Here is a 61,183-nt window from a genome sequence, read left to right on the forward strand (position 1 = left end):
CTTGGCTTCATCAGACCAGAGAATCTTGTTTCTCATGGTCTGAGAGTCTTTAGGTGGCTTTTGGCAAACTCCAAGAGGGCTGTCATGTGACTTTTAATGAGGAGTGGCTTCCGTCTGGTCACTCTATCACAAAGGCTTGATTGGTGGAGTGCTGCAGAGATGGTTGTCCTTCTGGAAGGTTTTCCCATCTCCACAGAGGAACTAGAACTCTGTCAGAGTGACTATTGGGTTCTTGGTCACCTCCCTAACCAAGATCCTTCTCCCCCGATTGCTCAGTTTGTCCAGGTGGCCAGCTCTAGGAAGAGTGGTTCCGAACTTCTTCCATTTATGAATGATGGAGGCCACTGTGTTCTTGGGGACCTTTAATGCTCTAGAATGTTTTTGGTAGCCTTCCCCAGATCTGTGCCTCGACACAATCCTGTCTTGGAGCTCTACGGACAATTCCTTTGGCCTCATGGCTTGTTTTTTGCTCTGACATGCACTGTCAACTGTGGGACCTCATATAGACTGGTGTGTGCCTTTCCAAATCATGTCCAATCAATTGAATTTACCACAGGTGGACTCCAATCCAGCTGTATGAACATCTCAAGGATGATCAATGGAAACAGGATGCACCTAAGCTCAATTTGGAGTCTCATAGCAAAGGGTCTGAATACTTTTAAAAATATATTTATGTTTTGTTGCAAAAATTCCTAAAAACCTGTTTTTGCTTGTCATTATGGGGTATTGTGTGTTGGTTGCTAAAGATGTGTATTTATTTAATCCATTTTAGAATAAAGCTGTAATGTAACAAGATGTGGAAAAAGTCAAGGGATCTGAATACATTCCGAAGGCCCTGTATGCTGTGAATCAGCAAGTGATGTGCATGTTGCCAACAGTAGGTTACTGGCAAGGATTGCTACTGGCAACATTTTGCCAGTAAGTTATTGTGACTTTCACAGTAACTTACTGACAAGTAGTTTACAGTCAAGAAATGACAAATTCAAATTCTTATATTCAAAATATTGGTTAGAAAAATGGCCCATTATACCTACAAGGTACCGAACTGTACCATATAAAAAATAGCAAAGTGCTGGTACCATGTTTCATGAGCTGAAATGAAAGATCCCAGAAATATTCTATGAGCTCAAAAAGCTTATTTCTCAAAAATGTTGTGCACAAATTTGTTAACATCCCTGTTAGTGAGCATTTCTCCACTGCCAAGATAATCCATCCACCTGACAGGTGGGGCATTTCAAGAAGCTGATTAAACGGCCTGATCATGACACAGGTGCATCTTGTGCTGGGGACAATAAAAGGCCACTCTAAAATGTGTAGTTTTGTCACACAACACAATGCCACAGATGTCTCCAGTTTTGAGGGATCGTGCAATTGGCATGCTGACTGCAGGAATGTCCACCAGAGCTGTTGCCAGAGAATTGAATGCTAATTTCTCTACCATAAGCTGCCTCCAACGTGGTCATAGAGAATTTGGCAGTACGTCCAACCGGCCTCGCAACCGCAGGCCACGTGTATGGCATCGTGTGGGCGAGCGGTTTGCTGATGTCAACGTTGTAAACAGAGTGCCCCATGGTGGCGGTATGGTATGGGCAGGCATAAGCTACGGACAACGAACGCAGTTGCATTTTATCGATGGCAATTTGAATGCACAGAAATACTGTGATGAGATCCTGAGGCCCATTGTCGTGCCATTCATCCCACCACCATCACCTCATGTTTAAGCATGATAATTTACAGCCCCAGTTCTTCCATGGTCTGCATTCTCAGCAGACATGTCAACATACTGAGTATGTTTTCGATGCTCTGGATCGACGTGTGTTCCAGTTCCCGCCAATATCCAGCAACTTTGCACACACATTGAAGAGGAGTGGGACAACATTCCACAAGCCACAATCAGCAGCCTATGCGAAGGAGATGTGTTGCTCTGCATACGGCAAATGGTGGTCACACCAGATACTGACTGGTTTTCTGTTCCACGACCCTACCTTTTTTTAAGGTATCTGTGAAATCCATAGATTAGGGCCTAAGTAATTTATTTAAATTGACTGATTTCCTCATATGAACTGTAACACAGTCAAATCTTTGAAATTGTTGCATGTTGCATTTATATTTTTGTTCAACATACCTGTGTAATGTACCTTTGACCTTTTTGTAAGCCAGAGAACAACACTCTAGTGTACCCTAACCATATCCTTATTTTTTGAGTATGTGTTTATATATGTTCCAAGTAATAATTACAAACCTCGTGGCACGGCAGAAACATCGAATGCTCTCCCAACCAAGAGGTTGCAAGTTCTAAGTGTGCACTGTTACATTGGTGGTGATAATTGGACAATTATTTACTTGATTCTGGGCAGCTTTTTATAAAGTGCAGACATTCATTCTTGCCAATAATTCATTCTTGCCTTTTTCATGCTCACAGACCTAGTGGTTTAGCTGCACTGTAGCAGGACATTTCAGGTTGCTCCAGAAAAAGACGTTATGAGTTCAAATCCCATTTAAGGTTAAGTCACAATTGTGGTCACAGTACAAAATCATTGAAGATTTTACAGTAATTTAAATCAGCATAGACAGGTTGGTTGTTCAGCAACAAAACCATTGCATGTAAAACAGAAGGGGCTTAGATTGTTGACAACATGTAAAGTATATTTTGTCTCCAAATGTTGTTTCTTGTTGTTTCTGAAATACATTGTTACAGTTGTTGATTAGCTAGCTAACACATTTTTGCTATATTAGCATTGACATGAAATAAGTGAAAACAACACAAAACAAGACATGGTATCAAGAACCAAAAAAAAACGGGCTGAAACAAGCCACCTACAATTCTCCATAAAGCAGCTTCTTGTCATTGTTGCTAGCTTTCGGCAACATCGATGCGTACGCATTTACATCGACACGCAAACCCATTTATACAGCAGCATACTGGTCATTTCATAGATCCATTTACTTTATATTTACTGCAACTCAAAATGTTCAGAAATCTATTATTGGGAATAAATATATAGAGAATCTCCATTATACACAGACCCGGTGGTGCAGCAGGATCTTCAGCTGGCTAGCAACCAGGAGGTTGTGAGTTCAAATCCCAAGTGAGGTTAAGTCCCAAGCAATCGGCATACTGTCCATTAACACTTTATGTTATCACGTGGCTTCACATGTTGTCAAATGTTATCACTTTAACTTCACAAATGACATGTGATCATATGAGTTCACATGTGAAATTCATGTGGTTTAACCGTAAGGGAATGCCCCTTGACTCAACAGATCGGCAGACTCACTGACACCTGCTTTTCTCTTGTGTCATTTTGACCACAGAGAGAGGAAACTCAGAAGGCAGAGAGAGGCATCAGGCTCCATGCCAGGTCTTTCCAAGTAGCTATTCCATCAAAATGCTGCAGCCTTGACTAATGGGTTTGTATCAAGGAGCATTGCAATGTACCGTAGTTTGCACTTTCGAACTACTTTTGCTCTCAGTGGCAATTCTCTCAACTGCAAGATTATGGAAAATAGAAGACTATGGAAGATATTGCTGCAATTTGTCGTATAGAATGTAATATAAGGGCCATTGCTATCATATTTCAAGAATTGTTCACCCATTTTGCTTTTTATCAAAGATAACATAACGAAATGCTAAATAGAGGATGAAAAGTTGAAACAATCAGAAATGCTTGTGCTGTACTGATATGAAACCAATATGTCCTGGTTTGTGGAATTCATTCTAGTATCACTTACTGTGCCAGTGCTTCATATTGAATGAGGCTAAATTCAGAGACTAAGTTCCACCAATCAGATTGCAGTAAAATTATAAGAATGTGAATACTAGCTGGTAGCCTACTCAGTACTGCATCTGTATCCGTTAAAATAACTGTAGTGATGTGGATGTTTTGGATGAGTATATTTCAATACCAAATGCGATGATTAATTTACAGTTTAATCAGACAACATAGTATGATTCAATGATGTACTGTAAATCTATCCAATATGACCCACAGATCATTCACACAGGACTTCCTATCATCTCATTCTCTGTCTTAACTCCCCCCCACACACACACCTCTCTCTCCCTTTCTCTCCTTCCCTCTTTCTCTCTCCCTCTCTTTCCCTCACTCACTCTCCCTCTCTTTCTCTGCTTCTCTCCCTTCCCGTCTATCTCAAGTTGGCTTTACCTGATGGTCTTCGCTGCCTCTCCCAGAGCACACACCCACACAGAGAGAGCGAGGAAGAGATTAAAAAAAACAAATTCACCTGTCATTCTCCCTGTTTCCAACGGATACAGCTCAGGTCTGGGGTTACACATTTGTGCCCAGTGGATCAGTCCTCCTGACAGCCAAGTAGAGTGCCATTTATCAGCTCTGAGATTACATCTTCAATGCCAACCACAGCCAGTTGGTAAGCTGGGAGTAGTCTATCTTAGACATGATAGAAAAGATTTTTAAAAATTGCTCTTCCTTAGAGGCTAAAATTCTCATTTTGTTTTCTGATATTGTTTGCCAGTGTTGCTTCCTGGCGTTGTTGGCAGCCTCTACTCTGCAATTGCAAATTCACCAACAGTGAACACAGCAACATAACCCCAGTTATTAGATATGGTAAGCAAAATCATGCAATAAAATTATATGAATGCATCCTATTCAGCAAAAAATTGCCATCAGGGATAACAGAAATGTTTTTGTGTACTCAAGTAATGTGGCTTGTATCCCTTCATACACACTTGGCTCAAATGGCCAAGTTGATTGGAGCATGGTGTTTTCTACAGAAGAGTTGTGGGTTGAATTATTGCATGGGCCATATATTGCCTAATTTAAAGGCAGAGATGAGACTGTGGATAGTAGGTAACTGCCCTGCTTCACGTTCGTCCTGCCCTTTAGTTGTCGGGAAGAAAGGTCCAGGAAAAGTCAGATCCGCTGCCACTCCATAATTGAAATATGTGGTAACTGCAAGTCTGTTTACAAGCGTCTGCTAAATAACGATTATTATGTTAAATTTTCATCTGTTCATCAGCCAAACTGCTTCTCATCTCCTATACTCTGGCTCCCTCTATTGGGGAAATATTTACTCTACAATGCCCTAGAGTCATTTAAAAATATATATATATTTAACTAGGCAAGTCAGTTAATTAAGAACAAATTCTTATTTTACAATGACAGCCTACCCCGGCCAAACCCTCCCCTAACCCGGACAACGCTGGTCCAATTGTGCGCCGCCCTATGGGACTCCCGATCACGGCCGGTTGTGATACAGCCCGGGATCAAACCAGGGCCTGTAGTGACGCCTCTAGCACTGAGATGCAGTGGCTTAGACCGCTGCGCCACTCGGGAGCCAACTCTGGAACTAATTACAGTGCAACTAAACAGTATAAGAGCACCACAACAGTCATACTTTTAGAGAAAAGTCGACTTGATCCGTCTGAGATTAGGCTACCACTTTTAAATGAGCATAACACACGTTTTTTGGATTATGTTTTTCTGACCTAAAAACATGCATTACCCTAGACCTTGAAAAATATCATGATTGTGGTGGAATTGGCAGTCCATCATAATAAACTCCTTGTAGTAGGTTAATCATTTGGGGGCTTTCTACTCTGGAACTTGGACCAGCAACTTTGCAATTAGAGGACAATGCACACGTTACCTGCCATGTGCCATAAAGGTCTAGACCTCTTAGCAGAGACAGTAGTAGGCTTGGCCTATACCTGAATACAGGGAGGCAACACGATTCCCCATCTCTAGAGAAGCGGAGCCGTAATGGGAACATGAACATAAGCTAAATATGATGTGGCTGTCCATGGTACTGATTTCTCTGTGTGTGTGCACAAGTAGAAAAAAAACATGTTGACTCACCCTATTTGTAGAGAAATGCCAATGACATCCTCCTCTTTCATGTTGCCTAAATGGTCTAGGACTCTTGTCAAACTTTTATTTTAATATATTTTACATTCTTTGCTTTTAATTTTTGTTGTCCTAGGCAGCCTGGCTAAAATACTTGCTCGCTAGCCTAACTTCCTTTCATGGGCAACGATACGCCAGGCCAGCTAGTTAACATTAGCATACATATGCCTACATGTTGAACTTCCATCCTCTTAGGCCAGTGGCATAATGTATTCATTTATGGTTGGATCAGACGCACCGTTATAATCATTGGCCAGTACAGAGAATTCAGTAAAAGTTCAAATCCCTATCTCCATACATGGTTAATTTAGGTTTGGGACGATTTTAGCATGTTAGCTAGCCACCGGAACAATGAGATGCAACAATTCAAGATTTTTCTATCAATAATGATGTTTGGCTTGTGATGTGATTGATGTGAAGCCAAATCCAAAATGGCTTCCCTTGACACTTTTTTTTGGTGAGCCAGGACCATTCACAATTGAGATTGGCTATTATTTTATTGATTTTTTTTATCAAGGGAGGCCAAATGCTCATTGTATTCAACGCAAATGCCAGCAACAATGTCATACTCTTTCTGACCAGACAGTATCATATAGATACCCTACACATACAGAGACAGAGGGGCGCTGTTTCGTTCGCTCGTATGCTTTAACCAGTGAGAAACAATCAGCCGCACGCGAATTGAATGACATTTATGAGAGACGAAAAATACATTATTTTTTATTATTTTTTGTAAATTGTTTTCGGAAGCCTGGCTTCCCTTTGCAGACATGAATACACGACACTGATAAATGATCAACAGCACTGCTCAAGAGTGATCTTGTCTTCATTGTGACAGGGAATGGTTATTTTGTGTCCAATCCAGACTGGCGCGCAATTTGCAGTGCGTCTCCCCCCACAACAGCGTTCACTAAAACCCTGCCTTCTGAGATTAGTATACGCACTGAGTGAGGAAGGGGTAGGCTATATTTTCAATGAGGAAAATAGTGTCTGTCAAACGTCACATGGGGCTGGGGCCGATTGCTTCCTGAAATGCTGTTCATCGTATTTTTTTATTCACTACGGTACTAGTATTAGGCTTTTCATTCATTTCTGTATCGGTTTATTATTTCTGCCGCAATGATAAGCAAAGTCAAAAATGCGATGACCACGCTGGTGGGTGGAATGATGCCCCACGGTCATCACCAGCACCACGGATCCGGGAACGTTCACCACCAGAACTGTCACCAGGACGGTCTGCCTCCACGGTTCCCCTACGGTCGACCTGAGTTTCTGGATCTTACACCAGAGCTTCTTCAATACTCGACAGAACATGCTTCTCGACCGGTGCTGACGTTGAAGAGGGACAGCAGGCTTCCCTGGCGGACGGGATACGCAGAGTGAGTGGTTTTTCTCGACATGTCATTCATAGGGATTTACAAAAAATCCTAAACATTAAAATGCAACTATCAGATTGAATGTTGTAGGCCAAGGATACATTTCACTGTTGACAATAAACAGTTTCGTGTTGTAGTAGCGTTTTATGGCGAATATGGCCTCCGTGCTGCTATTGCAAATTCACCCGAGAGCACAGCTGCAACCTGGACTCAGGGGTAGACATAACATAGTAAACGTAAATCCGGGACACTATAATTAGTAGGGTATGTTACGTTTTGTATGGTATGTATTCATTTCTCGATGTCTGTCAATCATTTCTATGATATGTTACATATTACAATTCGTATGATATGCTACAAATTGCAATTTGTTGTGGCTAACATTAGCTAGGTGGCTAACGTTAGCTAGGCTAGGAATTATGGGTTAAGGTTAGGCGATAGGTTAACTTCTTGCCGCACGGTTCCCTTTTACGGGATCATTTTCATAAACAACCGCTGAATTGCAGCGCGCCAAATTCAAAAATAATACAAAATATTTATAATCATGGAATCACAAGTGAAATATACCAAAACACAGCTTAGCTTGTTGTTAATCCACCTATCGTGTCAGATTTTGAAAATATGCTTTACAGCGAAAGGAATCCCAGCATTTGTGAGTGTATCAATCACTGCTAGAACAGCTAGCCTTAAATTAGCTTGGTCACGAAAGTCAGAAAAGCAATAAAATTAATCGCTTACCTTTGATAATCTTCGGATGTTTGCACTCACGAGACTCCCAGTTACACAATAAATGTTATTTTTGTTCGATAAAGATTGGTTTGCGCGTTATGTTTAGTAAACAAGCTTGTGGTTCCGGTCCTGAAGGGCAGACGAAAATTCCAAAAAGTATCCGTAATGTTCGTAGAAACATGTCAAAGGTTTTTTATAATCAATCCTCAGGTTGTTTTTAACATACATAAAATCGATCATATTTCAACCGGACGGTAAACTGTTCAATACTACAGAGAAAGAAAATGTCGAGCCACATCTCTCCTGCGCAGGAACTAATCAAAGGACACCTGACGCGTTTTGATAAATCTCGCTCATTTTTCAAAATAAAAGCTTGAAACTATGTCTAAAGCCTGGTCACAGCCTGAGGAAGCCATTGGAAAATGAATCTGGTTGATACCCCTTTAAATGGAGGAGGGGCAAGCAATGGAACAGGGATAAAATAAAATAAAATGCACTTCCGGGTTGGAGTTCCTCAGGTTTTCGCCTGCAAAATCAGTTCTGTTATACTCACAGACAATATTTTGACAGTTTTGGAAACTTTAGAGTGTTTCCTATCTGTCAATTATATGCATATTCTAATATCTGAGCCTGAGAAATAGTCCGTTTACCTTGGGAACGTTATTTTTCCAAACATAAAAATTCTGCCTCCTAGCTGAAAGAGGTTAAAGGGTTTTAAGGTTAGCGGAATGGTTAGCTAACATGCTAAGTAGTTGCAAAGTAGCTAAAAAGTAGTAAGTAGTTGCTAAAATACAGAACTGTCTGATGAGATTCAAACACGCAACCTTTGGGTTGCTAGAAATTCGAGTTAAAAGCCTACCACCCTATTTTGGTTTTTGCCTTAAGTAACCTTCTGTTTTATGTAACCGTATCAAGTAGCATATTATACTGATGAGTGTCTCGGATTAACATTTACTATATTACGTCTAGTCAATGAGACCAGGCTGCACAGCCTGCTGCTGCTGTAGCTGATGACGCTGTAGCAACCTATTGTGTGGTTACTTTAAAACAGTGAGAATCCCTCAATGTCCACTCACTGCATAGACTGACATTGCAACAATAATCAGCTACATATGTTGCAGTTTATTGTATCTAGTATTTTATAGGATCTCACATGTAGAACAAACAAAAACATTGAAATGCTACATACTTAGAGTAAGTGATGTCTCCAGTAGTAGACTATCATAATCTGTCCACATCACTGGTATCATCCTTTTCTTTGTTGACTGGACACATATTAATAGGATCATGTGCCTGAAAGCTATTCCGGTGGAAATTAGTATCTTATATGATAGGGATAGACTGTGTACTAGGCCTACTGCTTGAATTTGTCAAAATACGTTTGGTTTCTTTCATAAAGATTCAATAAGTCCCATAGTTGACACCAAAAAATGTAATGTAATGTAGCTGACATGTTTTAGGAGTTAAGGCATGCTTGAAAGTAACAAAAGAGAGAGAGGGAGGGAGAATTATCAACATTACTTGACATGAATGTCAAACAAACTAATATCAAACATCACGCTAACTTTACCCCGGTACAGTTGAAAGGTAAGGTTGTCTCTGAACATGCAAAGTGCAAAGAACAGTTGACAAAGAGCACCTGTGTGGAAGTGTTAGAAAATGCCTGTCAGTGTAGCCTACTCTTCATAAATCTGTAGCTATTGATTACAGTGTATGAAGTGTCCAGTGAAAACCTATTTCTATGTAGCCTATGCATTCTACCCTATACAAATGTTTGTAGTTTATACATAGTTTATATTCTCAGGAAGACATCATGTGATATTGAGTTAGTCCTGCATGTTTCTACAACAGTACAAGCCTACCTGTGTTTCCAGCTACAATAAAGCCATAAACCATCTAATACAAAGAATTCAGTACCTATCACCTCCCAAGGTAATTTCATTCACTCTATTGGGTAGAATGTGCTGCCTGGTTGATTCAGGGGAGAAAAAAACCTGCCAGCATCATTCCAGATGTGCTATCTCCCGAGAGGGGGAGTCAGTGGAGGCTGACTGGTGGATTCATACATTTCCAGACCTAGGTGGGTTATACCATTGTATGAAACCCACCCCCGCCCGTCTCCTCAAAGACCCTGAAAAATAAATCTGAGAAAGAGCTGAGTCATCCAAGGGGCGAGACAGACAGACATACAGGGGGGTTGCAAATGAAGCAAAGAAGAAGCAGGGATTTTACAATTGCAGGCAGGATGAAAGAAAGGATTCTCACTCCCAAGCAGCAGCAGCATAGAGCGAAGGCTAATGTAGGAAAATGCGTCACACAATTATTAAAGGGTTATTATACACAGCGTTTACGAAATCATGCATCATGGAGTCTGCGATTATTGTAAACAGCGTCATACATACAGAATGTATTTATTTCACCAAACTGTAATTTTCTCTAAATTACAGACATTAAAAGTGTACATATAGGCTACTGAACTTTCAGTATTGCCTATATTCTATTTTGCAATGGAGAAGAATTTAGTTGTTCTCTTCTTCAATGGAGAATTACTACGTCCATCTCCTTCACACTGTTTCTAAAGTGCAGTACAAACCACTGCTGTAATGGACTGAGTGGAAACAATGATCACACATTGACTCTGAACTCTCCAGTTGCAGATAAAAACTGGAGTCGCACCCACCCCATGCCAGACACATCAATTCCGAGCTCCACCCGATACCCGACATCAGGATAGTTTTCTCCACAACCCGACCAACCTGCATAGATTTGTTTCCGAGAGCTGATACATTGTTTTTATGACTCCAGAACAGTAGGCTATTCCCCTTCCCTGCATTAATTACACTTAACAAAAATACAAACGCAACATGCTAAAATGTCAAAGATTTTACGGAGTTACAGTTCATATAAAGGAAATCAGTCAATTTGTAACGATCTTCGTTGGGAGAAAGAGAGGAGGACCAATGCGCAGCGTGGTAAGTGTTCATGATGAATATTTAATGGATCAAACTGAACACTGAAATACAAAACAATAAAGTGAACGAACGAAAACCGAAACAGTTCCGTGTAGAACACACAGACACAGAAAACAACCACCCACAAAACACAATAGAAAACAGGCTCCCTAAATATGGTTCCCAATCAGAGACAACGACTAACACCTGCCTCTGATTGAGAACCATATCAGGCCAAACGAAAAACCCAACATAGATAACCCACCCAACTCACGCCCTGACCATACTAAAACAAAGAAATAACAAAAGAACTAAGGTCAGAACGTGACACAATTAAAATACATAAATGAGGCCCTAATCTATGGATTTCACATGACTGGGAATACAGATATGAATTTGTTGGTCACAGATACCTTAAAAAAAAGGAAGGGGCGTGGATCAGAAAACCAGTCAGTATCTGGTGTGACCACCATTTGCCTCATGCAGCGTGACACATCTCCTTCACAGAGAGTTGATCAGGTTGTTGATTGTGGCCTGTGAAATGTTGTCCCACTCCTCTTCAATGTGTGTGCGAAGTTGCTGTATATTGGTGGGAAATGGAACACGCTGGCGTACACATCGATCCAGAACATCCCAAACATGCTCAATGGGTGAGTATGCAGGCCATGGAAGAACTGGGACATTTCCAGCTTCCAGGAATTGTATACAGATACTTGCAACATGGGGCCATGCATTATCATGCTGGAACATGAAGGGCTGGAGAACATCCAATTTCCATAGATAAAATGCAATTGTGTTTGTCCATAGCTTGAGCCTGCCCATACCATAACCCCACCGCCACCATGAGGCAAACTGCTCACCCACACGATGCCATACACGCTGTCTGTCATCTGCCCGGTACAGTTGAAGTTGGTTACGACGTCGAACGGCAGTCAGGTGTGACTAACCGGCTCGAATCGGTCTTATGTAGCAATTTTTTTTTTTTACATTGGATAAAAGTAGAGACTCAGGGCTAGAAAATGGTATATCATACACTACAGTTGAGGAACAATGGGAAAGTAATTATGCTTTGAAAGTTGTTACACTTGTAACCTCACTTTTGAGAAAATGGCATTTGACTGTTTTGGTACACCTCCTGGAGAGCTATTCTTTGTCTACACCCATTCAGCATTGTTCACACCCTCTTACGCTTTAGCCCCACCCATCTCTTTAAGGGTTGATCCAAGCGTTCTGTACTAACAATAGCAGTCAAGCACCCAAGAAAACTGTCTAACCTTGGCTAGCTAGCTACTGCTAGCTACTTCCAGACACAAATGAGAGAACAGCTCACTCTGACCATTTTACTTGCCCTAGCAGAGCTAGTTCGGCTGTTTTTATGTTATCCAGAGCGTTGGTGATTGCAACTGTGCTGCTGGCAACAATTTACGCTTTTTTACCAACATTTACTGACACCGGCCATATTCAACGGGTGTTGAGTGTTCGTAATTTGTCAGTTATTCTGTGCACTGGCACACTCAGATGAGAGTGGTCTGAAATCGAAGGAGATAGAGTGAATTTACCAGCTGTCTATCAACAGCTGTCACAGTGACATCATGATCATTCTATTGAAATGGATACTTGCACAGTGAAGTCTTTTGTTAAGACATGTAGCTAGCTAGCTAAACATTGGACCATAATCCCAACTCATGACGTTACAACCCGGCATGAATCTGCAGGTAGCTAACCAACCAGGTTCAATGTTAGTTAGGTAACATTAGGCTATAACTAGCAAAGCAAATGGCTCTGAGATACGAATAATATTACTACACAGAGCATACATGTAACGTTAGCTAATGAGCTAGCCAGCTAACGTTAGCTAGCTAGCTAACAATACACTAACTTCTTATGGATGAGGGGCAGTATTGAGTAGCTTGGATGAATAAGGTGCCCAGAGTAAACTGCCTGTTACTCAGGCCCAGAAGCTAAGATATGCATATAATTAGTAGATGTGGATAGAAAACACTCTGAAGTTTCTAAAACTGTTTGAATGTTGTCTGTGAGTATAACAGAACTCATATGGCAGGCAAAAATCTGAGAAAAAATCCAACCAGGAAGTGGGAAATCTGAGGTTTGTAGGTTTTCAAGTCTTTGCCTATCCAATATACAGTGGAAATTTGGTCCGATTGCACTTCCTAAGGCTTCCACTAGATGTCAGTCTTTAGAACCTTGTTTCAGGCTTCTACTGTGAAGGGGGAGAAAATAAGAGCTGTTTCAATCAGGTGTCTGGCAGAATGCCATGAGCTCAGTCAGGCGCTCGCCCGTGAGAGCTAGCTGCGTTCCTTTTCCTTTCTAAAGACAAAGGAATTGTCCGGTTGAAACATTATTGAAGATTTATGTTAAAAACATCCTAAAGATTGATTCTATACATCGTTTGACATGTTTCTACGAACTGTAATATAACTTTTTTGACTTTTCGTCTGGACTAAGTGTGCTTGCGCCTCCATGAATTTTGGATTTGTGAACTAAACGCGCGAACAAAAAAAGAGGTATTTGGACATAAATGATGGACTTTGTCGAACAAAACAAACATTTATTGTGGAACTGGGATTCCTGGGAGTGCATTCTGATGAAGATCATCAAAAGTAAGTGAATATTTATAATGCTATTTCTGACTTCTGTTGACTCCACAACATGGCGGGTATCTGTATGGCTTGTTTTGGTGTCTGAGCGCTGTACTCAGATTATTGCATGGTGTGCTTTTTCCGTAATGCATTTTTGAAATCTGACACAGCGCTTGCATTAAGGAGAAGTATATCTTTAATTCCATGTATAACACTTGTATTTTCATCAACATTTATGATGAGTATTTCTGTAAATTGATGTGGCTCTCTGCAAAATCACTGGATGTTTTGGAAGCAAAACATTACTGAACATAACGCGCCAATGTAAACTGAGATTTTTGGATATAAATATGAACTTTATCGAACAAAACAAACATGTATTGTGTAACATGAAGTCCTATGAGTGTCAACTGATGAAGATCATCAAAGGTTAGTGATTAATTTTATCTCTATTTCTGCTTTTTGTGACTCCTCTCTTTGGCTGGAAAAATGGCTGTGTTTTTCTGTGACTAGGTGCTGACCTAACATAATCGCATGGTATGCTTTTGTCGTAAAGCCTTTTTGAAATCGGACACTGTGGTGGGATTAACAACAAGTTTATCTTTAAAATGGTGTATAATACTTGTATGTTTGAGAAATTTGAATTATGATATTTCTGTTGTTTGAATTTGGCGCCCTGCACTTTCACTGGCTGTTGTCAAATCAATCCCGTTAACTTCTTACGGATGAAATCCCATTAACTTGAAATGAAAATGACTTTCTGACAAAATTAGAAACGTAATATCTGAAAATGTAGCTAGCTAGACTATCTTACCCGTATACATGGACGCTGGGATACATGGATACATGGACGCTTCTCCCTCTCTGTCACGGATACCATGGTTGCCCTTAGTTTGAAGATATAATCCGAAGACAGATGTTTTCTCCTTAGCTCTAATTCCACTGATTTCAAAACTTGCGTTAGACAGGATTACCTACAAACCCAGAAGGCATTTCTGCTAAAAAACGCATTTTGATTTAAAAAAAGTACTACTCCTGTGAAGTAGTGACGCGCTACATACGCCTAGTTTCCTGAAACGAGTCACAGGTCAAGACCCTGGTGAGGACAATGAGCACGCAGATGAGACGGTTTCTGAAAGTTTCTGCAGAAATTCTTCTGTTGTGCAAACCCACAGTTTCATCAGCTTTCTAGGTGACTGGTCTCAGACGATCCCGCAGTTGAAGAAGCCGGATGTGGAGGTCCTGGGCTGGCGTAGTTACACAAACCAGGTCTACACCTGTACTTCAGCTCCAATTGACATGGAGTGAAAGTATTCAGACTTTTTCCACATCTTGTTACTTTACAGCCTTATTCTAAAATGGATGAAATAAAAACAATTCATCGGCAATCTACACACAATACAACAATGACAAAGTGAAAAGGTTTTTAGAATTTTTGCAAATGTATTAAAAATAAAGTATTCAGACCCTTTGCTATGAGACTCCAAAATTGAGCTCAGGTACATCCTGTTTCCATTGATCATCCTTGAGATGTTTCTACAACTTGATTGGAGTCCACCTGTGGTAAATTCAATTTATTGGACATGATTTGGAAAGGCGCACACACCTGTCTATATTAGGTCCCACAGTTGACAGTGCATGTCAGAGCAAAAATCGAACTCCGAGACAAGATTGTGTCGAGGCACAGATCTTGGGAAGGGTCCCAAAACATTTCTGCAGCATTGAAGGTTCCCAGGAACACAGTGGCCTCCATCATTCTGAAATGGAATTTGGAGTTCGGAACAACCAAGACTCTTCCTAGAGCTGGCCACCCAGCCAAACTGAGCAATCGGGGGAGAAAGGCCTTGGTCAGGGAGGTGACCAAGAACCCAATGGTCACTCTGACAGAGCTCTAGAGTTCCTTTGTGGAGATGGTTGTCCTTCTGGAAGGTTCTCCCATCTCCACTCCACCAATCAGGCCTTTATGGTAGAGTGGCCAGACGGAAGCCACTTCTCAGTGAAAGACACATGACAGCCCGCTTGGAGTTTGCCAAAAGGCACCTAAAGACTCTCAAACCATGAGAAACAAGATTCTCTGTTCTGATGAAACCAAGATTTAACTCTTTGGCCTGAATGCCAAGCGTCACGTCTGGAGGACAGCTGGCACCCTCCCTATGGTGAAGCATAGTGATGGCAGGATCATGCTGTGGGGATGTTTTTCAGCTGCAGGGACTGGGAGACTAGTCAGGACCGAGGCAAGGAAGAATGGAGCAATGTACAGAGAGATCATTGATGAAAACCTGCTCCAGAGCGCCCAGGACCTCACTCTGGTGAAGGTTCACCTTCCAACAGGACAATGACCCTAAGAACACAGCCAAGACAACGCAGGAGTGGCTTCAGGACAAGTCTCTGAATGTCCTTAGCCAGATCCCGGACAAACATCTCTGGAGAGACCTGAAAATAGCTGTCAGATCTGCAGAGAAGAATGGAAGAAAATCCCCAAATACAGGTGTGCCAAGCTTGTAGCGTCATACCCAAGAAGACGCGATGCTGTAATTGCTGCCAAAAGGTGCTTCAACAAAGTACTGAGTAAAGGGTCTGAATAGTTATGTAAATGTGTGTGTGTGTGTGTATATATATATATGTTTATACATTAGCAAAAAATGTAACTGTTTTTGCTTTGTCATTATAGGGTATTGTGTGAAGATTGAGGAAAATAAACAATTCAATATATTTTAGAATAAGGCTGCAACGTAAGAAAATGTGGAAAAGGTCAAGAGCTCTGAATACTTTCCGAAGGCACTGTAACTACAAAGTATGCACCTGTGCTTGAACCCAACTAATCAACTCAGCCAGGTCTAAATACTGTATGTGCCGAATACTAAAACTTTTAAAGGCTCTGTGCATTCAAAAACGTGATTTCCCTTTTGTTATATATATTTCCATAGAGGTTGGAATAGTACTGTGAAAATTATGAGAATGCACTTTTAGTGTAAGAGCTGTTTGAAAAGGAAAAGCATGCCTGACATTTCAGCCTATGTTGTTGGGATGGAGTTTTGGCCTGCCTGGTGACATCACCAGCAGGTAAATTAGTTCTTATACAATGGGTGAGTCTAATCCTGATTGGTTAAAACCGCATTCCAGCCGGTGTCGATTCCACAAGTTGCCACCGGCTAAATCTATGATGTTAAAATGCCTATTTACTCTGTTCCATCTGACTGCCCAATCCACTGTCTCATCAGCCCAGCCAGGAAAGTTATAAACTTGATCTCCACTATAAAAAGTATGTAGACATTATCTCACATTTGTCTTTAGATATAAAATGTGTTTTCAACAGCAGAGATTTGTATAAACGAACTGAGAAGTGGTCTGTGGTCACCACCTGCAGAACCATTCCGTTTTTGGGGGTGTCTTGCTAATTGCCTATAATTTCCACCTTTTGTCTATTCCATTTGCACAACAGCATGTGAAATTTATTGTCAATCAGTGTTGCTTCCTAAGTGGACAGTTTGATTTCACAGAAGTGTGATTGACTTGGAGTTACATTGTGTTGTTTAAGTGTTCCCTTTATTTTTTTGAGCAGTGTATATACAAATGTATGTTGACATCCACTAATTTGAAGAGTTTTGGCTATTTCAGCCAAACCCGTTTCTGACAAATGCATAAAATCGAGCACACATCCATGCAATCTCCAAAGACAAACATTGGCAGTAGAATGGCCTTACTGAAGAGCTCAGTGACGTTCGTGGCACCGTCATAGGATGCCACCTTTCCAACAAGTCAGTTCATCAAATTCATACCCTGCTAGAGCTTCCACGGTCAACTGTAAGTGCTGCGAAGTGGTAAGCCACACAAGTTCACAGAACGCCGAATGCTGTAGTGAGTAAAAATCATCTGTCCTCGGTTGCAACACTCACTACCGAGTTCCAAACTGCCTCTGAACAGTTCTTGTGCAGACGTTGCTTCCATCGGGAGCTTCATGAAATAGGTTTCCATGGCCGAGCAACCGCACACAAGCCTAAGATCACCATGCACAATTCCAAGAGTCAACGGGAGTGGTGTAGACCTCGCAGCCATTGGACTCTGGAGCAGTGGAAAGCCTTTTCTTGAGTGACGAATTGCGCTTCACCATCTGGCAGTCTGACGGACGAATCTGGGTTTGGCGGATGCCAGGAGAACGCTACCTAAACTGTAAAGTTTAGTGGAGGAGGAATAATGGTCTGGGGCTGTTTTTCATGGTTCGGGCCCAAAGCTAAGGGAAATCTTAGGCTACAACATACAGTACAATGACATTCTAGATGATTCTGTGCTTCCAACTTTGTGGTAACAGTTTGGGAAGGCCCTTTCCTGTTTCAGCATAACAATACCTCCATGCACAAAGCGAGGTCCATACAGAAATGGTTTGTTGAGATCTGTGTGGAAGACCTTGACTGGCCTGCACATAGCCCCGACCTCAACCCCATCGAACACCTTTGGGAAGAATTGGAACGCCGACTGCGAGCCAGGCCTAATCGCCCGACCTCACTAATTCTCTTGTGGCTGAATGGAAGCAAGTCCCTGCAGCAATGTTCCAACATCTAGTGGAATGCCTTCCTAGAAGAGTGGAGGCTGTTATAGCATCAAAGGAGGGACCAACTCCATATTAATTCACATGATTTTGGAATGAGATGTTCGACGAGCAGGCGTCCACATACCTTTGGTCATGTAGTTTATTTAATCATAGATTATTCTTTTTTCAATAGATTGAAGTAGCGTTGGGTTATGGATATTGTCACTCCCTGATCTGTTTCACCTGTCTGTGTGATTGTCTCCACCCCCCTCCAGGTGATGCCCATCTTTCCCATTATCCCCTGTGTATTTATATCTGTGTTCTCTGTTTGTCTGTTGCCAGTTCATCTTGTTTGTCAAGTCAACCAGCGTTTTTGTTGTCAGCTCCTGCTTTTCCCAGTCTCTTCTTTTTCTCACCTGCCTGACCACTCTGCCTGCCTGCCGACCTGTACCTTTGCCCCACCTCTGGATTATTGACCTCTGCCTACCCTGACCCTGCCTGTCGTCCGGTACCGTTGCCCCACCTCTGATTTACTGACCCCTGCCTGCCTTGACCGGTCTATTGCCTGCCCCCGTTAGATTATTAAACCATTGTTAATTCGATGCCGTCTGCATCTGGGTCTTACGTTCATACCTGATAGATATACTTGATCAAGATGGTCTTGCAGATGATGTTGCCACTATCCACCAGCCTTGACATAATGTTTAAATCAGTGATTCTATCCGTAAAATATTGTTATTTCTGGGGAAATTGGCCGTGTATAGACCCGTAAACTGAATTAGTGTAATAATGTAACAAATATTTAATGTCGATAGATTTGTTTATTGTCTCTTGCACAAAGGTATACCTGGGTTATGTTAGTTTTGCTGAATAGTCACAAGTGTAGACCTGGTTTATTTTATTTTTATATATGCCTATCTGTCTCGTCCCAACTCGTTCATTACTATTGGACAGCAGAAGATCAAATTTCAATATTGAAACAATGTTGCAAATATTGGAGAGACAAACAGCAAGGTTTATTTCCTATGCTTCCTGGCTGATGTTTTGGTCACTTTTGAATGCTGGCAGTGCTTTCACTCTAGTGGTAGCATGAGACGGAGTCTACAACCCACACAAGTGGCTCAGGTAGTGCAGTTCATCCAAGATGGCACATCAATGCGAGCTGTGGCAAAAAGGTTTGCTGTGTCTGTCAGCGTAGTGTCCAGAGCATGGAGGCGATACCAGGAGACAGGCCAGTACATCAGGAGACGTGAAGGAGGCCGTAGGAGGGCAACAACCCAGCAGCAGGACCGCTACCTCCGCCTTAGTGCAAGGAGGTGCACTGCCAGAGCCCTGCAAAATGACCTCCAGCAGGCCACAAATGTGCATGTGTCAGCATATGGTCTCACAAGGGGTCTGAGGATCTCATCTCGGTACCTAATGGCAGTCAGGCTACCTCTGGCGAGCACATGGAGGGCTGTGCGGCCCCACAAAGAAATGCCACCCCACACCATGACTGACCCACCGCCAAACCGGTCATACTGGAGGATGTTGCAGGCAGCAGAACGTTCTCCACGGCGTCTCCAGACTCTGTCACGTCTGTCACATGTGCTCATGTGCTCAGTGTGAACCTGCTTTCATCTGTGAAGAGCACAGGGCGCCAGTGGCGAATTTGCCAATCTTGGTGTTCTCTGGCAAATGCCAAACGTCCTGCACGGTGTTGGGCTGTAAGCACAACCCCCACCTGTGGACGTCGGGCCCTCATACCACCCTCATGGAGTCTGTTTCTGACCGTTTGAGCAGACACATGCACATTTGTGGCCTGCTGGAGGTCATTTTGCAGGGCTCTGGCAGTGCACCTCCTTGCACTAAGGCGGAGGTAGCGGTCCTGCTGCTGGGTTGTTGCCCTCCTACGGCCTCCTTCACGTCTCCTGATGTACTGGCCTGTCTCCTGGTAGCGCCTCCATGCTCTGGACACTACGCTGACAGACACAGCAAACCTTTTTGCCACAGCTCGCATTGATGTGCCATCTTGGATGAACTGCACTACCTGAGCCACTTGTGTGGGTTGTAGACTCCGTCTCATGCTACTACTAGAGTGAAAGCACTGCCAGCATTCAAAAGTGACCAAAACATCAGCCAGGAAGCATAGGAACTGAGAAGTGGTCTGTGGTCACCACCTGCAGAACCATTCCGTTTTTGGGGGTGTCTTGCTAATTGCCTATAATTTCCACCTTTTGTCTATTCCATTTGCACAACAGCATGTGAAATTTATTGTCAATCAGTGTTGCTTCCTAAGTGGACAGTTTGATTTCACAGAAGTGTGATTGACTTGGAGTTACATTGTGTTGTTTAAGTGTTCCCTTTATTTTTTTGAGCAGTGTATAATAAATTAGAGCCACTGTATTGTCCCATTGGTCACATGTGACCGCTAAGTTATTTTCATATACCACAAGCATCATGGATTCAATGTATTGCAAATTAAGACACATACAGTACGTAAACTAGACATTTAAACATATTTACAAAGAAAATATTTTAAAATGTCAACAATGTATTTGTTGCTAAAGCTGTTGCATACAGAGTTCTGGTGCCTTATTCGTCTGGAAAGTACACCTTGGAGAATTATGCTTGTGGTCTTGTGACCATTTTGAGAAATCATATAATAATATGAAACATTTGATTATAAGTACAAATGTAACTTCTCTAGAGCCTATAAAGTACAAAAGGTTTTTCTTTCACTATCTGTGACCCATGGGATTAAATGGGTTAAATAAACAATTCCCGAATAGTCTATAGGCTTCAAAAATAGCCTACATTTATTTAGTAGGCTAAAGGCTACTCAAACTTTTACCAGCAGCACAGGTTTTAACTTTATATGGCCTGTGTATGGTCTAAATCAGGTATTTCCAAACTGGGCTATGCGCAATGCCGTCGGAGGTATGCCTAATTACATTTTTTCCCCTCACATTTTCAAACAGTCCATTTGATGGGGCTATACATTTGGGCTATACATTTGGGTGAGGTTTTTTTCTCGCCCGAGTAGCCTCGTTTCACTGCCAAAAATAAAATGTAACTATCTAGTGTTCAGCAAAATAACAACACAATGTCAAATACAGGTAGCCTTGTCAAATAATTAACATCAAATCACATTAACCGTTACTCTCTCGTGGGTGAAACCTTCACTCTTGCGCAGACATTTAGAAACAAAACATGCCAATTTGAAAAATAAGCCACGGGAGTTTTTTGAGTGAAAATTTAGACAACTTTCGAGTAGTAAGACATATATAAAAGCAACAGATACCATTAATAAGAAGGGGCTAGAAGCGTCGTATATGGTGAGCTACTGAGTGGCTAGGACAGGCAAGCCCCATACTATTGTGAAGGACTTAATTCTTCCTGCTGCTGCAGATATGGCTGGGACAATGTTTCACAATGCATCAGTGACATGGTAGGAGATGTTTTGAAACAATTACTGTTTTGCATACAAGCCAGTGAATTCTATGCGTTACAGCTGGATGAGTCAACAAACATGGCGGGCCTGGCACAGCTCCTAGTATATGTCCGTTACGTTTATGGGGGGTCAATTAAGGAAGACATCTGCTTCTGCAAACTACTGGAAACCAGTACAACAGGAGAGGATATTTTTAAAATACTGGACAGCTTTGTGACATCAAGTGGACTTTGGTGGTCAAGATGTGTTGGTATCTGTACTGATGGCGCAAAAGCCATGACAGGGAGACATAGTGGAGTGGTAACGCGCGTGCAAGCAGGTGCTCCAGACGCCACTTGGGTACACTGTAGCATCCACAGAGAGGCTCTTGCTGCCAAGGGAATGCCTGACAGCTTGAAAGATGTTTTTGACACTACAGTGAAAATGGGTAACTTTGTTAAAGCAAGGCCCCTGAACTCTTGTGTATTTTCTGCATTATTCAATGATATGGGCAGCGACCATGTAACGCTTTAAAACATACAGAATTGCGCTAGTTATCAAGGGGCAAAGTATTGACATGTTTTTTTTTTTATTGAGAGATGAGCTTAAAGATTTCTTTACTGACCATCATTTTCACTTGTCTGACCTCTTGCATGATGATGAGTTTCTCACATCTGGCCTATCTGGGTGATGTTTTTTCTCGCCTGAATGATCTGAATCTAGGATTACAGGGACTCTCCGCAACTATATTCAATGTGCGGGACAATATTGAGGCCAACACACACGTCTTTCCATCATTGTATGATTTTTTTTGTGTGCAAATGAACTCAAGCTTACGGACAATGTCAAATGTGACATAGCGAAGCAAATGAGCAAGCTGGGTGCGCAATTACGCAGGTACTTTCCCGAAATGGACGACACAAACAACTGGATTCGTTATCCCTTTCATGCCCGGCCTCAGTCCAATTAAATCAAATCAAATGTTATTAGTCACATGCGCCGAATAACAACCAGTGTAGACCTTACAGTGAAACGCTTACTTACGAGCCACTAACCGACAGTGCAGTTTCAAAAAATATGGATAAGAATAAGAGATAAAAGTAACAAGTCATTAAAGAGGAGCAGTAAAAAATAACAAATACAGGGGGGTGCCGGTACAGAGTCAATGTGCGGGGGCACCGGTTAGTTGAGGTAGTATGTACATGTAGGAAGAGTTGGGGGGGGGGGGGGGGGGGGGGGTAGCCATTTAGAAGCTGTTTAGAAGCCTTTTGGACCTAGACTTGGCGCTCCGGTACCGCTTGCCGTGTGGTAGCAGAGAGAACAGTCTATGACTAGGGTGTCTGGAGTCTTTGAACATTTTTAGGGCCTTCCTCTGACACCGCCTGGTATAGAGGTCCTGGATGGCAGGAAGCTTGGCCCCAGTGATGTACTGGGCCGTTTGCACTACCCTCTGTAGTGCCTTGCGGTCAAAGGCCGAGCAGTTGCCATACCAGGCAGTGATGCAACCAGTCAGGATGCTCTCGATGCTGTAGAACCTTTTGAGGACCATTGCCAAATTTTTTCAGTCTCCTGAGTTGGAATAGGTTTTGTCGTTCCTGCTTCACGACTGTCATGGTGTGCTTGGACCATGTTGGTGATGTAGACACCAAGGAACTTGAAGCTCTCAACCTGCTCCACTGCAGCACCATCGAGGAGAATGGGGGCGTGATCTGTCCTCTTTTTCCCGTAGTCCACAATCATCTCCTTTGTCTTGATCACATTGAGGGAGAGGTTGTTGTCCTGGCACCACACGGCCATATCTCCTCCCTATAGGCTGTCTCGTTGTTGTCGGTGATCAGGCCTACCACTGTTGTGTCATCGGCAAATTTTATAATGGTGTTTGAGTCGTGCCTGGCTGTGCAGTCATGAGTGAACAGGGAGTACAGGAGGGGGCTGAGCACGCACCCGAGGGGCCCCTGTGTTGAGGTTCAGCAATGTGGATGTGTTGTTACCTACCCTTACCACCTGAGGGCGGCCCGTCAGGAAGTCCAGGATCCAGTTGCAGAGGGAGGTGTTTAGTCCCAGGGTCCTTAGCTTCATGATGAGCTTGGAGGGCACTATGGTGTTGAACGCTGAGCTGTAGTCAATAAATAGCATTCTCACATAGGTGTTCCTTTTGTCCAGGTGGGAAAGGGAAGTGTGGACTGCAATAGAGACTGCATCATCTGTGGATCTGTTGGGGCAGTATGCAAATTGGAGTGGGTCTAGGGTTTCTGGGAAGATGGTGTTGATGTGAGCCATGACCAGCCTTTCAAAGCACGTGAGTGCTACGGGTTGGTAGTCATTTAGGCAGGTTACCTTGGGCACAGGCACTATGGTGGTCTGCTTAAAACATGTTGCTATTACAGACTCGGACAGGGAGAGGTTGAAAATGTCAGTGAAGACACTTGCTAGTTGGTCAGCGCATGCTCGCAGTACACGTCCTGGTAATCCGTCTGGGCCTGCGACCTTGTGAATGTTGACCTGTTTTAAAGGTCTTACTCACATTGGCTGCGGAGAGCATGATCACACAGTCTTCCGGAACAGCTGGTGCTCTCATGCATGTTTCATTGTTATTTGCCTCGACGCGAGCATAGAAATAGTTTGGCTCGTGTCACTGGGCAGCTCTCGACTGTGCTTCCCTTTGTAATCTGTAATGGTTTGCAGGCTCTGCCACATCCAACAAGCGTCAGAGCCGGTGTAGTACGACTCGATCTTAGTCCTGTGTTGATGCTTTGCCTGTTTGATGGTTCGTCGGAGGGCATAGCGATTTCTTATAAGCTTCCGGGTTAGAGTCCCACTCCTTGAAAGCGGCAGTTCTAGCCTTTAGCTCAGTGCGGATGCTGCCTGTAATCCATGGTTTCTGGTTGGGGTATGTATGTATGGTCACTGTGGGGATGACGTCATTGATGCACTTATTGATGAAGCCAATGACAGCTGTGGTGTACTCCTCAATGCCATTGGAGTAATCCCGGAACATATTCCAGTCTGTGCTAGCAAAACAGTCCTGTAGTTTAGCATCTGCTTGATCTGACCACTTTTTTTATTGATCTAGTCACTGGTGCTTCCTGCTTTAATTTTTGCTTGTAAGCAGGAAATCAGGAGGATCGAATTATGGTCAGATTTGCCAAATGGAGGGCGAGGGAGAGCTTTGTATGCATCTCTGTGCGTGGAGTATAGGTTGTCCAGAGTTCGTTTTCCCTCTGGTTGCACATTTAACATGCTGATAAAAATTTGGTAAGACGGATTTAAGTTTCCCTGCATTAAAGTCCCTGGCTACTCGGAGAGCCGCCTCTGAGTGAGCGTTTCATTGTTTGCTTATGGCAGAATACAGCTCATTCAATGCTGTCTTAGTGTCAGCCTCTGAATGTGGCTGGCACACACTTACCGATATCTGAACAAGAGAGCCTCATCAAAATTGCAACAAGCTGTTCTGTGAAAATGTAATTTAAATCAGAAGTCGCTGCCAGATTTATGGATTGGGCTGGCCGAGTATTCTGCCTTGGCAAATCGCGCGGTTAAGATACTGATGCTCTTTGCAACCACGTACCTATGTGCGAGTGGATTCTCAGCCCTCACTAGCATAAAGACTAAATACAGGCACAGGCTGTGTGTGGAAAATAATTTAAGACGGAGACTCTCTCGAGTTATGTGCATCCTTTCAAGCACACCCTTCTCATTAACCTGTGGTGAGTTATTCACAATTTTTGTTGCCCAAATAAGGTTTTTATATGTAAGATGGCTAAATAAAAGAGAAATTATTGATTATATTATTTGTGCCCTGGTCCTATAAGAGCTCTTTGTCACATCACACGAGCCGGGTTGTGACTCAAACTCCTTCTTATGTTTAATAAATGTATCGTATAGTGTGTGTGTGTGGCAGGCTTTCAATGACGGCAAACAACATTTGAGAGTGCGCCGACCCTGGTGCTACAGTGGGTACGCAGCTGGAGGTTGAATGTTTGAAGGACTATAAAAAGTTTGGCAACCACTGGTTTAAATTAACAAAAGCTTGAATTAACGTAATAATTACCTGAATTATCTTAAGCAAATACCTGCTTGCACTTTTTGCGGGCTGTGTAGCATTCAATCATTCCTCCTTGTCCACAATGACTCAAATCCTTCCAAACCCGGGATTTCACTCAAGTAGCACCTGTTTCCACGATGGTTTATTCCACCATCACAACCTCTATTTTTATGTATCCTGTTACGTTATCTATTTTTGTGTGAGCTAGACAAGCCAGGGAACGTAAACTTGGCAACGTAGTCACACGTGGGGGAGGGGAAAAAAGCTCTTCACGTGGACAAATTAGGAATGTTTCAGCACCACACTAATAATGGACAGTTCCCTGCTCCACTGCGTGTGTGGTTGGTACTCTAGGCTACCATATCTGGCTCACCACTCACAGAATGGAATTCGCAACACAATGCAACACAACAAGCTCCTGGGTTTGGAAAGAAAAGAGAATCTTGATTTTTAAAACTTTTCCGACCCGCAATATAAATGTTCTGAACCGCGAGCCGACCCGATGCAGAACTCTAGTTGGAGGGGTCTACTCCATTGATCGAAGTCCAGTATCTGTGAAAGTATGGTCATTTTGATATCACTTGGAGTCACCTATCAAAGTCACAACTGTTCTGTTCTGTTCCTGACTACATTAATGAACTCTCCACCAGGACAGGACAGCAGTGTCCATTTTACTTTGCAGACTAAAGAACTGTCTCTTCAGACTAAAAGCACTCTAGCCTCCAGCTCCTTTAGACTCCAGAGAGAGTCCTTCCCCTCATCTCCTCCAGCACCTAGCACTCCAGTTCCTAGAAATGTATTTTACATAGATCACCTATGATGGGGCACTTAACCATGCTTCACACACACACCACATAATGCATCACTGTAATTGAGGCAGAACTTACAATAGATTTTGCACTGAACTGTTTCTATTATTGCGTTGAACTTTTAATCTTTGCTCTTTTACTCTACAGCAGTACTGTGGTTTTTTGGCTTTCACTTTGGCTCGTGTTATTAAATTGTTCATGCCCCCTTATTTGAATGCACTTATTGTTGTTTAGTTGCTCTGGATAAGAGTGAGTGTTGCAATGTCAATGTAATCCCCTCGGGGCATCTATTTAAGCTTATTGACCTCTAAACAGATAGCAGAGAATGATGCTCATTTATGTTTATTTTTGAACCATTTCATGTCAATGATGTTGCAAAAATGTTCAAACAAAACTCTACAGGAGCTGATTCGTTTCATCCCTTTTTCCTGCAGTTTTCTACCCTCCTCATTGTAGAACCTTTTGACCCACATGTTTTATTTAAAAAATTGCTTCTGGTGCTATCCCTAAGATCTGTACGGTGGCGCAAGTCCTCCCCCTTCACAAAGGCAGGGATACTTCGGATTTAGTTTAGAAATTTGGCAGTAGTTATCTATCTTGCCTTGCAAAATTATTCGAATCACTGGCAAACTCTCAGCTAATAACGGGTTTAACTTCACATTATATTCTTAATTTTTATTTCACCTTTTATTTAACCAGGTAGGCTAGTTGAGAACAAGTTCTCATTTACAACTGCGACCTGGCCAAGATAAAGCACAGCAGTTCGACACATACAACACAGAGTTACACATGGAATAAACAAACATACAGTAGAAAAAAAGAAAAGTCTATATACAGTGAGTGCAAATGAGGTAAGATGAGGGAGGTAAGGCAATAAATAGGCCATGGTGGCGAAGTAATTACAATATAGCAATTAAACACTGGAATGGTAGATGCACATTCATCTTCTGCACAAGTAGAGATACTGGGGTGCAAAGGAGCAAGATAAATAAATACAGTATGGGGATGAGGTAGTTGGATGGGCTGTTTACAGATGGGCTATGTACAGGTGCAGTGATATGTGAGCTGCTCTGACAGCTGGTGCTTAAAGCTAGTGAGGGAGGTATATGAGTCTCCAGCTTCAGTGATTTTTGCAGTTTGTTCCAGTCATTGGCAGCAGAGAACTGGAAGGAAAGACGGCCAAAGGAGGAATTGGCTTTGGGGGTGACCCGTGAAATATACCTGCTGGAGTGCGTGCTACGGGTGGGTGCTGCTATGGTGACCAGTGAGCTGAGATAAGGCGGGGGTTTACCTAGCAGAGACTTGTAGATGACCTGGAGCCAGTGGGTTTGGCGAAGAGTATGAAGCGAGGGCCAGCCAACGAGAGCGTACAGGTCGCAGTGGTGGGTAGTGATGGGACTAGACTGCTTCCAATTTGTTGAGTAGAGTGTTGGAGGCTATTTTATAAATGACATCGCCGAAGTCGAGAATCGGTAGGATGGTCAGTTTTACGAGGGTATGTTTGGCAGCATGAGTGAAGGATGCTTTGTTGCAAAATAGGAAGCCGATTCTAGATTTAATTTTGGATTGGAGATGCTCAATGTGAGTCTGGAAGGAGAGTTTACAGTCTAGCCAGACACCTAGAATGTGTGGACAACTACAAATACCTATGTCAGAACCGTCCAGAGTAGTGATGCTGGACGGGCGGGCAGGTGTGGGCAGCGATCGGTTGAAGAGCATGCATTTAGTTTTACTTGCATTTAAGAGCAGTTGGAGGCCACGGAAGGAGAGTTGTATGGCATTGAAGCTCGTCTGGAGGTTAGTTGACACAGTGTCCAAAGAAGGGTCAGAAGTATATAGAATGGTGTCGTCTGCATAGAGGTGGATCAGAGAATCACCAGCAGCAAGAGCGACATCATTGATGTATACAGAGAAGAGAGTCGGCCCGAGAATTGAACCCTGTGGCACCCCCATTGAGACTGACAGAGGTCCGGACAACAGGCCCTCCAATTTGACACACTGGACTCTGTCTGAGAAGTAGTTGGTGAACCAGGCGAGGCAATCATTTGAGAAACCAAGGCTGTTGAGGCTGCCAATAAGAATGTGGTGATTGACCGAGTCGAAAGACTTGGCCAGGTCGATGAATACGGCTGCAGTAATGTCTCTTATCGATGGCGGTTATGATATCATTTAGGACCTTGAGCACGGCTGAGGTGCACCCATGACCAGCTCTGAAACCAGATTGCAGAGATCGGAGAAGGGTGGGATTCGAAATGGTCGGGAATCTGTTTGTTAACTTTGCTTTTGAAGACCTTAGAAAGGCAGGGTAGGATAGATATAGGTCTGTAGCAGTTAGGGTCTAGAGTGTCTCCCCTTTTGAAGAGGGGATGATTGCGGCAGCTTTCCAATCTTTGGGAATCTCAGACGATACGAAAGAGAGGTTGAACAGGCTAGTAAATAGGGGTTGAAACAATTTCGGCAGATAATTTTAAAAAGAGTGTCCAGATTGTTTAGCCCGGCTGATTTGTAGGGGTCCAGATTTTGCAGCTCTTTTAGAACATCAGCTATTTGGGTGAAGGGGAAATGGGGGAGGCTTGGGCGAGTTGCTGTGGGCAGTGCAGGGCTGTTGACCAGGGTAGGGGTAGCCAGGTGGAATGCATGGCCAGCCGTAGAAAAATGCTTATTGAAATTCTCAATTATAGTGGATTTATCAGTGGTGACAGTGTTTCCTAGCCTCAGTGCATTGGGCAGCTGGGAGGAGGTGCTCTTACTCTCCATGGACTTTAGTGTCCCAGAACTTTTTAAAGTTTGTGCTATAGGATGCAAATTTCTGTTTGAAAAAGCTAGCCTTAGCTTTCCAACCTGCCTGTGTATATTGGTTCCTAACTTCCCTGAAAAGTTGCATATCACGGGGGCTGTTCGATGCTAATGCAGAATGCCACAGGATGTTTTTGTGCTGGTCAAGGGCAGTCAGGTCTGGAGAGAACCAAGGGCTATATCTGTTCCTGGTTCTACATTTTTTAAAAGGTGTGTACCAGTCTGGTTTTAGACCTGGACATAATACATTTATGAAACGGTGCTAAATGGCTTGATAAGATAATCCATCCACCTGACAGGTGTGTCATATCAAGAAGCTGATTAAACAGCATGGTCATTACACAGGTGCACCTTGTGCTGGTGACAACAAAATGCCACTCTAAAATGTGCAGCTTTGTCACACAACACAGATGTCTCAAGTTTTGATCGAGCTTGCAATTGGCATGCTGACTGCAAGAATGTCCACCAGAGCTGTTGCCAGAGAATTTAATGATAATTTCTCTACCATAAACCGCCTTCAATGTCATTTTAGAGAATTTGGCAGTACGTACAACCGGCCTCACAACAGCAGACCATGTATGGCATCGTGTGGGTGAGTGGTTTGCTGATGTCAACGTTGTGAACATAGTTCCCCATGTTGGTGGTGGGATTATGGTATGGGCAGGTATAAACTACGGACAACGAACATAATTGCATTTTATCGATGATACCGTGATGAGATTCTGAGGCCCATTCTGTGACCAACAGATGCATATCTGTATTCCCAGTAATGTGAAATCCATAGATTAGGGCCTAATGAATTTTTCAATTGACTGATTTCCTCCATATGAACTGTGACACAGTAAAATCTTTTAAACTGTTGCATGTTGCGTTTATATTTTTGTTCAGTATAAATAATATTGGTCTATCTGCAAAAATCGGTAACATTCATCTGTATGCTATTTCCTCTACTGCTGACCAGGCTATGTTGCAAAAATGGATGGAAATGTATGTTTTATGTTGTTTTCTACTTGTTGTAGAAATATGTAAGATGTTTTACATATTTATGCATTGGATGGTTCTCTCAGCGAGCAGGTTCCCGCCTATAAATATATGAGCTTTTGGATTGACAAAATGTTGACGTTTTTAAAAAAAAAACGATGAGCTAGTTAAAAAGTTGATATTGAAAGTAGCCTCTCCCCAAATAGCAGGAAGCAGTTGTACAGGCAACTTTCCTGCCAGCTCCTTACTATGGCGACACCATTTATCAGAATGCAGCAGCCGCTAATTTAAAAAACCCTTGGCTGCAGTGTACCATAGCGCTCTTTGCTTTATCACAGGTGACAGGTTTAATACTCGTCACTGCATCCTTTATAAGAAGGTCGTCTGGACCTCTCTAAATTCCCGTAGATCACTTCATTTCTCCCATTTCTCACTTCATTTCTTTTGTTCACAAGCTTCCAACATATCTCACTTCTCTGCTAAAGTATACAAATATGAGGCGGCAAATCTTGATGTCCCTCTTGTTTTGAATAATTTACAAACCTCATTTAAATCTCGAATCCCTGGTGCCAATAGGGCAGTTCAGAATGCTGATGAGGAATGAACTCACTGAAGTTTCCGAGTGTTTTGGTTGATTTGTAATAATTTATCTCGTAGTTTTATTGAATTATCATATTGATTTGGGAATTATTTGTTCTCAGGGCACCATTGAGAATGAGACCCTGGTCTCAAATTGGGCTTACCTCAAAAAATAGAAGTTAAAAATACAAAAATAAAGACAGTTAACTGAGTGCTGCTGGGATAAATGTGAAGCAGCAGTATGCTGATGTTCATCATTGCAATACAGTTGTTTCAGTTGTTCAATTATAACCCCTACGGAAAACCAGACAGCTAGCAATGCTTTTCCAGACTTGGAACAATATGGAGCTGTTATGCTGAATATTTTCACATTGGGTGCATACCTCAGACTGTACTGTACTCGATCACAGAGTGCATTCACACACAAGCACTTCCTCGGAGCGGTTGCCTAATAAACGATTTGCAAACAACAGATCTGTCATGTCATACAGTATGCTGTGAAAGCTTTTGGGTGAGAACAGAGACACAATAAGCCTTACTGTAGAGGAATTTAAAGGACGACTCTAACCTTTTTCAAAGTTGCAATGCTGGAGCTCAGAAGTCTTTTGAATGATGCTTATAGCAGCAATCCATCTCAGTGAGCATGGCATCAATTATCTGTAACCAGACACTACCTTCCACTTTAAAAGCCTTTAGTCAAATTATATTAGATGCAGAATGTACAATAGCCAGAAAAGGCCAGGTCATGCTCAATGGAATGCTTGAACACTGCCTAAACAAGACCCGAGTCTAAATGTGTTAAAGTAGCTCACAATAGAAAAGTTAATTAAATTGTTTTATCATCCTATTTCCCCCCACTAAATCTTTTTTTGACACCCTCCTTATCTCAATTTCAAGAGAACAGCTTACCGCCTCCAAGTTTCACATCAGATCTGATCAACGATCACGTTTCATAAGCTATACATATTAGTGAAGTAGTATATACAATACCAGTCAAAAGTCTGGACACACCTACTCAATCAAAGGTTTTTCTTTTAATTTTACTATTTTCTACATTGTGGAATAATAGTGAACACATCAAAACTATGAAATAACACGTATGGAATCATGTAGTAACCAAATAAAAAAGTGTTAAACAAATCAAAATATATTTTAGATTCTTTGAAGTAGCCACCCTTTGCCTTGATAACATCTTTGCACACTCTCAACCAGCTTCATGAGGAATGCTTTTCCAACAGTCTTGGAGGAGTTCCCACATATGCTGAGCACTTGTTGGCTGCTTTTCCTTTACTCTGCGGTCCAACTCATCCCAAACCATCTCAATTGGGTTGAGGTCAGGTGATTGTGGAGGCCAAGGTCATCTGATGCAGCACTCCATCACTCTCCTTGGTCAAATAGCCCTTACACAGCCTGATGGTGTGTTTTGGGTCATTGTCCTGTTGAAAAACAAATGATAGTCCCACTAAGCTCAAACCAGATTAGATTGCGTATCGTTGCAGAATGTTGTGATAGCCATGCTAGTTAAGTGTGCCTTGAATTCTAAATAAATCACTGACAGGGTCACCAGCAAAGCACCCCCACACCATCACTCCTCCTCCTCCATGCTTCACGGTGTGAACCACACATGCGAAGATCATCCGTTCACCTACTCTGGGTCTCACAAAGACACAGCCGTTGGAACCAAAAATCTCAAATTTGGACTCATCAGACGAAAAGGACAGATTTCCACCGGTCTAATGTCCATTGCTCGTTTTTCTTGGCCCAAGCAAGTCTCTTCTTAGTATTGGTGTCCTTTAGTAGTGGTTTCTTTGCAGTAATTTGACCACAAAGGCCTGATTCACGCAGTCTCCAATGAACAGTTGATGTTGATGTTTGTTACTTGAACTCTGAAGCATTTATTTGGGCTGCAATCTGAGGCTGGTAACTGTAATGAACTTATCCTCTGCAGCAGCGGTAACTCTGGGTCTTCCTTTCCTGTGGCCGTCCTCATGAGAGCCAGTTTCATTATAGCGCTTGATGGTTTTTGCAATTGCACTTGAAGAAACTTTCAAAGTTCTTGACATTTTCTGGATTGACTGACCTTCATGTCTTAAAGTAATGATGGACTGTTGTTTCTCTTTGCTTATTTGAGCTGTTCTTGACATAATATGGACTTGGTCTTTTACCAAATAGGTCTATTTTCTGTATACCACCCTACCTCGTCACAACACAACTGATTGGCTCAAACTTGTGTAAAGCTGTCAAAGGCAAAGGGTGGCTACTTTGAAGAATCTCGACTATGAAATATATTTTTGATTTGTTTAACACCTTTTTTGGTTACTACATGATTCCATATGTGTTATTTGATAGTGTTGATGTCTTCACTATTATTCTACAATGTAGAAAATAGTAAAAATAAAGAAAAGGTGTGTCCAAACTTTTGATTGGTACTATATATGTATATACACCTCACATGCAACCCATAATAAGACTATGAACAAAGTATATTAAAACTGAATATGACTCCATAAAGGTGATTTTAGCAATGTGCAAGCAAGCATTAAGTTACACGTTATATTTGACTAGTAGGAAAAGTCTGAGAATTGTCTATAAAAGGCAAATATTTAATATCATTGTAAAATGAATGGATTTACATACAAGGCATAAGCTTAAGTTACAAGGCATTAACACGCAATACAAAGCATTATTCTAGGCATAAAGATCTAAGACAAAGTATGAACAAAACAGGCTCACTAGGTCATACAACCTTTTTCCATGGGCAGGATACAGGATAAGAGACAAAGGAATTTAATTACATTTATTCCAGAACGTACTTGTTTGTATTCAAAATCAGGGGTTGACCAACTACAGGCTAAACCAAAACTAATATAACTAAAATATCAGATCGAACCAACTAGCCAACCTCCTCAAGAGTAGGTCACATCTACATGTGATGTCCTGAGGTGGTGGGCTAACTACAGTTACTGGCCCAACGCTCCTACCCACCAGGCTACCTGCAGCCCCTGGGGGTCAGGGCTGACTGGCCCCTATCTATGTGGGTGGAGTGGAATTTTTTGGCGCAGCTGACACCATTTGGTAACATATCCTCACACCGGTCCCACTCCCATTCACAAGGGGGTAAATACAATGTTTTTTTTGTTGGTCATTTCATTTTATGAAAGCAAGGAAGCGTCACCTTCCCTTACTAGTAGTAGCTAGCTGGCAGCCCTGGCTAGCTGCATGGTCTTAGCCTGGCTAAAAACATAGCAAGCTAGCTAGCTAGCCAGCCTTTTAAGCTTCCCACATCGCAATGTGAAGTAATCAGATTTATATTTTTTTTTAAATATGCTCTGGCAAATATTCTTATACTGGCCGGTGTAACCTAAAACATTATCCCAGTTTGATATGCTGCTTTTGTATTAATTTCAATATCAGCTAAAAATCGAACATCATGTTTTGGGGGAGAAAAAAATCACATGGCTAGCTAGTTGGCTACAGCAGGTTCACCATTTCACAGTAGCCTGGAATCACTAGTTATTACTTCTAAACAAAATACCTTTTTGGGTGGATTCTTGTTGTTTGGTTTGAACAGTCGCTGAGATTATATTTGGTTATCAATGCAAAATAGGCTACTTTGATGAATAGACTATATGGACTACAGGTCAGATCAAGGAACCAAGTGAACACACTGCCCCCACACTGTGGAAGGAATGTGTCGCGTCTCAATTTTCAGGTAGTACAAAGGTATGTGAATGAAGTAGCGTATTACAAGGAGCCACCCTTTTTGCAACACTGCCCTACATGCTCCATACCTTTGGTCTTCGTAGTGTGTGAATTTACCCTAAAAGCCTTTTGTATTGTTGGGCCATTTGCCAACTGGCCATGAATAACTTTTTTTCCACTCCTAATATTTTTTCCGAGAAGTTGAAGTTTTGAGACCATGTCATGCAGGTGCTGCAATACAATGACTCACTGTTAGCACCATGCTTGAAAAGCTGTGACAGGAAACCACAGACAGGAAGAGATCATCTTGACTTTTGGTGATAAACTCATGAGTGGCTTTTTAGAAAACTCATTATAAATGAATATGCAAACTCGAAGGGTTATTCTGAGCCCCAAGATCACTTTGTAAAAAATGTGACTTTCTCCTTTTTAAATCACATTTTTGTACATGAGATGAAGTCAAACACGAGGCAGTGGTTAAGTAAAATGTAATCATCATCACTCTTGGTTTGTGAGGTAGGTTAAATTGTGTTGAGAGAATGAATGATATTAGCGGAACACAAAATGTAGATGGTAAAGGAAGTGTCATCATTACTTAAGAATCGGTCATTCCTTTTTCTATCTCTCTCTGTTCTTTAAAAAAAACATAGACAACTGATGAGGAACTCAGTGAAACTCGAGGCTTCCTCTTTTGAAAGTCCCCTACATGGGTTGACAAGATTCAAACACAGATGTGTAACAAGATTCAAACACAGATGTGCTCGTTTAACACGGGGAAAGTATTTCAGTTACATGTTTACAATGACTGAAACCTTAAGATAAAAATATGTCACAAATTGAATAGAACCGCATCTTCATTGTGTTGTTTTCTTACATTATTAAGGCCAGGGAATGACTGGCTTGCACTTTATGGACTCACTCAAATGGGTGACTATTTACTTGTAGGCATACAGTACATTCCTTGGTTCCCAAATGAGTTATGATAAAATATATTGCATATGTGACTCACGCAAAAGAAATCCCATGAATTTGCCAGGGAGACGTTACATTTAGTGAAACATTTTTGAAAAAGCTGCATGGTTCTAAGGAATAGGCCTACAGCCTTAGTGCCAACTCGGACAAAGGACTTTACTTTAGACTATGCATCCAACAGACTATGCATCCAGCAGGCTAAAATAAACAGGCCTCTCTAACCCAAAGTATGATATTGACAAACCGGTTGCAGATGTGTTGTAACTAACTACAGTTACTGGCCCAACGCTCCTACCCACCAGGCTACCTGCAGCCCCGGGGGTCAGGGCTGACTGGCCCCTATCTATGTGTGTGGAGTGGAATTTTTTGGCGCAGCTGACACCTTTTGGTAACATATCCTCACACCGGTACATTTAGTGAAACATTTTTGAAAAAGCTGCATGGTTCTAAGGAATAGGCCTACAGCCTTAGTGCCAACTCGGACAAAGGACTTTACTTTAGACTATGCATCCAACAGACTATGCATCCAGCAGGCTAAAATAAACAGGCCTCTCTAACCCAAAGTATGATATTGACAAACCGGTTGCAGATGTGTTGTAAAAAATGTAAAACATGGAACTACATGACCCTGGCCTGGCTTCAAACTTAGAAGTCATCGTGGTCATGTAAACTTTGAGGCTCACGATGACTTCTATTTCATGTCCGTGTCATCAGGATTAATGCACCCCTGGCCACTACACTACGGTGCCAGTTTACTGCTTTCAACTGATTACAAACTGGATGGCTTTTTATAATCCAGATTTGGGCAGCCATAGCTTTTTCTGCCTTATATTAGAACACTGATCTCAGAGCATCAAACCAAACAGGGATCATTTTCCTCAGCAATGGTTCTACCCGTTGAAATATAATTTATTTTGCCAAACGTGACAGTCCTTTTAGCCACCCTTAAACATAGCAAGATATAGGTTAGCTTAGTAATGATTTCTGAACTAGCTGTAGGCTATATGCTTTATTAAGGGTTTATGAAAGCTTCATTAAGGGACATACAGTACACACTGTGCCAATTGTCTGTCATTCATCAAGCGTTTTTCTGCTATTCGTTCTCTGTGGAGTACTATAGGTACCACTCGCCAGTGCCGTTTGACTGGTGACTGAATTGGGACATTCTCTCCTGTTTCTTCATGGTGAATCGGTATGCCATCGGTAGAGAGACATTTCTACTCAGCAAATCAGAGGGCACAAATGGGGAGCTGAAAGGCAACCAACAAGTAGAAAAAAAAGGGTAACTTTTCCCTGTGACTTCATCCACCCCTTTGCAGCTTGCTAAATGAGCCAGTCACACTGTATATGCAATGTATAGGTTCATGGTAGCTAGCTAAGTGCACAGACACAATGCGCACACACTCTCCACAGAGTCGGCAGAAAACAGATGTTTCTAGTTTTCAGGGATACAATATTTTCAACCTAACTTACGTTTCCTCTGAAAAACAGAAATGGGGACTCTGCTCAGGCTCTGCTTCTTTCCATGAAGTAGCTGCCTGCAGCTGGCTGCCGAGAGTCTATGCACTGTCTTTACTTACCTAGCTAGCACAACAGCTAAATAGCTAGCAAACCATGCTAACATTATCCAGCAAAAAAAATATCTATGGGCTGTATGCAATTATGGAGAGTGAATTACATTTTCTTTGTCATCTTGCTAGCTAGTTATCTAGCTGTGGCCATTTATTATCAACAAGGGCTTTCTACAACAATAGCAACATTAGCGCTGCTAGCTAACATTGGTTATCTAGACCATAAAGCAACACACACGGACATGCATTGCCAAACAACGCTACTGCCACCTTCTGGTTTGGAATATTTTAACAAGGCTGAGTGGCTGACGACTTCAAGATCTTTGCTGTGTGAACACAAAAGAGATTGACTGCCGACACTCTGTTCAGAGGGGCTAAGTACTGTCAGCATGCGAACGTTTGACAATCCTACCGGTGTGTCTGAACCTTTAAGCATTTTAATTTGTTCTTGTTTAGTGCGAGAACATTGTGAAAAGGTGACAGTCAGCATCTTGATTCTGCTCACTCAAATACACTCATCCTAATGATCCTAGATAGGTGGCCATTGTACATTATGTTCCAGATCGTGGAGTTTTGTCCTTGTCTATTTAGTTCTGTGCTTGTCTACTAATGTTCTGTATTATGTCACATTTTATGTTTTGTGTGGACCCCAGGAAGAGTGTTGCATGAGCAACAGCTAATGGGGATCCTAATAAATAAATAAATAAACCAGTTGGTTAGATATCACCCATCCTCTCTGGTGATGCATTATCTCTCCTCTATCGTATATGACTGGCATCAGGGCACAGCTGTATCAAAAAGACTCTCTCTACACTACTCTTACTACATCATTAATCCTCTCTGTAAAAGTGTTTCTGGGGATACTTTAAGGGTAATACTCCAAATTGTGCAAGATACCAGTGATTGAATCTGAAAATGTTATGTAACAGAGTGGCTTGACCCTGTTGGATCCTCGCACCGAAGTGGCAGAGAGTCATCGGTTCTCAGCTTTAATGGTACAACAGGGGTGAAACCTTTTGGCAGCCCCTCTTCGCAAGGATAATGGTTTTGCTCTAATGCAATGCATGACTTCATTCCATTTCAGTGTCCTGAAAAGTAAACACTGCAGTTGTCTGAGGTGAAGGGAGAGAGCTGGAAACTGTCCTCTGTGGACAAATAATCTTAAAGAGCGAACTCATCGATTCCCAATGTGTTTGTCTGTTGGTCATTAAGGAAAAACGAGATTTCGGTCTTGTGGGTGTTGTTATCTTTCCCTGGCAGTTGCTGTTGTTTGTCACTCTTAAGACACCGCAACAACATTCCGACTAGGCTACCGCTTCCTAGAAATAGGTTTTATTTATTCGCACCAATGAAAATAAGTGAAAGACAAAACAGTACAGATAAACTGGTAAAAAACAGTGTGCAAACGGGCTTATATGAAAAGCACACCACATCTAAGTACAGAAATGTTTTTGTTCAATCAGCTAAGCAAAGCATATGAATTATAATTGTACATGATATAGTCAGTATACAAAAAAATACATGTTTGATTATGTGTGCATGTGTGTGAGAGTTAGCCTACATGGAGGGGATTATTTTGTAGTTTGTTCATCAGGCTGACACCCAGTGTTCTCTTGAAGTTATTGAGGGATGATGAGGTTTTGGCAATGTGAAGATATGAATTCCAGAGTATTGTACCTCTGTATCTGATAGAGAATTGACTATGTGAGGTGTGACAGAGGGGAGGCTATAGGTTTTCGCAGTGTCTTGTGTTAAAGTTGAAGTCAGAAGTTTACATACACCTTAGCCAAATACATTTAAACTCAGTTTTTCACAATTCCTGACATTTAATCCTAGTCAAAACTCCCTGTCTTAGGTCATTTAGGATCACAACTTTATTTCAAGAATGTGAAATGTCAGAATAATAGTAGAGAATTATTTATTTCAGCTTTTATTTCTTTCATCACATTCCCAGTGGGTCAGAAGTTTACATACACTCAATTAGTATTTGGTAGCATTGCATTTAAATTGTTTAACCTGGGTCAAACATTTTGAGTAGCCTTCCACAAGCTTCCCACAATAAGTTGGGTGAATTTTGGCCCATTCCTCCTGACAGAGCTGGTGTAACTGAGTCAGGTTTGTAGGCCTCCTTCCTCGCACACGCTTTTTCAGTTCTGCCCACAAATGTTCGATAGGATTGAAGTCAGGGCTTTGTGATGGCCACTCCAATACCTTGACTTTGTTGTCCTTAAGCCATTTTGGAAGTATGCTTGTGGTCATATGCTTGTTGTCCATTTGGAAGATCCATTTGCGACCAAGCTTTAACTTCCTGACTGAAGTCTTGAGATGTTGCTTCAATATATACATGTCATTTTCCGTCCTCATGATGCCATCTATTTTGTGAAGTGCATCAGTCTCTCCTGCAGCAAAGCACCCCCACAACATAATGCTGCCACCCCGTGCTTCACGGTTGGGATGGTGTTCTTCGGCTTGCAAGCCTCCCCCTTTTTCCTCCAAAACATAATGATGGTCATTATGGCCAAACGGTTCTATTTTTGTTTCATCAGACCAGAGGACATTTCTCCAAAAAGTACGATCTTTGTCCCCATGTGCAGTTGCAAACCGTAGTCTGGCTTTTTTTTAATGGCGGTTTTAGAGCAGTGGCTTCTTCCTTGCTGAGTAGCCTTTCAGGTTATGTCGATATAGGACCCGTTCTACTGTGGATATAGATACTTTTGTACCCGTTTCCTCCAGCATCTTCACAAGGTCTTTTGCTGTTGTTCTGGGATTGATTTGCACTTTTCACCAAAGTACATTGATCTCTGGGAGACAGAATGAATCTCCTTCCTGAGCAGTATGACGGCTACGTGGTCCCATGGTGTTTATACTTGCGTACTATTGTTTGTACAGATGAACATGGTACCTTCAGGCATTTGGAAATTGTTCCCAAGGATGAACCAGACTTGTGGTCTACAATTTTTTTTTCTGAGGTCTTGGCTGATTTCTTTTGATTTTCCCATGATGTCAAGCAAAGAGGCACTGAGTTTGAAGGTAGGCCTTGAAATACATTCACAGGTACACCTCCAATTCACTCAAATGATGTCAATTAGCCTATCAGAAGCTTCTAAAGCCATGACATCATTTTCTGGAAATTTCCAAGCTGTTTAAAAAGGCACAGTCAACTTAGTGTATGTAAACTTCTGAACTACTGGAATTGTGATTAAGTGAAATAATCTGTCTGTAAACAATTGTTGGAAAAATGACTTGTGTCATGCACAAAGTAGATGTCCTAACCGACTTGCCAAAACTATAGATTGTTAACAAGAAATTTGTGGAGTGGTTGAAAAACGAGTTTTAATGACTCCAACCTAAGTGTATGTAAACTAACCCAACTTCAATTGTATAAAGATGGATTTCAGAATTAGCATGGAAGAATCCCTTGAAGGGTTTGGGTAAACTGTCTGGGAGGTATGAGTAGTTGTGGTGCATAATTGGTGTACATTTAATGTTGTAAATAGACAAGATATTGATTTTATTAAAATAAGGTACAGTGGAGCCAGGTAATTAGAGAAGGTGGCTAGTCTTACACATTTCTTTTGTATAATGTGTCATTTGTGTAGGCTTGGGGGTAAAAGCTGTTTAGAAGCCTCTTGGACCTAGACTTGGCGCTCCAGTACCGCTTGCCATGCGGTAGCAGAGAGAACAGACTATGACTAGGGTGGCTGGAGTCTTTGACAATTTTTAGGGCCTTTCCTCTGACACCGCCTGATATAGAGGTCCTGGATTGCAGGAAGCTTGGCCCCAGTGATGTACTGGGCCGTACGCACTAGGGCTGGGTGATATGGCCAAAATATCATATTGTATGTTTTTTATTTTTTATACTGTATTTTATGTTTTTGATTGATAAAAGTTATACATTTGCTTCATGAGAAGTGCATGACCCTAGGGTGGCAACACATATATACTAAGTTATTTCAATGGGTCTTTCTCCATTCAAATGTTTTTTATACTGTTCAATTCAACTTCAACCTAAAATAATTTCCTGCATTTCCTGTACTTATTTGAGATCATTTCCACACTAAAAAAAATACTTGGCCTTATTTTTAATCAAATGATGAAATTGCGATTTAGAAACCAAAGTGATGTTCAGTGTTTCCTAGGGGACTCTATAATCTTTGGCTACATTACATCTTTATTCATAAAGCCAACATATTCATGCTTCGGCTATTCCTCTTTGATTTAGAAGATACTGTTTCACAAACAACATGCTGATTTAAGCCTGCACCAGTACTGGTACCAGGTTGTATTAGCTAGCTACGTTTGCTCTGACTCAGTACTTAGCTAGCCAGCTAACTAGCGATTAGCATTAGTGGCTAACACGATTTAGCTTAACTTGCTAAGAAAATACAAACTAGCTGTTTGCAGATTTAAGAAACACAAACTCATATTGTAATGATAGAACGCTTGTGGATTTATATTAAGATCAAAGTGGAAGCAACATTGTTGTCATCAACGTTGTTGCATGTGCTGCATTGACCATGCAGACTGAATGAAAGTGTCTCGTGGTCAAGCAACAACAAATGCGCTCCTTCAGTGACGGGGTGGGACTAGGTCTGTGGAAAGCGGCATTGAGAGAGCGGAGAGGGATAACTCAAGTAACTAAGTAAACTATGGAAATGGACGTTACACATGGCATATCACATTTAACAAACCAAACATTAAAATACCATTATATTAGGTAAAGTAAAAACCCAAACCGGTCTGTGCATAAATATCGGTATATAGTAAAATACAGTATACCGCCCAGCCCTAGTATGCACTACCCTCTGCAGTGCCTTGCGGTCAGAGGCTGAGCAGTTGCCATAGCAGGCAGTGATGCAACCAGTCAGAATGCTCTTGATGGTGCAGCTGTAGGATCTGAGGACCCATGCCAATTTTTTTCAGTCTCCTGAGGGGGAATATGTTTTGTCGTACCCTCTTCTTGACTGTCTTGGTGTGCTTGGACCATGTTAGTTTGTTGGTGATGTGGACACCAAGGAACTTGAAGCTCTCAACCTGCTCCACTACAGCCCTGTCGATGAGAATGGGGGCGTGCTTGGTCCTCCTTTTTCTGTAGTCCACAATCATCTCCTTAGTGTTGATCACGTTGAGGGAGAGGTTGTTGTCCTGGAACCACACGGCTAGGTCTCGATCCTCCCTATAGGCTGTCTCGTCGTTGTTGGTGATCAGGCCTACTACCACTGTTGTCATCGGCAAACTTAATGATGGTGTTGGAGTCGTGCCTGACCGTGCAGTCATGAGTGAACAGGGAGTACAGGAGGGGTCTGAGCACACACTCCTGAGGGGCCCCCGTGTTGAGGATCGGTGTGGCGGATGTGTTACCTACTCTTACCACCTGGGGGCGGCCCGTCAGGAAGTCCAGGATCCAGTTTCAGAGGGAGGTGTTTAGTCCCAGGGTCCTTAGCTTAGTGATGAGCTTTGAGGGCACTATGGTGTTGAACGCTGAGCTGTAGTCAATTAATAGCATTCTCACATAGGTGTTCCTTTTGTCCAGGTGGGAAAGGGCAGTGTGGAGTGCAATAGAGACTGCATCATCTGTGGATCTGTTTGGGCAGTATGCTAATTGGAGTGGGTCTAGGGTTTCTGGGATAAGGGTGTTGATGCGAGCCATGACCAGCCTTTCAAAGCACTTAATGGCTACAGATGTGAGTGCTACGGGTTGGTAGTCATTTAGGCAGGTTACCTTAGTGTTCTTGGTGGTCAGCTTGAGACATGTTGGTATTACAGACTTAGACAGGGAGAGGTTGAAAATGTCAGTGAAGACACTTGCCAGTTGGTCAGCGCATGCTCAGTGTACACGTCCTGGTAATCCGTCTGGCCCTGCGGCCTGTTTAAAGGTCTTACTCACATAGACTACGGTAGCTAGCTAAAATGGCATAACATTTTTAATGCTTTTCGACCTGTCCCCCGAATTAATATAGTTGGTTCAGAGTTTGTTTTGATATTTCAAACTGCAGTTCCTGATCACGTCTGGTGTGGGTGTACAAAATCAACACGCGCGCAATGGCGGATGCACGTGCCCGAGCGGTCTCGTCTGCATACACACCGCTCGCCATTGCAAAATAAATGTACACATACATGTTATTCAATCATTGCACCCACACGCATCTGCGTAGCCAGGCGCTAAAATATAACTTTGTTCTATTTGTGACGCTTGATACGCTGCAAGTCCCGCCTTTCCCATCTCATTGGGTTTTAGAAGCATATACCCACGTGGGTGATTGAAAGATGAACTGCGGTCCACATTCCAGTCGGTAGTGGTAATGCACCTTAAAGTTGGTTGCCAACTGCCATATGAAGTCCAAAAAAGAAGAAGCCTGAGGGTGGAGAGATTACTAGAGACAAACTCGGTTTACCCTTTTATCTGTGGATTAATTGTTAGAGTAGAGGACCTTGTGCATTTCAGGTAAAATACCAACCCAATGTTTATATCCCAGGACAAATTAGCAAGCAACAGCAAGCTTGCTAGCTAAATTGCCATAAATGTTTAATGCTTTTCGACCTGTCCCCAAATGAATGAAGTTGGTTCAGAGTTTGTTTTGATATTTCAACCTGCCTGTCCTGATCAAGTCTGGTGTGGATAGACTAAAATCTAGTTGTGGACACACGCGCGCGAGCAGTTTGGTCAGCATTTCTAAATTTAAAAAATGTGTATGAAAACTAGTAGTGAACTGCAGACTATCGACTCTGCTGCTATATATTACCAGAGTGTGCGTATGTCTGCCAGTGTTTCATAGCGAATCATGTTACAAAACAGGATGCTCACGAATGGGTTTGGAATATTGACAAGTGGCAGTTGGGATACAAGTGTGCATCGTCTCAATTGTCCTTTTGCCCAAAATAGTGGCAGACTCAGTGCTTTACATGGGCAGGAGGTCATAGAACTGGGTACTGGCACCTCATATTTTCTACTAGCCTACCTCTGTTCCTGCATCTCTTATATAATATTAGCTAAAAAGTATTATGGAGTTCCTGCATCTAAATATAAATAGTACCAGCACCCAAAATGAGTAGGCTACCGGCACCTGTTTCAGTCAAAATCAAGCACTGGTCAGACTCGAGTGACCACTACACATCAGCAAGTGGCCACTCCATAAAGGGTTCAGGGGCTAAGTGTTCTTTCAACAACATTGGCGACGTGTTTTCTTATGTAAACAAGTCCAAGGCGCTTGTTATGCCCAATAATCCCGTGTTATTGGGCATAATAAAAATAAAAATCCAACCCCATGTAAGTCATGACGAACACGGTTACACAAGTATCACAAAACTCTGTTTTGGAATATACTACCTTTATGACCCAAATGATCCTACTTAGACTTTTTTGTAAATTTTAGCTCTGGTATAAATGTTTCTGACTCGTATCGATGCCACGGGCTGTTTACAACGAGAGAAGTTGGTTCTTGCCCTCAGATGCCCTTTAAAAGATCTATATCTAATACATGTTAATGGATGGTATAATATTAGCTAACGTAATATTACAGAAGTATGAGCAAAAAGCATTACCTCTTCCACCACTCCTCAGACTACTGCAGTGTCTACTCCCCATTCTGTACAAGCACAGCCACTGGTCCACTGAGATGGTCAGAATATGAAGTCATGCTTTATAAAGCCATTATCGTTAGGGATAGGCCAGTAATGAAAACACTTCATTCCATTCGCGGTCCTGCAGCTTCCCTAAGCACTACCCACTGGGCACAGACGTCAGTTCAACGTCTAGTTTTGCTTTACATTTTGTTGAGTTGTCAACTAGTGTGAATTCAACAAAACATTTCACCATGTCGTTGGATTTTAGGTTAAAGAAAATGAAATTCCCTTGCATTGCTAACTTTTTTCAAATCCAATCCATTTTGCACATTGATTCAACGTCATCACATTGAATGTTTTTGTTATAATGCCGTGGAAACAACATTGATTCATCCAGTTTTTGCCCAGTGGGTATGTGCTTCTTTCTTATGTTTTGTACATAAATCGTAACATTACCATCTCCCCATGATAAAATGAAACAATGTCTGCCACTCTGATATGCTCTGAACACTGATTTATCTGAGACACACCTTGGTTGGGTGTTTTTTTCTGTCCATCACCTGAACCAGGGGGATGCATATATATATATTTTCTTATAGATGTATGATCTCCCCATACCTTCTCTACCCCCATTCCCCTCAGGACCATCAATGCTGGGAAGAGCATGCTGAATGAGGACCAGGCGTCCTGTGAGCTGCTGTACGTGAAGAAGCTGAGCAACAAAAAACAGCGTAACTCCACACTGCTGGACGACAATGGGGTGAGAATCATAGAATTATGAGAATCAGTTCTAGTAATTATATAAGTAGAACACTGGTAAGGCTCATTGACTGGGTCTACAGCACTACAATAGGACAGAGGGTAAAGCATACCAGCCTGGTCTGATAGACTAGACGTAACATAGTAAATGTAAATCCAGGACATCCAAATTGGTATGATAAGTTATGGTATGGTTAAATAAGACAGATAGGTACTTAATGCAAAAATGAAAGTAGGGTGGTTGGTGGACGGATGGCATAACGCGAATGTCTAGCAACCTAAAGGTTTCGAGTTCGAATCAAATAACAGACAACTTTAGCATTTTAGCTAATTAGCAACTTGCAACTACTTAGCATGTTAGCTAACCCTAACCTTAACCCTTTTCACGAGTGAATTCCAAATATCTCTAACGATTGCCCCATCGCGAGTTTTTTTTTTTTATGCGTGTGATGTCAGAATATACTCACTGTTCCATGTGATTGCTACACAACAGGACAGTTAACCCATGCTGCCCTCAAACCAAAGCACGCTGTCTGCTAATTATCTATAGGCTGTGTTTCAAATTGCCATTTCAAATTATTTTCTAACAGTTTGAATTGAGGTGTGCTCCCCCTCCTCATTAATTCACATAGAAGTAGCCCATTTCACTGTTGACAACAATTTAAGTTTGAGGCATCACTGAGCCGGACAAACTTCTCTCTTCGACGAGGGATCAAGTATCCAGACATTTGCACATCTCCAGTCAGAACAGAATGATGTATATTTCCCTGGCACATTTTCCAGCTGGCGCCCGCATTGCCTTCATTGTTGTTTTCCTTACTAATAATAACTTTGGCCATGTGTGTTCCAGTCAAATGAAGTCCATTATTATGTTATCATTATAGTTTATGTATATCGTGTTGTTTCTACTGTAGCACACCATATGTATGTATGGAGCATAATGTATTTACTGTTTTATTCACGTTTTCAAGTACTGTTGACAAATCATGCTTTCCAATTATTGCATAGATTAATGGACATATGCACATGTATAAAATACTTTTTTGAAGGTTGTACTGATTATGATGAGCTAATGTTAAGCTGATTGCCAGTTAAGTGTGGCGCCATGTTTGTTGACATCATACAATGCATTCTGTTTGTCACGTAAATGCCTGTCAGACCAAAGATGTTATAATAAAATGAGGTGAAGGGATGTTACACTCGTCTTTCGAGTAAACTTCCAGAAGTGAATGATGGTAGATGACACACCACCTTCAACATGCATACTGCAAACAGACCAAAGTCATCATGTAACCTCTTATCTTTGGTTTGCACACATCAAAAAAAATGGCAGCACCATAAACTACCCATCGTTGGATTACTTTAGATTCTTAGAAAGTGTTTTACTCAATTATTTCATTCACTGGTGAGCTCACCCGTGATGCGATGAATTGTAAATAGTAATTGATATTAGCTCATTCAGATTATGGTTTCTGTCAGCCGAGAGTTAGCTAAATATGACCGCTTGTGTTAGGTCACTCTTTCCTCAGTTAGCGCTACGACTTATGTAGCCTACATTTTCTGGGTTGAATGAGATTTGTGCTATGCTGTCGCCATTTCTGTGAATATCTGAACATTGCATCCAAAAATTAACTGCTCACATTGAAGACATAACGTTGTAAAGACTGTTTGTGCAAAATGTTTCTGAAAAAAAACAGTGTGGCCACCTCAAACGCTGACTGTTGTGTCAATCTTAACTGGACGTTCTAATCACGCCGGTTGGAGTGACCACTGTAGAATGATCACACGCGTGTGTTCGTACGTGTCAAAGGGTTAACCTAACTCCCAAACTTAACCCTAACCATAATCCCCAGCCTCAGCTAACATTAGCCTGCTAGCTAGCATTTGTAACATATCATATGTTTTGCAAATTCCTAACATATAATACGATTTATAATTCGTGACATATCGTACAAAATGGGTGATGGAAATCCCTAAATTTATACATACCATACGAAATGTAACATATCATACTAAATGGCTGGTCATGGATTTATGTACAGAATAATACGAAATGCTCTGAGACCAGGTTGGGCATAGGCACATCCTGGTCCAATGTTTGTTTTGTTATGGACTGCCCTCATTAAGATGGGACCTTTGGTGACACGCTGCACTGCAGCAAGGTTTTCACAGGTCTCGCTCTCTCTAATAAAACCATCTCTGTTTAAATGTCTCCAGACATCACTGGGTAGCTGGGGATTAATTTTTTACTCCTGACAAAGAAAAGACAATTTGATTAAGACATTGACCATTGTGTGCTGCTATATTTAGAAACAGCTTTCTGTGGGTCCGTAGAGCAGCTACCGCCCCTAGCACACAAAATCAAAAACCCACTCACTCAGATTGCCCCATAATCTCTCAAATGTATTTACACAGCAGTCTATAGTATACAGTATTGTACTGGGTCTGTGCTATGTCCGGTCAATCCCTCCAGTCCTCCTGGTGGCCTCGCAACCCCCTCCCCTCCTGTATTCTCCATGTTTACCCTCCACGTTGTCCCTCCTGTTAATTAAATTACATCATCTCTTCTGTGCCCCTCCTCCACTCTAGTCTAGTAAGAGGTCAACAGATGCCCCATACTGCTATCTATTCTGTGGATTGGGCTCTACAGTAGATATGCTCTAACCGTCTGACGGGACACTATTACTGTACTAAACACTTTTACTTCTTGGCATAGATGTAAAGGAAGACAGTAGAGGTGAGAAGTAAGATTCACCCGATTGGTGGACATCTTGTTAGTGGGATTTACTGCCACGATGAAATCCTGTGGAATATTCACTGTCTTAATCCAGCACAGTAACTGCTGTCATTGAGCACATATTTACAGTGATAGTGTCATAAAGTAAGAAATATCATTAGCGATTTTAGTGGTGGGGCAAACTCGAAAACAATTGTTGCAATGCATTCCAGCAAAGCCACTACGCAACACAACACTAAACAATACATTAATTGCACTATAACGGTGACAAATGGCGCCAACAAACTGTTAGGTTTGACTTCTTTAAACAAATGTGGTTTCTACTGATAACTGAGATGTACAAACTATGGCATAAGGGGACGATGACCGAATAAGAGGCAATCCGTAATTTCGATTAAGACATTAATAAGCGAGCTAGGACGGACGTAGTCAATATAACTATGTGTTCAGCACTATTGAAATGGGCCGTTCTTACAGTATTCTCCCTGTACGCCACCAAGTCAGAACCGTAGGATAAATAAAGGGGGCATATAAGCAGACAATGAAAGCTCTTACAATATTCGATGATTACATTTCTCCACCAAACCAGAACAGTAGGCTAAGTTAATAGGGGGAAAGGGACCAAATTATTAGGGCGAGGCACATGGACTACTAACAGCTTACTACACAACATACACTTAGTATTACTTTCTTAGCTACAGTATACATATCTCCTGGCACATTACATTATTTATGCAGCAAGACATTTTTGGACCTTGTTGTGCTGTGCTCACTTAAACAGGAAGGTGGCGTGGCGGTCCTTCTTGTGGGCAAATGTTACCATCAAACTTAAATCAAAGTTTGGCATTCTCTGGATTTATGGTGCTTAAAGACAACTGGGAACTCTGGGGGGGAAAAACAAAGTTGAATCATGACATCAGTGATCTTCAGGTCGGAGCTCTAGAAAGTGGCCTGAGGTCCTGACTTGGAATTCCGAGTTGGATGACCATTCAAAACATGTTTTCCCAGTCAGAGCTAATTTTTTCTGAGTTCCGAGTTTCCAGTTGTTAAGAAAGTGGCAGAAGTCATGCTGGATTGACAGCATGGCCAATGTATTCAACCTTTTCTGGCCCATGGTGTGTTGTGCATGTTTATCCTTTTAAGCTTAGAAAAGAGACCCTTAAACCCAGACTTGGACCTCACACCCACTCCGCTGAATAGCAGGCTATTGATTGCTTTGCAACGCTTGCAGTTAGCCACTGAATTCTTCCAAACCACTCATTGTTGAATTTGCAATTTCCAACTTGTTGTGTAATGTTTGTCCAATGAGCACCGATACGTTTCATCTATAATTTCTCTTTATATGACAAGGTTTGAAAAGGATTTGCCAATAGATTGTCAACTTGATTCATGATGATGACTGCTTGTCGAGCTTGTTAGCTACGATTTTGAAAGTATGATGTGGACATGATCCGTCCAATCAAAGCTAAGGTAGATATAACGTGATTTTATCTGTGGCCTTCTTGGATGGGCACTTTAATGTAACTCTATGGCAGCACCCAAGGGGCTTGAATTTGAGCTTTCCCCGTAGATTTTGCATTGACTTCGTGTCCCCATGAGTGACAGAACACTGAGCCAATCATGGCGCAACAAGAGAACATTACCAACCCCTATGCTCTGTATTTTCCACTGGATGCCCCACCACCACAGAAAACACTGAGCTGAAACACGTGCATTTGAGCTGCCTTACAAACATCGTCAAGCTTTCTTGAGTATGTGGCTTTATTAACTCAATTATTATAATGGTTTACATTGTTTGCAAACTGATGCGACACGTATTAAATGCCAAAATAACATGCGAAACAGGCAAAAAATAGATATACAGGGCATTCGGAAAGTTTTCAGGGCCCTTGACCTTTTTCACATTTTGATTTGTTTAACACTTTTTTGGTTACTTCCATATCTATTATTTAATAGTTTTGATGTCTTCACTATTATTCTACAATGTAGAAAATAGTAAAAATAAAGAGAAACACTTGAATGAGTAGGTGTGTCCAAACTTTTGACTGGTGCTGTATATATTTTTTTTGCTAAACAGGTGAGGCTCAAAACAGAATGGATGAGAAGTATTCCCATCCATTCTCTGACAGAAATGTCCTTTAGGCATTCTCTGAGTTTGTCATTCTCATCGAGATAAACTCTTGCAAGAAAGACCTGTTAAAGAGACTGAATCCCTGGCCAGTGTTGTATTTCCTGCTATTTCTCTCCTTTCTTACTGTTAACCTGTCTATTGATATATTTAAAATGCATGTTTGATATGATTTCATTTGCTCAACCTTTTCCAGGACGGCACAGGGATCCCACTGCAGTACTGGGGCGTGTTCGACGGTCATGCAGGTTCAGGGTGTGCCATCATGGCATCTAAACTCCTCCATCGCCTCATCAGAGACAGACTAGGGGACATCGCCCACCTGCTGGAGAACCCCTCCGTGACGGCCCCTATCTGCCTGGCCAAGAACGGCAGCCCCTACCAGCTGGAGGTGAAGAAGGGAGCAAATTCCACCCAGGACCCAGAGGACCCTAATGCCATCATTGACTCCTCCATCCGCTTCCACATGGAAAAGACTGTCAGTCTGGAGAGTCTGATCATGGGCATCATAGAAAACGCCTTCAAACAGATGGTAAGACACAGGCGAACGCTAACGGCATATCACCTTAAAGTTGTGAAATAGTGTTCTACTCGTCTCAGCGAATCCTGGGCGTCCAAGAGAAAATGTGGTTTCCAGAATCAAATGCACAGATTTATTTTTAGGCAGTCTTTATCTGTCAATAATTGTAAACATTTCATGTTAAGTATAACCTCATCGTAGGGCTGCTAACTTCCTTCTATTACCCAATGAGTGAATAACCTTTTGTTTCCGGTTGATTACAGGATGAACTGATAGAGAAAGAGAAGACGTCCTTTACCATCTCTGGTGGATGTTGTGCCTTGGCTGCCATCCATTTAATGGGGAAGCTCTATGTTGCCAATGCAGGAGACAGCAGGTAGGTCAACTGCAGGTCAAACTCTAATAGCAGCAGATTGATTAATGCCCATAATGACTAATGTATTACAGGCCTACTTGTTGTACATATTAAATTCAATGTTTTCAATGCAGAGTTGAATGACTGAAAGAGAGGTTAAAGGAAGTGACACAACATGATGCCCATAGCCGTTGATTCAAAGAAAGCTGTCCCCGTTGGTCATGCTCAAATTCTCAAACAGCAGATCTTATGCCCTCTGCTGGCCGCTCTTTGTACGGCAACACCATTCATCATGTACTGTAAACTCCTGGTAGAATATGCCCATAAGCACAGATCTAGGATTGGTATGGTGTTTTCAAATGTTAACCTCAACGATTAGGGGGGAACAATTTGACTTTAGATCAGTGTCTTGGAGCACTAATCCTCTAACATGCTGTGCTGACCCTCTTAACCCCAATTTGTCTGTCCTGAGTGTCCTCCTGATATGGAGTCACATTATGGTGCCTGTCTTTATACAGTACGTTGTCCCTCCCATATAAATAGAATTACTACTCATTCTACTTTGGTTCTTACTCTGTTTCTACAGAGCCATCATCATCCGTAACAATGAGGTCATCCCCATGTCCAACGAGTTCACGCCCGAGTCCGAGAGACAGCGCCTGCAGTATCTGGTGAGGACTGGGTTAATGCATTTATATATGTTTTCCTTATTTTAAAAAAAGAAGAAAAAAAAAGATTTCACTCATAAATTAAAGTGTCAGATGTTTCCAGACTTTAGAGGTCTGAAAACATATGACAAACTTTGGTTTGTTAAAGTCCCTTTAACCAGGTGAGTCCCATCACCACGAGATATGAGTAGCTTTTTCAAGGGTGCCTTGGCCAAGAGGAAGATGCACGGGGGAGGGAGGGTATTGTTATTTAATGTATGATTCAGACTACATCTTTATTCATTGACTGTCTGTTGGTCTAAATTAAGCTGGAGTGGGTGGCTGTGTGGGAGAGTGGTGGAACCCTCAGGGCAAGGGATGAAAAGTCCCAGGTTTGTGTTTCACAGTTATATAATGTTCTACTGTCACTTTTCCTACTGCTATGATACTTCCTTTAGGATATGTTTGTTGCTCCATTTACACTAAAAAGATACACTACATGACCAAAAGTATGTGGACACCTGCTCGTCGAACATCTCATTCCAAAATCATCAGCATTAATATGGAGTTGGTCCCCCCCTTTGCTGCTATAACAGCCTCCACTTTTCTGGGAAGGCTTCCCACTAGATGTTGGAACTAGGGATGCACGATATATCAGAAGCGGCCGATATTAGATAAAAATGCCAACAATCGGCCCGATGTCTAGTTTAACGCTGATGTGTAAAATCAATGTCAAAGCTGACGTGCATACCTATATAACGTAGGTCGATGACGTAATGACGCCACGAAAAATATAGTGCTACATGTGCAACACAGCATTTCTAACCTAGCCCACAATGTCTGCTGTGTGGATCGAGCAGTCAACAAATTGAGCAGTCATTTGAAAGAGTAAAAAGAATTCAGTGAGACAACTCAAAAGGCGAAATCCATTAAACACCAAGATAATGGAATTCATTACCCTTGACAATCAACCGTTCTCTGTCGTGGATGATGTTGGCTTTTACCGACTGGCCGAGCAAGTAGGCGCAATTTTTCAGATGTTGCCCTACCGGAGTTACACAGTATTGTTGAAACTCACATCCATGCGCTACTTGCTATTAGCTTCACGACTGACATTTGGACCAGCGATGTCAGCCCCATGAGCATTATGAGTCTGACAGCACAGTGGGTCGACGAGGATTTCGTACTGAGGAAAGCCGTATTGTATGCTCAAGAATGTGCTGGTTCTCATACCGCTGCTGCCATTTCAATGGGATTTGAGAACATGTTTGAAACATGAACACACTCCTAGCTCCAATCGAACAACTGACTCGAGAAATAAGCTCAACTGTGTCTGCAGCAGACCTGATACCCTGTCATGACATTGAAACGCCTGCTCAACAAAAATGCCAGCACAGACCGTCGGGTTAACTTGGAAAAGTACTCTCCTACAGGCTGTGAACCACCATGCTCAATGCTAGGTACAAGGACCGCTACTTCGATGCAGACAAGAAACAGGGTTTACGTGAAATGTTGTTACGGCCACAGCTGGACAAGATGGAAATGGACACAGTGACAGTGCGCACCGAGGAAAAGAGGCCACGGACATGCAGAGCTGAAACTTCATGCTTGACATGTATGATGAAATCCTGGTTGAGACTGAACAAATGAACAACGAAACAGCACAGCAAGTAAGTGAAAGAAATAGGTTTTGATTAGGGGCTCAAGTGGCACAGCGGTCTAAGGCACTGCATCTCAGTGCTAGAAGCATTACGACAGACACACTGGTTCGAATCCAGGCTGTATCACAGCCGGCTGTAAATGCCAACAAAATTACTTTTTGGTCAGTGTGTGTGTGTGATTTTACTATTTAACTGTAATAAAATGCTTAAAAGGGCGCAAAAATTTTAAATAACGGTCATCGGTATGTCGGTGCATCCCTAGTTGGAACATTGCTGCGGGGACTTGCTTCCATTCAGCCACAAAAGCATTAGTGAGGTCAGGCACTGATGTTGGGCGATTAGGCCTGGCTCGCAGTCACATTCCAATTCATCCCAAACGTGTTCGATGTGGTTGAGGTCAGGGCTCTTTGCAGGCCAGTCAAACTCTTCCACACTGATCTCGACAAACCATTTCTGTATGGACCTCGCTTTGTGCATGGGGGAATTGTCATGCTGAAACAGGAAAGAGCCTTCCCCAAACTGTTGCCACAAAGTTGGAAGCACAGAATCATCTAGAATGTCATTGAATGCTGTAGCATTAAGATTTCCCTTCACTGGAACTAAGGGGCCTAGCCAGAACCATGAAAAACAGCTCCATACCATTATTTCTCCTTCACCAAACTTTACAGTTGGCACTATGCATTCAGGCAGATAGCGTTCTCCTGGCATCCGCCAAACCCAGCTTTGTCCATCCAGATGGTGAAGCGTGATTCATCACTCCAGAGAACGCATTTCCACTGCTCCAGAATCCAATGGCAGCGAGCTTTACAACCAGAGGACAGACGATTTTTATGCGCTTCAGCACTTGTCGGTCCCGTTCTGTGACATAGCGTGGCCTACAACTTTGTGGTTGAGCCATTGTTGCTCCTAGACGTTTCCATTTCACAATAACAGCACTTACAGTTGCTAGAGGCAGGGCAGAAATGTGACGAACTGACTTGTTGGAAAGGTGGCAGCCTATGACAGTGCCACGTTGAAAGTCCCTGAGCTCTTCAGTAAGACCATTCTACTGCCAATGTTTGTCTATGGAGATTGTATGCATGCTCGATTTTATACACCTGTCGATTGTATACACCTGTCAGCAACAGGTGAGGCTGAAATAGACAAATCCACTAATTTGAAGTGATATCCACATACTTTTGTATATATAGTGTATGATTCGTAAGAGCCATTTCGTCAATTTGACATGACAGTTTGTTATGCATAGTTTTGTCAACGTTAGCTCTGCTCTGTGTCCCTGCAGGGCTTCCTGAGACCGGAGCTGCTTGGGAATGAGTTCACACACTTGGAGTTCCCTCGCAGAATCCAGCACAAGGAGCTGAGCAAGAAGATGCTCTTCAGGGACCACACAATGAACGGCTGGTAAATTACAGCTATTGTCTAACATATGGGGTTCAATTTGTTACTTTTCGGTCCATTGTATTTTTAATGGTAAGGGCCAGGAGTTTTTACAGATCACATAACCTGACCAGGAAAAGTCGTTGCGCTATAAAAGCCTCTGACAGTCTACAGGATCAAGAGATAAAAAAAAGTTGTCTATATACTTCTTGAAGAATATGATCACTAATCCCTAACCCGTGATCCTGTTGGTTTGTTGCAGGGCTTACAAGACCATCATAGAAGACGACCTCAAGTTCCCGCTTATATATGGAGAGGGTAAAAAGGTGAAGGACTTTGCCATGTTTATGGACTGGGTACTGGTGGACATCATAACAGCACAGTATATGCATGGTGCTGTAAGGTCTGCCATAGATATGGCCACAGTAGTTTGTTAAGAACCACATTTACCACCTGACCAGGTAAAACCCTGCCCAAGTCATGGGACATTTGATATGCACAGTACAGTATACCTTGGCCTTCAAACAAAATGTAGATTTACTATTGTCCATCTGCCCTAATCATATGTTACCCGACAGGAAGAAACCTTCATGTATGCTTAGCTGTTAGTTCACCAGCAGGACAGATATAGCACGAGAATAACTTTAAGTTATTCATTCCGCTGTATGTGTGGGAGGACTTCTAATGCAAGTTCATGGTTGTTGCTGAACTCTCCCAGTCTAGCTGTGTGGTAAAAGAGACACACTGCAAACGTTATTTTCCCACGCAGAAAAGTGCTCCTGAGTCACTAATCCCTCATAAGTGAATTTTCCTAGAATCAAGGAACACCCACAGGCACTAACCCAGATCACTCACTGTGTGTGATTGTGTTGTGTGTTTATGTTGTGCGTAGGCCCGTGTCATGGCCACCATTGGGGTAACACGTGGCCTAGGGGATCATGACCTGAAGGTGTACAACTCCAACATCTACATCAAACCCTTTCTCTCCTGCTGCCCAGAGGTGAGTAAGAGATGTCATGCTGTAGAACCATGTATCATACACCATATGGAAGATTATGGCTCGTCTAGAAGCATCCCAGTGTGGCCTAGGATGGCCTCCATAGCTTGGAGGACATCTAATGATACGTTTACTTTATTTTGGCTCATCAGGGAACATATTGTCAAATATTTTATTGAATATCCCTCATCTGTCCCTCCGCCCACACTCCCTCGCTCCTCCCTCCCTCCGTTGCTCCTCCCTCTCTCCCTTTGTCGCTCCTCCCTCACCCTCCCTCCCTCCTCCCTCTCCGTCGCTCCTCCCTCTCTCTGTCGCTCCTCCCTCTCTCTGTCGCTCCTCCCTCTCTCTGTCGCTCCTCCCTCTCTCCGTCACTCCTCCCTCTCTCCGTCACTCCTCCCTCTGTCGCTTCTCCCTCCCTCTCTCTCTCCCTCCTCCCTCCCTCTCCCTCCTCCGTCGCTCCTCCCTCTCCCTCCGTCGCTCCTCCCTCCCCCTCCCTCCATCGCTTCTCCGTCCCCCTCCCTCCGTCGCTCCTCCCTCACCCTCCCTCCGTCTCTCCTCCCTCACCCTCCCTCCGTCTCTCCCTCCTCCCTCCCTCTCTCCTCCCTCCTCCCTCCCTCACTCTCTCCTCCCTCCCTCCCTCCTCCCTCCCTCTCTCCTCCCTCCCTCCCTCCTCCCTCTCTCCTCCCTCCCTCCCTCCCTCTCTCGCTCCACCCCTCTCTCTCGCTCCACCCCTCTCTCTCGCTCCTCCCTCCCTCTCTCTCCGTCGCTCCTCCCTCCCTCTCTCTCCGTCGCTCCTCCCTCCCTCTCTCTCCGTCACTCCTCCCTCTCTCTCCGTCGCTCCTCCCTCCCCCTCCGTCGCTCCTCCCTCCCCCTCCGTCGCTCCTCCTTCCCTCCGTCGCTCCTCCCTCTCCCCCCCTCTGTTGCTCCTCCCTCCCTCTCTCTCCCTCCGTCGCTCCTCCCTCCCTCTCTGTCGATCCTCTCTCTCTCCCCCCTCTGTCGCACCTCCCTCTCCCACCCACCCACCCCCCCCTCTGTCTCTCCTCCCTCTCCCACCTACCCCACTTCCCTCTGTCCCTCCCCCCCTCTGTCTCTCCTCCCTCTCCCACCTACCCCACCCTCCCCCCCTTCCCTCCGTCGCTCCTCCCTCTCCCCCCCTCTGTTGCTCCTCCCTCCCTCTCTCTCCCTCCGTCGCTCCTCCCTCCCTCTCTGTCGATCCTCTCTCTCTCCCCCCTCTGTCGCACCTCCCTCTCCCACCCACCCACCCCCCCCTCTGTCTCTCCTCCCTCTCCCACCTACCCCACTTCCCTCTGTCCCTCCCCCCCTCTGTCTCTCCTCCCTCTCCCACCTACCCCACCCTCCCCCCCTTCCCTCTGTCCCTCCCCCCCTCTGGCGCTCCTCCCTCCATCGCTCCTCCCTCCCTCTCTCCGTCGCTCCTCCCTCACCCCTCGCTCGCTCCACCCTCCGTCGCTCGCTCCTCCCTCCCTCCGTGGCTCCTCCCTCCCTCCGTGGCTCCTCCCTCCGTTATCTGTGGCTCCTCCCTCCGTTATCTGTGGCTCCTCCAGGTGATAGTGTACGACATGTCTGAGTACAAGCATGGCCCGAATGACGTGCTGGTGATGGGTACAGATGGGCTGTGGGACGTGACCACAGACAGGGAGGTAGCAGACGCAGTTTCAGGCTTCCTGTCCTGCTGCGAGCCCACTGATCCTGTGAGGTATGTACTGTAATCTCTAGTCTATAATCTACACAGTACAGTATATGGTCATGCTGCTTTCTGTCTATAATCTAAAAACAGTATACAGCCATGTTGCTTTGGCAGCTTGCATGCATGTATCAAATATAATCTGTTAATTAGATTTATGATGAACAAGATTTTGCAAGCCGGCAAGGTACACTCCATTTGTAAGAATCAACCGCTTATCAAAACATGTGGAAGATAAATATTCCTATCCTTGCGATGTACTTCCCTTTTGAGAGCCATTGAACTATGCACTGATTCAGAGATGTCTGAAGAACCACAGGGATGAACAGAACTGAGCCAAAGAATGTCAGGGCAATGGGGCATTCAACTAATATAGGTGTATAAAGACCAGGTAGAACATGAGGACTGAGTAATATCTGGACTAGGCCAACATGTCAATGGAGGGTCCACATTCAGAAACCAACCAAATGCAGACACAATAACTAGCTACACATTGTAACAGTGATATGTTAATGCTTCCTTACGCATTACACAACAGCTTGTGCAACGCACTGGTAGCAATTTTCCAACTAGCCTTTACTTGGTGATAATTTATTTGTTCTCGATTTGAGAAAAAAAACGAATCTTAAACGTTCGTGTCCAGTTGCAGGTGGTACTCCATAAAACATTGATTAATCAGAAAGATATTAAATCCACTTCTTTCACAGCGTGAGGAGTTTTTTTTCACCATTTTAGGTTCCATACAGCTTGCATTTCTCAACATCTTTGCAGAAACTAGTAGTTTCTATGCAACACGGCCACGTGTAGAAGTAATGACAGCGCGTCACACAGTGCGATCAAAACAAAGATTTCTCGCTCTATACAAATAGAGAATGTAATATTTTTCTGAATATTCTCTGGTTTTTGGAGTTACACCTGCAACTGGGAACAGAAGTTTATAAGAGAAGTGTCTTCCGAATCGAGAACGAAGAAAGTATCGGCAAATGGTTAGTTGAAAGATTACGGCCGGTGCTTTGCACTAGCTACAGTGTAAGTGTAACGGTGTATGGAAGCGTTACCATATCACCGGTAGTTAATATAATAACATGGTAAGCAGAACTATAATACTTCAGTAAACAGCTTGACATAAATATGACAACGCCATTAGTTTGGTTAATGAGCATGCATATGTTAGCGTTAGTGTGTGAGCGCTACAAGCAATACCAAATAATCTAATAATAAAGCATTGTGGTAGCGCGAGACAATACCAGGACATGCACGAAGTTCAACACAAGCAGAAACACAGTTGCATAAATATGTTAAGATAGTCAACATTGTACAAACAATAGAGTTGAATGAACGCACGACTCAACCCACTTGACTAGGCCACTCCTAGTCTACTCCCGCTAATGACCGTTCCCCCCTCTTTTGTTGTAAACTCACCTGACTCCCAATGCGAGCATGCTTGGAGGTGATTGTCCAACATACCGGAAGCAGAGAATGGCTCGTTTGCCTTGTCAGTATATAGGAGCTGGGCCTTGTCATGGAAGGATATGATTCTTATTAGGGGGATACATTGTGAGAGGGCTTATACTATTAGAGTTGCTACCAATAAAAACAGGGTAGATATTGAATATTCAGGTAGCCATGAAAAAAAAACACTGAATATTGGTTAGAAAAGGTGTAATTAAAGAATATATCCACGAGAGGTCAGTATCTAGCCTGTACAAATTAGTATGGTCATTTTTAAATGGCAATACCATTTTGACAAACACCTTCATATACACATACTTGGGATGAATTACATTTCAAATTCGATTCATGAACATAAAAAAATACTAATTTGAAATAAATAGCACTTTTCAATGTTTTGACCGCATCTCTGTTTACATCCAGATACACACTAGCCGCCCAGGACCTGTTGATGCGGTCGCGAGGGGTCCTGAAGGAGAGGGGCTGGCGGTTACCCAATGAGAGGCTGGGATCAGGAGACGACATCACTTGTTATGTGATCCCCTTGGCGGGACCGGCAGGGCCCGAGACAGAGACATGACAGGCCTTGTCCCACCACCCTACCAGGAGAGGACTAACTCCCTAGGACCGACCAGGGTCAATCCTTCCCCCTTACCCCTTACCCCCTCTACCCTGGGGGAAGGGTGAAGAAAACACCTCCCTTTTATAGGGAAGCCTCAGGTTAGAGAGCTGGCTGTTGACACCTGTCAACCGGCCCATCTTCCTGGCTTCTGGAACAACCCACTGGGCTCTAATTATTGTTTTTGTTTGGTACTCATGTAACAGGTGTTCAATGACATTAGCTGACTGACCGAAAACACGTCCATTTCTGAAACCTGCTCTTTTTGATCGCTACTTAACGAGAACCCTCCCCCTGTAGTTTCATGTTTTAATCTCTCTAATTTATTTTCTGATAATTGCAGCAGGATTGGTTTGGCCATATTCTGATAGAAGTGCTTGGTTAGTCTTTCTAAATACCTCCTTATTACCTTATGACCCCCACATGTGATTTATAGAATGCTAAATTCCTAAAATAATCAAATTTATTGCTTGTGTAGAGTACAGTATGACAGGTGGAGGTAGATGGCCTGGCACATAGTCTAACATCAAATAGCATGACTGATAGCAATTGAGGGACTAGCATCACATAGGAGTGATGCCACTGCTCAGAAAACAGTGGAGCTCTGTGACAAAATAACTACAGTCGTGGCCAAAAGTTTCGAATGACACAAATATTAATTTTCACAGTCTGCTGCCTCAGTTTGTATGATGGCAATTTGCATATACTCCAGAATGTTATGAAGAGTGATCAGATGAATTGCAATTAATTGCAAAGTCCCTCTTTTCCATGCAAATGAACTGAATCTCCAAAAAACATTTCCACTGCATTTCAGCCCAGCCTCAAAAGGACCAGTTGACATCATGTCAATGATTCTCTCGTTAACACAGGTGTGAGTGTTGACGAGGACAAGGCTGGAGATCACTCTGTCATGCTGATTGAGTTCAAATAACAGACTGGAAGCTTCAAATGGAGGGTGGTGCTTGGAATCATTGTTCTTCCTCTGTCAACCATGGTTACCTGCAAGGAAACATGTGCCATCATCATTGCTTTGCACAAAAAGGGCTTCACCTAAATCAACCATTTATCGGATCATCAAGAACTTCAAGGAGAGCGGTTCAATTGTTGTGAAGAAGGCTTCAGGGCGCCCAAGAAAGTCCAGCAAGCGCCAGGACCGTCTCCTAAAGTTGATTCAGCTGCGGGATTGGGGCACCACCAGTACAAGGCTTGCTCAGGAATGGCAGCAGGCAGGTGTGAGTGCATCTGCACGCACAGTGAGGCGAAGACTTTTGGAGGATGGCCTGGTGTCAAGAAGGGCAGCAAAGAAGCCACTTCTCTCCAGGAAAAACATCAGGGACAGACTGATATTCTGCAAAAGGTACAGGGATTGGACTGCTGAGGACTGGGGTCAAGTTATTTTCTCTGATGAATCCTCTTTCCGATTGTTTGGGGCATCAGGAAAAAAAGCTTGTCCGGAGAAGACAAGGTGAGCGCTAACATGTATCATGAACGTAATTTTGCCAAAGAACACAGCCATGAATAAAGAATGGTACCAACACATCCTCTGAGAGCAACTTCTCCCAACCATCCAGGAACAGTTTGGCAACGAACAATGCCTTTTCCAGCATGATGGAGCACCTTGCCATAAGGCAAAAGTGATAACTAAGTGGCTCGTGGAACAAAACATCGATATTTTGGGTTCATGGCCAGGAAACTCCCCACTCTCCTGAACAACGTCTATATGCACCCCT

At 42.7% G+C, this 61,183-nt stretch overlaps 1 protein-coding gene across 1 annotated transcript; it reads left to right on the plus strand.

The window, feature by feature from the left end:
* Positions 1-7,004: 7,004 nt before the first annotated feature.
* Positions 7,005-59,437, plus strand: LOC120064897 (protein phosphatase 1H-like). Its single transcript, XM_039015486.1, has 10 exons — positions 7,005-7,264; positions 45,142-45,259; positions 50,320-50,655; positions 50,907-51,019; positions 51,585-51,669; positions 54,589-54,707; positions 54,946-55,009; positions 55,576-55,683; positions 57,243-57,394; positions 59,258-59,437. The coding sequence occupies exons 1-10, from the start codon at positions 7,005-7,007 to the stop codon at positions 59,412-59,414; spliced, it is 1,512 nt and encodes a 503-aa protein (XP_038871414.1). The 3' UTR covers positions 59,415-59,437.
* The last annotated feature ends 1,746 nt before the right edge of the window (positions 59,438-61,183 follow it).

Source organism: Salvelinus namaycush, chromosome 20 (assembly GCF_016432855.1).
Source record: "Salvelinus namaycush isolate Seneca chromosome 20, SaNama_1.0, whole genome shotgun sequence".
NCBI classification, from domain to species: domain Eukaryota; kingdom Metazoa; phylum Chordata; class Actinopteri; order Salmoniformes; family Salmonidae; genus Salvelinus; species Salvelinus namaycush.

Bases quoted from the DNA above. Each gene is read 5' to 3' on its own strand.
- LOC120064897 (XM_039015486.1), top strand. From the start codon at position 7,005: ATGATAAGCAAAGTCAAAAATGCGATGACCACGCTGGTGGGTGGAATG. The intron at 54,708-54,945 runs GTAAATTACAGC...GGTTTGTTGCAG, and splicing joins GACCACACAATGAACGGCTG to GGCTTACAAGACCATCATAG. The intron at 55,010-55,575 runs GTGAAGGACTTT...TGTTGTGCGTAG, and splicing joins TATATGGAGAGGGTAAAAAG to GCCCGTGTCATGGCCACCAT.